Genomic DNA, 55960 nt, shown 5'->3' with positions numbered 1-55960 from the left:
AGGGTGAAAGTGTAGGGTATGAGGGTGAAACTATAAGCTATATTTGTGTGTAGTATTGAGTTTCTCTTATCTCATAGGAAGAAATGGTATTTCCTAATAAAATGATTAAAATTATTTGACTGATAGCAGCACATTGCACTGTACATAGGCATCTTTGTTTTTGACAGGGAGAAGTGCGAATCAGGTATTACACATCAGTCATGCAAGAAGAGAAAGGCATCCAAAAAGAGAAGCCACCTTCTGGTTGGTGATTCAATTATAAGGGATGTAAATTTAGGAAAAGATACAGAGGTTTCAAAAGAGGTCAGATGTCTTCCAGGTGCTACTGCCAGTAGAGACAAGAAGCGTATTTTTAAAATAGTCAAGAATGCCAGCAAGGACTGTGATGTGGATGCTATTGTACATCTTGGCACTAACAATCTGTCCCAAAAAGATGTACTCACTGTGCAGAATGATTTCCAGAGCTTAGGGCAGGAACTCAGCAGGATAGGCTGTAGGCTTACCTTTTCAGAGGTTTTACCAGTGTATAAGGAGCAAAATGGAAAAGGCCAGCGTATAGCAGAATTCAATATGTGGCTAAAGGAGTGGTGTAAAGGGGAAGGCTTTGGTTATATAAGTCACGATGTCTGTAGCTGGTCCAATGAAAAAATGTACAAAAGAGATGGTTTGCATCCATCCAAGAAAGGGATGAGTTACTTGGCAATAAATTCACAGATTTTCTGGAGGAATATTTAAACTAAACAACGGGGACAGTGAGTTAATTGATACAGAACATCCCTGTCCCCGGCAATCTAAACATTATAGGGTTATCAGTGCACGTAACATAGATATGTGTGTGGGCAAGAATATCAACCTTGCTGTCAAGCAAAATCAAGCTTTTAATAGCAAGTGCCACACAAAGCGCACTAACCAAACAGGTGGTAAAGAAAATAGGGGAACTCAGGCACCACACAGGTTATGTAGAAAGTAAACACAGGGTCAGTCATAAAGGACTCAAATGTCTATACACCAATGCACAGAGTATGAACAGTAAACAGGGTAAACTAGAAATTCAGGTAAATGAGGGCAGATATGATATTGTTGCCATTACGGAAACATGGTAGGATGAAACCCACAAATGGAACACACAGATAGAGGGATTAAAATTATTTAAAAGAAACAGACCAAACAAAAGAGGAGTTGGAGTTGCTCTCTATATAAGAAATAACTACATCTCTACAGAGCACAACAATGATGAAAACTGTCTTGAATGCATTTGAGTCAATATAAAGGGGGGGGGAATGACATTGCCATAGGTGTATAATATAGGCCACCCAACCAAACAGGAAATAGATGAACTTTTTGCTTGTCAGCTAACTAAGATATGTAGGAAGCACATCTAAATAGTAATGGGGGACTTTTAATTACCCTGACATCAATTGGGAGACAAACTCTGCACCAGATCAAACAGATTCCTGAAACCTAGCAGACAACTTTGCCTCCCAAAAAGTGGAGAAGGGAACTAGGGGATTAGCCATATTGGATGTAATCCTCACTAACAGAGATGAAATGATAGAAGGTGTTGAAGCCACAGGAACCTTGGGGGGAAGTGATCATGCAATAATGGAATTCAACATTCTGGAAGCACAAGCAATAGAACACAGTCAAAGTAGAGTCATGGACTTTAAGAGAGCTAATTTCAATAAACTTAGAGCTTGGGAAAGATTCCATGGATGAGAATCCTCAAGGGGAAAACAACTCAAGAGGCTTGGGAGATTCTGAAAAGTGAGATAATAAAGGCCCAGTCTAGCACAATACCAATAAAGAAGAAAAATAACAGCTCTCAAAAGAAACCAGCATGGCTGCATAAAGAAGTCTGATAAATTGAAAGATAAAAGGGACAAGTATAAAAAATGGAAAGAGGGGCACATAACTAAGGCAGAATATTAGCAAATAGCCCGTGCCTGCAAAGATGAAGTGAGGAAAGCTAAGGCTCAAAATGAACTAAGGCTTGCGACCAAAGTCAAAAATAACAAAAAAAAGCTTCTTTCAACATGTAAAAAACAAGAAAAAAGTTAAGGAAATGATTGGTCCATTAGTGGGGGAAAGTGGCAAGAAGGTGACAAGCAACAGGGAGAAAGAAGAACTATTTAACTCATTTTTTGCAACTGTCTTTATACAAAGGGAAAAAACAGTCCAACCTATCAAAAATAGTGCCATAAAAAACAGAATAGAAACACAAGTTAAGATAGGCAAGAAAATGGTAAGTGAGCACCTGTCCAGCCTAGACAAGTTCAAATCATAAGGACCAGATGGATTACACCCCAAGGTTCTTAAGGAACTGGCAGATGTGATCTCAGAACCACTGTACTATATTTTTCAAAGATCCTGGAGCACTGGGGAACTACCAGAGGACTGGAAGAGAGCTGATGTAGTTCCCATCTTCAAAAAAGGAAAAAAAATAGATCCAGGAAACCACAGACCTATCAACCTGACCTCAATACCTGGGAAGATTCTGGAAAAGATAATCAAACAATGAATCAGCGAACACCTAGAGGCAAACAAAGTCATTACTAAAAGCCAACATGGGTTTGTCAAAAACAGATCATGCCAGACAAATCTTATTGCATTCTTTGACCAAGTGACAAAATTAGTGGACCAGAGGAATGCTGTGGATATAATTTACTTGGACTTCAGTAAGGCATTTGATAAAGTAGATCACAACCTACTACTTGATAAGAGAAAAATGTGGGTTAGACAGCATCACCACCAGATGGATTCGTAGCTGGCTGACTGGCCGTACTCAGCATGTGGTCCTCAATGGAACTGCATCTACATGGAGGGAAGTGTGTAGTGGGGTGCCCCAGGGCTCTGTTCTGGGCCCAGTGCTTTTCAACATCTTCATAAACGATTTGGACAAGGGGATAGATGGGGAACTCATCAAATTTGCAGACGACACCAAGCTGGCAGGAATAGCCAACACTCCAGAAGACAGGCTTAAGATACAGGAGGATCTGGACAGACTTGCACATTGGGCGCTATCTAAGAAAATGAAATTCAATGGTGAAAAATGGTTCTACATTTAGGCAAGAAAAACCAAATGTACAGGTATAGTATAGGTGGTACCTTGCTCAATAGTAGTAACTGAGAGGGATCTTGGAGTCCTAGTGGACAATCACCTAAATATGAGCCAGTAGTGTGCTGCAGCTGCCAAAAAAGCCAACACAGTGCTAGGCTGCATTAACATAGGGATAGAATCAAGATCACGTGAAGTATTAATATCACTTTACAATGTCTTGGTAAGGCCACACTTGGAATACTGCATCCAGTTTTGGTCACCACAATGTAAAAAAGATGTTGAGACTCAGTCTAGAAAGAATACAGAGAAGAGCAGCAAAGATGATTAGGTGACTGGAGGCTAAAACATATAAGGAACAGTTGCTGGAATTGGGTATGTGTAGTCTAATGAAGAGAAGGACGAGCAGTGTTCCCATATCTCAGGGGCTGCCACAAAGAAGAGGGAGTCAAGCTATTATCCAAAGCGCCTGAAGGCAGGACAAGAAACAACAGATGGAAACTAATCAAGGAAAGAAGCAACCTAGAACTAAGGAGAAATTTCCTGACAGTTAGAACAATTAACCAGTGGAACAACCTGCCTCCAGAAGCGGTGAATGCTCCAACACTGGAAGTTTTTAAGAAGAGACTGGACAGCCATTTGTCCAAAATGGTATAGGGTTTCCTGCCTGAGCAGGGGGTTGGACTAGAAGACCTCCAAGGTTCCTTCCAACTTCTATCTTTTTTGCATAATGCTGCAACAGCTGAATTATTATTTTTGGAAGACATTTTATATTGTTTTATATTGAAGGCTTAACTCTACCGCTGTACAGGATGATACCTCTGTATTCCTGTAATCAGTCTTCTCTAGCATTATACCATTCATGTCTTCTCTCTCCCCAACTCTCCTTTGTTTAAAAAAAAAAAGGCATCACTGTTCAGTTTGTTATGGCTATAATATATAGTACATTTGTTTTATTAATTCTAATTTCAGTCCTTTTCACTGCAATTTATGATGCAGATGATAGCCATTTCCAGCATGCTGCTGAAGTAGTTATGCAACAATATTTTGATACCTTGCGTATGAAATTTAAAGACTTTCAGAAAGTGCTGTTACAGACTACGTTAGTGCTAAGGCTACACAATTTGTACTCCAGGGAGGCATATAAATATATTACAGATCATGCTAGATTTAAGCAGTATACAGGTGCTTTAATAAAGAATCATTTTTTATTAATCTAGACCATTTTTCTGAAAAACAGTTACCATACTTATTTATGTATTTGTATCCTGCCTTTTTTATTTTTCCAAATAAGATGGCAAAACATTTCCAGCACACCTCTTATTTCCCCCACAACAATAATCCTGTGAGGTGATTTGGACTGGGAAAGAATGACTGGCCCTTGGTCACCCAGTTGGCTTCATGACATGAGCATTTGCTTTACAAAGAGGAAATGTAAATGCTGGTGCCTTTGAATATTAAAAAAATTAACTTGCCTTCTATAAATCATACCGTTAAGCTATAGTTTTCCAAGGTGTTAAGGAGATATTATCACAAGACCTCAATTAAAGATTAAAAGTGTAGACCTTTTCCATTGAAAGAAGGTATCATTGGACTATGAGCAACCACATAAGACTGTTGCTGAACTGGTTCAGCTGGTACAGAAGGCAGCAGTCCGTGTTCTAATGGGTGTAAATTGCTTGAAGCACATTATTCTACTTATTAGAATAATGACTGTCAAGATCTCTTCTTAATTCCAGAGTATAAGCTGATTATTTAGAACTCTCCGTTGCATTGGGTCCATCATGAAGTCTGCCTCCTTTTTGATGCCATGTAACAATCTATACCAGGGGTAGTCAACCTTAGCTCTTTTATGACTCGTGGACTTCAACTCCCAGAATTCCTGAGCCAGCACAGCTGGCTCAGGAATTCTGGGAGTTGAAGTCCACGAGTCATAAAAGAGCCAAGGTTGACTACCCCTGATCTATACTATTAACTTAAGCTCTCCCCTCACTGTACCATCTCTGTGCAGAATCCATATGACAGAGATGCAGAGAGGCATTCTTGGTGGCTGCTCAACCAGTTATGGAACTTTCTTCCCTTGGAGACTTGCTAAGCGTTCATGGACCTTTCGGAAGCATTGTAAGATGTTTTCATTTGGTCTGGCTTCTAGTGACTGGGGTTAAGCCATTAATAGGTTTATTAAAACTTACATTAAAACAACTTGAATGTAAAAGTAATATTGCCGTGCCTTGATTTTTAAAATATTTTTTACAAATGTCATACTGGGTAAAACTCACTTTTCCATTTTTTTGTCTCTTAAAATCTGATTTGGCGCAAAAATACAATGCTTTGAGATGTCTACAAAAAGATTTCATTGCAGTCCTAAATTTAATATGCTTGTTTTGAAATTAGGTAAAATGTTTTCTAGGGGGGAAAAGCATATAGAATTTATGATGTTAGGCAATAGAAATAATCAGACGTTAAAGGAGGGTTGCCTCCTTTTATTTAATTATAAATTTATTGGTCACTTGCCAATTTTCTTTTGAACAGTTTAGCAAAACAAAAAAACACTGCACTAAAAATGTAATACTAACAACTATAGAAAACAATAACTATATTTATTTCAGGCCTGGAATACTAGAATGGCCCTTGCCTGTCATTCAAATAATGATCATCTAGGTGCCTTTAAGAATTCTGTCTCCTTAGTCACCACCCACCACAAGTCATTCAGTGGAGAGCCCCCCAGTAATGATGTTTTACAGTATATCTCCATTGTTTTATATGTGAAATTTTAAAAAATGTTTAGATGTGTTCCTTTTATTTTACAATAACTTGGAAAAAAATTCGGTTGACGGACATCTTTCCTAAAAGACAGCTTGGACGCAAAATATCAATTATATTTGTACACATAAATTACATCATTTGCAGAATCTAATTATGATGGGTTTGCTTTTTCTGATCCATTCCCCACAGTTTAATAAAATTATCAGATAAGTATTGGAGTTGCTAGGTTAAAATTGTGAATCACATTTCTCTCTCTTCCCCAGATTTTTGCAGCCTTTCCTACAAAAGGCTGTTATTAACATACAAATAAGATTATTTATTATTAGGTAAAATAATAACCAGCTGTGAGAAAACAGCAATAAATGCAAGTTCGGGATTATCAGATGAATGTTTGTGTTTGTCCTTACTTATTCTGGCACATAGTAATCTATGGATTTGATTTTTTAAAAACTTATAATACAGGTAGTCCTTGACTTATGACCACAATTGAGCCCAAAATTTCTGTTTTAAGTGAGATGTTTGTTAAGTGAGTTTTGCCCCATTTTACAACAGTTCTTGCCACAATTGTTAAGTGAATCATTGCAGTTGATAAGTTAGTAACCCAGTTGTTAAGTGAATCTGGCTTTCCCATTGACTTTGCTTGTCAAAAGGTTGCAAATGGTGATCACATGACCTTGGGACACAGTAAGGGTCATAAATATGAACCAGTTGCCAAACATCTGAATTTGGTCATGGGGATGCTGTAAAGTATTGTGGAAAACAGGTCACTTTTTTCAATTCCGTTGTAACTTTGAATGGTCACTAAATGAACTGTTGTAAGTCAAGGACTGCCTGTACAATCCTACATATCTGCTCACTAAGTTCAGTGAAACTTTTTACTCTACCAGGTAAATGTGTAGGAATGCAACCGTACGGTTCTATTTTTTCCTGTTTTTAAAGAATAAAAATTATGCATAGGCCAATGACATTTTATAAAATGTGTAGTGTGTTAAAATTAGAAATGTAGGTAATATATTTATTTAATACATCCTTAAATATGAAACACTTTTCTATACTAAATTTCATTCTGATTTACATATTTTGCCAGCAGCTATTAAAATAATTTGCTATAAGGTTTACATTTGTAGATTATTGAAATAATAACTTTTTTGGTCAAAATAATTATATTGGACATATGTGAGCATGTGTATACATGTAAGAATTAGTATTCCATTGTCTCTCTGAAAGTGTTGAGAACAAACATTTTATGAATTTTGATATTTAAATTTTTACATTTACAAATAGTATGAGTATCTTTCTCAATTTTAAATTCAGGTTTTCATTAGGTAATTAATATATTTCCTGAACAAATATGCATACTCCAGTTGCTAAAATCTGTTAAAATGTTTGTTTGGAATGAAATAGTGGAATTTAGGAATACGTACTAAAATCTTTGGTCATATATCTGCAGGAACTGTAGAATTAGATTTGCTTTGATTTGCCTTATATTCACTTGAAACTACTAAAAAAAATACTTATCTGTAATTACACGCTTGTTAAAAGAAAGTGAGACAGTTGTTTTGTAGGAAAACATGCATAGGATCCAACTGTTTAGTATCCAGAACTTTCAGAAGCAGTTAGTAGGAAAATAGCATTTCTACGAGAGGCAATGAAAAATTGTCTTGAAAAGTTATAATTTGATAGTTAAAATGTAAAGATGAAGATTGTAAGTCAGATAAGAGGAAAAATTCACTCTCATAAGTTCAGAGACTTTAAAAATTCTATGGCATTGTACTATAGTACAAGGAAGTCTTAATAAATCAGCTAGGAAGACCAGTGTTAGTAATACAGGTAATCCTTGACTTAACAACTAATTGTTCAGTGACTGTTTGATATTATCATGATGCTGAAAAAAATGGGCTTAACGACCTATGCACAAGGCAGTAATGCAAGATGGCCAAAAAGGCAGAAATGGGGAGTTGGGGGTGGAGGGAGCTGGAGGCAGTGTTTTTATTTATTTTATTTATTTATTTATCAAATGTATTGGCCACCCATTTTACTACAGGGTAACTCTGGGCGGCTTACAATACAATCCTTTATTGTACTGAGGCTCAGGCAAGGCTAAGAGAGGGACCAAGTCATGAACGGGTGGGTGTTCACTTAACTACTTGCAAATCTGAGTGAATGACCACAAAAGGAAAAGCCAGGATTACCCTCAGAGGTCAGTGCAGTCATGTGACATCTTGCTTTATGACTGTACCAGTTTACAACAGAAATTCCTTTTCCAATTGTCACGAGACGAGGACTACTTGCACATTTTTATGTGGCTTATTGTGCCAGTTATATTTTTGTCTGTAGAAATTAGATGTTCCCTGTGTCTTTGTGCCTCTCCTTTAAAAGAAAAGTAGTTTTTAATAGCTCTTTGTAGTTGGCTGAAATTAAAAGATATTTAGATATTAATGTGCTCGCTGTGTATTTTAACTCCATTTTAAGTGAAGTAACTTTAAACAAGATACTGTATAATTGAAATGTTAAAATCATTTTTTTTTATAAAAAAAGCATTGATTTTATCTGGTTTGCAAACTTTCATATTGCTCTTTTTCCATTAACTGTCTTCTTGCTCATTGCCATCAAGTTTTAAAATGTGGCTCCACTTGATTATGCTCACATATCCCTTATGGAAATACTTCAGTAGCTGCCACTTAATTATCAAATTACTACTATGAATATAGAAACATGCTTCACATCTGCCAAATCAGGAGAATAGCAACAATATAATTTGCTTTCATTTAAAAAAAATATTGCAGAAATATCTCAAATGATTTATTTATTATTTATTAAAGTTTTCAATAGAACTCCTTGTTAGCATATTTTACAGTGGAATTTAATTCAAACCCTTTGCTTGTTGTAAATGTGAGTGTGAGTAGGACAATTCTAACATGTGTTTGTGTTTCTAGGTACGAGCACACCAGTTAGTTTTACCACCTTGTGATGTAGTGATCAAAGCTGTAGCTGATTATGTCCGTAATATTCAAGACACCTCTGATTTGGATGCCATAGCTAAAGATGTTTTTCACCATTCACAGGTAAAAAAAAAAGAATAAAAGTTCATGGATATGAACTTGAAGAGTATGTTGTGGTACTTGTGAATTGCATTACATGAATATGGCTTTTATTTTTACTTGTGTTTTATTTTTCTCTTAGTGAGAATTGCTACAGGTGATCAAAATTTAGGGGGAAAAATGCTTTATTATTTGTTCATAAAAAAAAACCCTTAGGTTGGCTGATTGCCTTTACACAGTTGCAAAAAGTTTTTAACTGTATAGTAATGCTGGTAGGACTGATGATAGTTCATTTGTGTATTTAATTTTAATAAATGTTAATTTTAACATTCTTTTAGTCTAGAACGGATGACAAAGTTAAACGATTTAAGAGAGCAGTTGCATATTATTCAGCAACTAATAAGCCTATGCCATTTCATCCACCACATTATCTAGGTAAGTTCTTATACTCATGTAAGTTATTGAAGGATTTTGGTTAAATATGAACTGTTTCTTCAACCAGGCAACTTGCAGATGTATTAGAACCCCAATTTCTAGTGATCAGTCTAAAATTGAGAAATATTATCTTATGACATGTAAAATAATACAGAAGGTATAAGTTATACCACACTAATCCTGTCAACTAGTTGACCATTACTAGTATTTTAAATGTAATAGTGTGAAATGCAGTATATATTTGTATTTGAAGTGTATGTATGAAAAAGCAGCCATATTGGCCTCACTGGTCAGTGTAGTACCTTGACACAAAGCAAAGGAACGCAAACAATTTTATGTGGACTCAGAATGAACTCTGTTATTAATCAAGACAGAACATTTTTTATTCCATATAACCATACAAAAATCTAAAGCTAGGGCTTTTACTATTAATTGCATTAGTAGAATACGTTTTTTTTAAAAAAAAATAGAAACACAAAACTAGAGCAAATGAGTAAATGTCAGTTTGCATTGGTTGATGATCTTACTTCAGTTAACAATTCAATTTGTAGTCACTGAAACTTATTCCCAAAAGCTAGTAGATATTTTGACATTTGTCTTCCTACTTCACAATAGTCTGGTTATTCTGAGATTTATTTATTTAGCATATTCTGAGTTAAGTCACCATGACAAAGGATGCAATGTTGGTTTGTTGCATGGATTGTCTTCTGTATCTCTTAAATCAGGGGTCCCCAATCTGTGGGCCATTGCCCACTAGTGGGCTATGTGGGATTACAACCAGGCCGCGGTAATGGCCGATGAGCATGTGCACATGTGCATCCTCACTTGCTTGAGCAGTGGGCAAGCACGTGCAGTCCATTCGTGTGAGCGACAGGTGCATGTGCACGCCGCTCACACATGGAGCTGCATGCACGCTTGCCAGCCGCTTGTGCAGAACCATCTCCTCTTCCCCCCTCCCACCAGTCTGCAAAGCCAGAAATGTTGGGGAACTCTGTCTTGAACTGAAGACTGGAAGAACAATCTGTTTATTTTCTTTGGAGTGAGACCTATTTTTTCAGCTTTAGTGGATTAGTTAAAAACAAAAACATCGGTAGCTATAAAAATACTGTTTGATCATGGTACGTAAAAAGAGGTCGTCTTCATGTGCTTTATTCTTTGTCATTTTAAATCTTGATTTCTGACCACCATAAGAGAATGTTATTCAACTCAAGAGAGTTATGAATTGTTTACTGCTATAATAAACTCCCTAGATTTTATGTTTCTATTTCTGCTTCTAGTTCTAAAAAAACAGAATCAGATGCAATACCTGTACACTTCTTTTCTACTGGGGAAAAATGCAAACAGTGGAGGCTAAAATGGTGGGACTAAATTTATTACGTAAAGAGAAAAGGAGAGTGTTTTGGAAAGAACATGAGATTGCCAGAAAACTGGCAGTCAGCATACAAAATCTCTCCTGAAAGAGGCAGTAATGGAACAGAAATTGACAAAAGCTCTGAAATTGAAGTAGAAAAAAAGAAATATCACTTTAATAAATCAGATCAGAATTAAAAACATAAAATAAATGCCTGACATCATGACTTTGTTCTTTTGTTTTCATGTTAAATAATCATCCAGATTTATGTTGGACCATACTTCATGTAAGAGAAAAACATCTTTTTGTTTCCCCTCCCAATCCCCCAAACAGGCAGACCAAATCAATTGGGAATGCCGGGTATAGTGCCACCATATGTGTCTCCTCAGATGCTTAACATTCCACAATCCGCCCTGCAAGCAAAGCAAGCGGCAAGTACATTCCCCCCTCCCCTTTCTGCTATATAATCCTTCTGCTGTTGGAACTCATGATGCATGTATATGCGTGTGGGCAATATGCACAACTTTAAGAAAACATGGCCTAATTTATATTTTCTTTTAGGCCCAGCCTATCTCTAGTCATGGTAACGCCCAGGGTCAGAGCCCATATCCTTATAGTCTGTCAGAACCAGCCATCACATTGGACACAAGTGGAAAAAATATTTCTGAGCAGAATTACAGCAACATTCCTCATGAAGGAAAACATACTCCATTATATGAACGATCCTCTCCAATAAACCCAGCTCAGAGTGGGAGTCCCAATCATGTTGATTCAACATACTTTCCAGCCTCTTCTACGTCATCTTCCTCAGATAACGATGAAGGCAGCGGAGGTGCTGTGAAGTAAGTAACAACAAAAGACAGCAGGATTGGCTAAAACAACCTGCTCTTGGCCTCACATTTGTTAAGATGGATCCAGATCTTGCCAAATAACTCTCTCGTGGAAAACTTCCAAGCTGTCTCCTCAGCAGACCTTCAGCATGAAAAATATTAAAGAGTAGAAGAGGGATCTTGGGGGAATAGTAGGAGCTGAAGAACTTGATGGAGATAGAGTGGGAATTGCTTTATTAGGTGATCTTTGACGTGTGCCCTTTGGCTTGAAAGAGACTTTTGAAGATCATGCTGAGATCGGTAAGACAGAATAAAGTGTGCAAGATCACACTGCCCATCTGTTTCTGTGAGATCCCTCTGTTATAGATTAATCCATATTTATGCAACACTTTTGCATATGGAGATCTCTTTTAATTAAGAAAAGGAGGATAATTTTTAAAAGTGGCATTTTCCTAGTTGCCTCAGCAAAATATTTTACCCTGGTCCTATTACTAAAAAATTATATAGTGTTTGTGAAATATTTTATATATTTTAAAAGAATATTTTGCTCTTAACTGGTTGAGGTGTCAAAAGCTTTAAACTTCGACAAAAACAATATTAAACTAAAGCCTTCAGAAAATTGGAAGCAAATTTCAGAGTAATGGTGACATACCATAGTTTGCTCTGTACTAATCAAAATAAGTTAATCAGTCAATTAGAACAGAGCTGGAAGGGATGTTGGAGGTCTTCTAGTCCAACCCTCCTGCTCAAGCAGGAAACCCTACCATTTCAGACAGGTGGCTGTCCAGTCTTTTCTTAAAAGCCTCCAGTGATGAAGCACTTCCAATTTCTAAACGCAAGCTGTTCCACCGGTTAATTTGTTGTCACTGTTAGGAAGTTTCTCCTTAATTCCCAGTTGCTTCTCTCCTTGATTAGTTTCCATGCATTGTTTCTGGCTTTTACTAATAAAGTTAGTAACAAATAACATTCATTAATTGCCACAGGTGCATGTGTTTGGGTATACATAGGTTCAGCAAAGGGAGAAAATCCTTTCTAGTGCTTTTTTGATTATTTGCGTCCATAATTATGACTTCTCAAACTATTTTTGTCTTTTCTTTCTTTAATTCTTTATAGATATTTATAATCCTTCCCTCTCTATATTCTCAGAGCACTTTACTGAAAATTAATATGATACAAACAAATCATGCAAATATGCAAAAGGAGCCATTCTAAAAGAGCAATATTTAAATCAACCCATGCTGATGCCATGGCATTGTCATGGCATCAGCATGGGTGCAAAATACCAAGAATGGTCCTGAAAATACTATTTCACCTGCTGGCTAAAACTTGAGTACAGGTAATCCTTGATTTACAGCCACAATTAGAACAGGAATTTGTGTCGCTAGGCAATGTGATCATAATGTGTATCCTCACATGAACACATTGCTTAGTGACAGCAATTCTTGCAGTCCTAATTGCTGTTGTAACTCCAGATATACAGATCATTAAGCAAGAAACAGAAGTCCAGGTGAGCAGGAGCACCGTAGGGGTGAGGGAAGCTAGCTCTGGGATACTGCAGTACGGTCAAGCTCCGGGAGGCTGGGGAAAGAAGGTGTTGAATCCTTGCCTGTGATCCAGAGCAGGAAGACTGGAAAAAGATTATGCTGCTGCTCATGGGTTTCTTGGCACTCTGCAGCTCTCAAACTCTAAGAAGAGTCCCTGAACTGCAGCATAATATGATGTCTAGCCCTAGCCAGATCCAGCATGTGGCCAAAGGGGCTTCCTGTCACTCTGGGAAGTGCGCCGCTTCCAGTCCAGACCAAGCTGCCTTTACCACCTTGTACTCCAAGGGCCCTACTGCACTCCACTGTCCCAACTGATCTTTGCCATTTCTTGCTTTCGCTGCTGATGAGGTGTGCCTGGCTTGACCCTTTATGAAGCAGCTTTTGGCCACATAAGGCCGTCTTCCCTGGTCTTGCAAGGAAACTACTGTGCATGACCTTGGGAAGAAAGCCTTCTGCAAAAGGCTAGGCCAGGCATGCCTCATTAGCAGCTGCACAGCAAGAAGGCAGCAAAGGGCAGCTAGGGTTGTAAGGCTTTGAAGTGCAGGTATAGATGGGAAGTAGGCAGGTGGGGATAGTTAAACAGCCTCACTGATAAGCAACCAATTTGATCCCATAACCGTAGGCTTGCTGCAGCAGCCATAACTTTGGAGACTAGTCATAAGTCCTAGTTCAACACCATCATAAGTTTGAAGAATCATCGAATGAATGGTCAGATCAAAGACTATCTGTCGAAAGAGAATTCCAGGGCTTTTCAGTATGGAGAGGGAGAGTGAGGCAGAGAGAGAGAGACAGACAGACAGACAGACAGACCTTTTAGTTACCCGTAATCGAGCCATCATAGTCCTTTCAAAGAGAAGAAGACATTACTTTGACTTTATCCTGAAATAGATTGGAGTCAGCACAACACAGAAGGAATATATGTTTTGCCTGGATACTTTTTATAGAATCTTGCATTATAATCCTGACAATCAATATTTTGTCTGTGTGGGCTTTTTTTCTCTCTTCAGTCATGTTGGTGGAAACAAATTGAACTGGGAAAAAATAGGAACTCAGTCAGAAAATCAAGTATGTGGGGATCCAGGAGACCAAACAAAGGTAACTTTTTTGAGCACTATAGTTTTTGTTAATGAGACTTGAGCTGCAATATTAAATTTGTGTATGTATTTTAGTGATTATTTGGTTGATAGTAGAGGACCTGGAATCACCAAGAAGATGCATTCATCATTTTTCCTGGATGACACAGTGAAGCAATGTTTTTGCTTCCTTCTGTGCAAGAAAAAATAATCTTCTCTGACTGCTATTTGACTAATAGTGCAGAGCAGAAGAAAAGTAGTCTCTAGTCTACACAAATGCTTAGAAGTCTGGGCGAGTTGTAACCTAAACTGCCAATGAAGTAGTTTTATTAATGTGATAGTTTAACTTCTATGCTTACTGGTATAGAACTTTAAACTCATTGAAATCTGTTGTATTTACTTCTGAGTAAAAATATGAATTATGTTGCCTGAGGTAAAGAAGAACGAGGTTGCATCTAAGTAATATACTTTGCTGTGCATAATAATGAATGTAATTTTAGCTGAGGTGAAGAATTGACTTGAGATTCTGATACATATTTATTCTTTACGGCACCAGACAAATAACTGCAGTATGTAATTAGGTTTATTTTCCTTTTCCTGCTGAGAATAATGTTTATTGTGGTATGGGCACAAATGGAAAAACAAAGTACAATAAGTTCATTTAGAAACTAATAAACCAGTTTTCTTTGAAATTTGGCTTATCTAAGAATACTGGTTTATGAAATTGAGTCTTGTTAGGTGTCCCAATTTAGCTGTTCCTGCTAAAGAACATGATTAATACAAGTTTTTAAAATCAGTTTTTTACTGATAAGAAAATCACTTAGCCAAGATATCTTCTAAAAAACAAAAAAAGGAAGGCTTAGTCTATTATCCAAAAAGGTTGTGAGAACTTCACCATGATTCACATATAGAAATACTTAGTATAGGATGCATCATCACCACCCCTGGCAATTACACAGCCCTAAATCAGAGAGGAGACATCCTGCTTTAGTTTTTCTTTTTTCTCATACCTTTCTTCCCCCTCAAGTGTACTTTGTAATGCTTAGAATTGATACCTTTAAATCTAGTGTTGAAAAACATGCAGTGGTTTCCAGTTAGTTTCTATGCATAATGCAAAAACATGCATAAATGCAAAAAAAAAAAAAAAAAAAAAAAAAAAAAAAAAAAAAAAAAAAAAAAAAAAAAAAAAGCACTGACCTCACCTTACACAGTGGATCGTCAACGCTTTTAGCATTTGGTCTAACATCAAGATCTCTCCCCCATTGGCAGTGGAGCTGCCATCCCTACTTCTCTAATCCATAAATTGGTTCAGTCAGTAGAAAATGGATCACTTCTTAAAAATTAAAATAAAGAATGCAGAATAAAAACAATAGCACTTGATACACATCAATGGCAATTCAATTTTTATCAAAATATGAATTTTGATAAAATATTAAAATGTTAAAAGTTTGGGACCTTTATTTCAGATGCAGGATTCAAAACAAGCCATTTATAAAAAAAATCAAAAGGAATTCAAACTGTGTTTGAACTGTGTTTAAGATATATCATTCATGAATATTGTAGAATTATAGAAGAATGAAGTCATTATCAAGACACAGTCTCTTCATTGTCAGGTTCACCTCTTCTATACTATAAAATTGAATTGGATTGTTGGTTCTATTTTCTGTAAATGTGTTGTAAATGTGATTAAATATACATACAGCCTTCTGGCTCTTAAGATTTCACAGTATTTTGTCATTCTCGTAAAACTGTTTCCCTGGTTCAAAAATGACTTTATTGTATATTGTAGGTGGAAGGTTCCTCTACTGTTTCTTCAGGGAATCAGGCAGCTGAAGTTAAAGGGAACCAAACCAGTAGTTCACAAATCCCATGTCTGTTGTCAATGCCCACGAGGAACCATATGGATATTACCACTCCTCCATTACCTCCTGTAGCACCCGAAGTATTAAGAGTAGCAGAACACAGACACAAAAAAGGGTTAATGTATCCCTACATATTTCATGTCCTAACCAAGGTAAGATTTTCAGGCAAGACAAGAATTCCAAAGAGATTACTGTTATCTCTTGCTTTTAGTCTATATGTGGGAGAAAATTTGATTTAGTAAAATGAACAATATTTTTTGTTCACAGTTATTCACTTTACATTGTATTTTTTAAAAGAACTTGGGCTTCCTTTGACAGTGTACTTTACGAGATCAATCCTACTTCCAGCACCATGCCATTTGTCTTAATGGATGAATTTATGGAGGTTATTGTGAATAGCAAAATATCTTTAAGCAGTGACATTCCAAATTCTGAACAATGTACGAATGATTAAATAGGAGAACTACTTATTTCTCATCCTATTTTTCTCCAATCTTGTGGAATCATTGAGGATGATTCTTCTCACAATTTGACTCAAGGATGTGTATTGGGCAGCTCTTGAGAGGTCTGCTCTAATACAGGGAAAATAGTGGAGAAAGCTGATCAGATGTGAGTGAGATCTGACCTCCACATTTGCAATATCAAGTATCAATGGAAAAGCATTCAATATCAAATATGGAATGCTTTTCCATTGGAAAGGTCCAACTTTGCTTATATTTCCATGGATGAATTAGTTATGTGAACCTGAAAAAGTGGATTTCCTGTTTTGTCAATAATTCTTTTTGGAGTTGGGGAACCTTTACACTCATATATTTTGGTAACATATGCATTTCTAGTTGATATGCTCCAGGTTTTGTATGAATATAGGCTCTTTACACAGTTCATTATTACCCGAATGCATTTGAAATGCAGAACTTCCTTTAGGTGAAATTTAATTATTCCCTAATTGCTGACATTATTTTGATTTGATTCTTTGAATAATATATAGAACGTATTGGTACAAAGCAAATTTTATGTTAGATTGTTTTTAAGTCCTCATTTTTCACCTAGGACAAGTCTCAAAGCTGCCTCTTCAGTTTATCTAAAATGTGATAGTCTCTGGAATCACATTCCTGTTCAATGAGATCTACATTTTAATATACTTGAAAAGAGTGGCTTTATAGAATTAGATTTTAGCAACATAGCTATATTATAAACATTTATGTACAAACAAGACATAAAATTAGGTAAACTGAATTGGAAATTAAAAGGACAGTGGTGAATGAGGTTGGGGTATTAAAGTTATTTGTAAATACTAAAGAAACAAGGAACCAAATTTTGAACCTTGGGTTGTTCATAAAACAAAATATGTATTAAGGTTTTAAGTGCAATTTGTGTGTCATACAATTATTTACTGAAAGTTAAGTACATCTTTCAGCAGGAAAGATACCATGCCATAAATAAGATCCCTAAAAGCTGCTCATCATTTTGTTCATCTACAGGGTGAGATTAAAATTGCAGTTTCTATTGAAGATGAAGCAAACAAAGACCTCCCTCCTGCTGCTCTTCTTTATAGGCCAGTTCGTCAGTATGTTTATGGAGTCCTGTTTAGTTTGGCAGAAAACAGAAAAAAGACAGAGAGGCTGGCTTTTAGAAAGAACAGATTTCCTCCTGAATGTATGTATTTGTCTTTTATTGTAATGGTGAATTCACTTGAAAACATCACTAATCTGTTGTGTGCTTCTGTTATGATGTAAAATAAATTGTGATTTCAATTTGCAAATATAAAAAAACTATAATTTGCCAACATAGTTCATTTTCTAGTTGCTCAATATTTCTGTATCTATAGTACAAGAAATTGGGGATATGAAGCAATGTTTAAATAGCAGATAGCACATCAAGGTTTGGAAGGTTAAAATCAGCATTTTGAATCATGCTCTGGACAAACTAGAAGCACTACAATATTTTTTTAATTAATAAGATACAGTAAACAACTCACACCCAATAAACTGGGCCCTGTATCCTGGTTTGGTTGCAATTGCTGAAAATTCATCAGGAGTATGGACAATTTTGCATAGGCTGTCTATATAGCCAGGAAGAGATAGCATTTAAAATTATGTATTTTTCTAAATGGTTCAAATTGGAATAATGAAAGTTACATTTCAGTAGTATCAAGTAGGCACGCCATATTAGTCTATACATTCTTGCCATATCGCAAAAATTAGTTCGAAACATCTGAAGAGACATACATATAACTTAAATTGTTGTGGGGGAGCATAAAACTACTTTTTCTTCAAATAGTTTATATCGTGCTTATAAAATACATGATTCATTTCTTTTTCATGAGCTGCCAGAACCAGGGTGGCATACAAGTTTAATAGTTACATTATTTCCAATTAGTTTTTAGTCAGTGATGCAAGGGAACTTGCTGATATTTTCAAAAGAATGCAATATCATGTTTTAGGTACAATTCTCTTTATTTTCATTTAAGCTACATTTGAACAAGTCAACATATTTCAGTCTCTTAAGCTCCAAATGTAGCTAAAATAATACATGAATTTTGCATAGCCTGAAATAATCTTTTGTTTCTTATATGGCATTTTTTAAAAAAAACATTATAAAGCCTTGACAGCTACATTCTAGTCTTATTGTGACTGTAATTTGAATTGGTACACAAATAACAGTTATATCATTTACAAAGTTGCACCATACTTGGCTATAAAGAAATATACATAATTTCATTTCTGTATTTGATAAATTCAGTGACTTAGGAATCATAGAACAGTCCAATCTAGAGAATTGCTTTGCTTTGTTGAATGTCTTGTATGATGCTATGTTCCAATTTATAAATTTAAACCAGTATTATTTTCACTTTTAACTGGAATGAAGATCTTTGATTGTATAAAGTGTGCATAGTCACGATTTGATATAATTTACTAGATTTGTCCTTATTTGTTCCTAAAATAAATGTAATTGTTCTGATAAAATTTCTGATAATATTCCAGTTATATACCATCACCATGTTAAATAGGAACAAACCACTTCATTGTATAATGGGAGAGTGATAGAATTAAGCTACTCTTTGGGAAAAGATAAAGAGTTATTAATGGCAGGAATGGGGATTAACACAGAGGTCTATCCATCTAGATTTATTTTAAGCACATCTGGCAAAATCATATTTTTAGCTGGACTTTTGCCACTTTTCAAATGAGAATTTTAGGGTTTTTGTTTGTTTGTTCTAATTTCTAGTTGTGAGACCAGGGGTCAGTCCAGGTTAAGAAGCAGATGAAGGGGTACCAAGAGAATCAGTATCAAAAGGAGCAGTGAATAGGTTGCCAAAATATTTTATCCAGGACTCAGAAGAGATTAAACCATTAAAGCACAGGAGCTACATTTATCTGAAGAGAGAGAAACAAGATGCCAGAATAGATGATCACTCTTATTTATGACACTCATTTGCTCTTCCTCTTGGACATTTTCTGTAACATTTTTTTAGTAAAAGAAAAAAAATTCATGAGAAAGTAGATTATAGAACTTTGGCATTTTTATAAGCTGCAGTTACCATAGCTTTGGCTTGAACACAATCCTGATCAAATCAAGCTTTGAACTTATCAGAGCAATAATGGTTGGAGTTTAATTAGATTTTAAATGGTCCCGAACTAAAAGAGTAATTTTTTGAAGGGTGACAAAAATTTCATGAATATCACTGGTTGTGCCAGTAATCACTCTTCTGAAAAGAAGAAATAGACAGAAAGGCTATGCATCTTTCTTTCATTAAACTATGCTCCTTTCCAGAAGTATACAATAAATACAGGTGAAAAAGCACCTTTGGGACAACCATGACTTGGATGAATGAGAATCCCCATAGACACTAGAATCTAAACGCTTGAATCTGATTTTAGTTGGAGCTAATACATAGCATTTATTTATTTATTTATTTATTTNGAAGGGAGATCAGGGATAACCCTGATCTCTGGGGGCAGTTCATTCCAGAGGGTGGGAGCTCCCACAGAGAAGGCCCTCCCCCTTGGGGTCGCCAGCCGGCACTGTCTGGCTGACGGCACCCTGAGGAGACCCACTCTATGGGAGCGTACCGGTCGATGGGAGGTACTCTGCGGCAGGAGGCGGTCTCGAAGGTATCCGGTCTCGAAGGTATCCGGTTCTCAGGAGTAAGGGCTCCAAGTGAGTAGTGGTGAGTCAGAAACTGATTTAATCAGTTTATGGGATGACTTTGCCATAAAGACAGAGAAAGGAAAAGAAGTAGATGAATACATCAAGTGGAGTTCAGGTTCAGTGTAAGAAAGCAAATATTTTGAGGTTGATTCGTAGTAATAAGTCTAAATGTTATAAATGCAAATAAAATATACTGACAAAAGGTATTGGCAAAACAGTATTTGTGCACAAACTATTTTGTTTCCTTTTTTAAAAAAAAATTCTGCAGTCTTACCGGTGATAATTAAGGAATGGGCTGCTTACAAAGGAAAGTCTCCCCAGACTCCCGAGTTAGTAGAAGCTCTTGCATTTAGGGAATGGACTTGCCCCAATTTGAAGAAGCTTTGGTTGGGGAAAGCAGTAGAGGACAAGAATCGACGAATGAGGGCATTCCTGGCCTGTATGAGGTCAGACACACCAGCAATGCTAAATCCAACTAATGTGCCCACTCACCTAATGGTGCTCTGTTGTGTATTAAGGTGAGTACATTGTTGATTAATGTTAACGTATGGTAAAACGTCCCCTTGATAATGCTGTATATATGTAATTGGGTAAGAATGTTATTGTTTTATTGATAGAACTTTTCATGTAACTTAGACATTTTTCCCTAGACTAAACACAAAGCAAACTAAGACTCAAAAGTTTGTTATTCGGTTTACTTTACAAAACTGTTGAGAGAATTATATGGAAAGACCTGTTGGGGTGGAGAAGGCAACAAAGCATTGTTTCTTTTTTTAGGGACAATGGAATAAACAGATTAGTTAAAAGAGAATAATTTTAGGGATGTAATCTGTTCGACTATGGGGGTATAGGTTGAAAATAGATCAAGTGAATAAAATAGAGGACAGCCAGGATGGTTTCATTCTAGCATTGAAAAGTATGTGCTTACTTTAGTTCCAGACTGTTCTAAGCCTCTTCTGCCATAATTTTAGTTAGATTAATTAATTTAAATATTCACTGGCTTTTTTTAATTATCACAGGAAGGGTACGTAGGATCCAGAATGTAAAAAAACAAAAATTCTAAACCTTTATTAAATACATCCTATAGAAGTACTTTCTATCAAAATAACATACTTAAGTTTCAGCTTTGTAAAATCATGAGTCGAATTCGGGACACATCTCACAAAAATTGCAGGCCTTCTTTCCATTTCATAGAAAGAAAGAAAAGAAGCTGTCCATTATTCCTCCCTGGTACCACTTCATTGTTCTAGATCAGGCAGGTCAAACTGCCGGCCCACGGGCCGGATGCGTTACAACGAAACCGCACCCACCCCATTGCCGGCAATGGGGGAAAAGTTGCGATACGTCTCGCGATGTCACATGACGTTGCGGGTTTGGCATGCCTGTTCTAGATTATGCTATGGGCTCTGGAGCAGTTTTTGACTTTTCTGCCTCTTGCTCCATAGGCTAAATTTTCCACTTCAATAGTTTGGGTTCAGTTTGGATGTAATTATAGTGCTTTAATAAATGCTATACCTTATTTAAACATTATCGTATACAAACATCAGACATCTTACAACTTTTCAGAAATGATTTACCCAAGGTACTTTGTCTTTGTAGATATATGGTGCAGTGGCATGGAGTTCGGATACTTCGTCGCCAAGAACTTGATGCCTTCTTGGCTCAAGCTTTATCTCCAAAACTCTATGAACCTGACCAACTGCAGGAACTAAAGGTGACTTCTGAAGTTGGCCTTTGTGGAGCATTTAATTCTTATTAATTCAAGCGCTTTGCAAAACAGTATCATTTTCTTTTGTCAGTATTTTCTATTTTCATCCACACGTTCATCAAAATAGTATGTGGACAGGAAGAGTTTCTGCCTTCAACACCAGCAGAGTAATAACTTGCAGATAATAAAATCTGCTTCAATTTTCAAAGGAAATGTGCTGGTTTTTTTGCTTTTCTTTACCTGATTACTGTATTCATTTTTGTTTTATATCGATGGCTTTCAGACGTCTAACCTTTAAATCATCACTTTCATTTTATTTTATCTTTTCCTGAAGAATACCTGCATGTCTCCACAAGATTCCACCTCCACCTATGTACTCCTAAATAAATAATATCGGAGAAATTGTTACTTAGGTATATTGATCATGACTACCAGTAGACTATACAGTAATGGGATGGGTAGAATTAAATCCTATTACCAGTTTTCATTTTCATTTGAATTTTTCTATTTAAAGTAATTACATTAATATTATTAAAATGATAATTTACTACCACATTTTAAAATTCATTCATGGCCTTGCTCAAATAGATTAAGCATCCATTTTCAGTAAAATATTAATAGATGGATGCACGGTAGATACTGAGAGCTCTTGTTGTATTTAAGAACAGTTGTTTAATTAGCAGATCACCTAAGTATTAATGATATCTCCAAGACATTATTTTTCAAAATTCATAGAAAAACACTATTTACCCATTTTTGATTTAGATGTATTCATGTGGCTTGCTTTAAAGTCCCCAAATACTTTGTAATGAAAATTAAATAACAAGTTAATTTTTAATTTGTCCCCGTACTTTGTCAATAACCAGATACAATTCCTTAATGGAAATGACATTCATAATTAAAATGTTTAAATAAATATGTGATAGGCTGAAGGATCTGTACAGGGGTATGTGTACACCTTTTATTTTAAAAAATCTGAATTTCAAGTAAAAGTTTGAAGTACAAGTATTTGGCACTTTCAGCTGAAAATGTCTGCATTTCCTCCACTGAAATAGGGCAGCAGAGAGGAGAGAATTCCACCCTGGACTTCATCCAGTTTTTGGTGGGTTTATTTAAATCAGTATTTTTCAGTCAGTTTCTTAAAAAAGTTATTTGAATTGGCCCCTTTTATCAAGGAACCCAAATACGGTTATACCCATGTTGTAGAAACCATTGATATCATTTTCCATTCCCAAGGTTATTTTGGAAAAGTCTCATATAAGACATAATTAATGTATAATCTCAGAAGATTCTCAAATTTAGAAAATAGTAACATTCAAATCATTCAGCAGAAAGAGTTTGTGATATTTTTTTTTTTTTTTGGTTAAACTGAACTTTTTGATGAAGATTTTGTCCCATTTATATAGGTAATTTTTGTTTTTGCTTGTCTTGCTTCTTTCTGTAGAACTTCCCTTTCCTCCCCTTCCCCACTTTTCTGTCTTTTTCTCAGCAACCGCTCACTGCTTTCCTGCTAACAACTTGTACTTCCTTAGGGAGGCCTACCTCACACCATGGCTCTATCGTCTGATATAGGCTAGCGTTGAAGACAGGATGCTGGGCTAAATTGATCATTGGCCAGACCCAGTAAGGCAGTATTTGTATTCTGAATGTAAATTACCCCAGTTAAATCAGTATGAGCTTAGAATTACAGGTGAGTGACTTGGAAAAGAATCATACTGGATGACAGTAAATCTCAAATTTTGTCCAACAATAAAAGGCTGAATTCATCTTGTTGACGTACTTTCATTTTCAAAATTCAAGCATGTAGAATAATTATGTATACACAGTCTATTTTATTAGCAAGTTAGGTTTGACAGAAGTAAAATACATTTTTCGGTCAATAGTAATGCATGCTATATAATATTTATGGCATGCTATGCACATCATGTAGGACTTCATTTTCATAATGCTACTGTATTTATTGCAGTTATGACACTGTCACCATAAGTTTGTTTGTATAGGACACATTGGAAGTACCTTGAAAATCTGATCTAACTTCTCTTGTTTGGTAAACCCATCCCTGACATACATTAATCTACATTTAAGAATTTGAATGTTCTGGCCTAATCAGTTGTTCCCATCAAATGTATTAGACTTCAACTACTTGTATTTCCTAGATAGCTTGATCAGTGCCTATGCTGGTTAGGATGTGTGGATGTTGAAGTCTAAAACTTTTTGATAGCATCTAGTTACTGTCCAGTTTCAAAACATAGGCTGATATTGATGGATTGTTGTACCAGTGTAAATGGAATTAACATTTGACAGGTGAAATCCAACTATACACCTACGATAATGGAAGAGTCTTTGGGCTGTTGGAAACCTTTGCTAATGGAAGGTGAAAGGAACTGATTGTACCATCTCCTGATTCCCAAAGCTACTTCTCATTCTGTACAAATCCTTCAGTGTGTGTTTGCAGAGCTACAGCAAGGCAAAGAACAGACAAAATATTTCCTTCTCTCTTTCCAAGAGGAAAACTTGATAATACAATTGTTGATTCAGTTCTGTAAACTATATCAGAGATAGTTATGGTACTCCACACTACCAATATTTATGGATATCTTCCTATCTTTAATTTTTAAAGGATTCCTTTCATTTTAAAGAAATGACAGCTCCAGCATTAGCTTCATTTTTCTTAGGATCATGTCTCTGTCCTCCGTGCAATCGCCACAGACATTCTTAAAAAACAAAAATGGCAGGTAAATGTAGCTCTATGCTAAATTTAGATGTCTATCTCCTTGCTACTCAAAGCTAAAGAGATTTTGCAGACGATACTATTTGACAAAGATTTTTGTTTGTTTGTGATTAGGTAAACCCTCCTATAGTAGCAGCCATTTTATAATTAGGCAAATCTTCACCCTTGGCACCCATTTTATAAATAAGAAAATCTCTACTCATGGCAGCCAGTTTTTGAGAATACATGCAGCAAAGTTTTAAGAATCAAACATTCCCTGAACAACCTGAAAAACGTTCTTACCCCTGCAATAGACTATTTGAATTCTTTCACATATAAAATAGTTCTAAGCTATTTTTCTCTTATCTAGAAAATCCAGTCATATCTTGGGCTTCCTGAGGAGTCTGAACAGTGGGTCATCCATCAGTTGTACTAAGTGACAGCTCCTCTGGTTTTTAACTGAGGAAAGGAGAGAAATAATTGGGTTTGGCTAGAAAGCTACCCCAATTTTCTTTTATAATAACAGTCTTGCTCCATAGGCTTAATAAAAAAATGTGAAGACATGCATTATGTTTATTAATGTTGCTAAATATTGTACTTAAGATGACAAAAAGGGATATGCCTAAACCTTTACTTCAGATATTTGCTATTATGTTAGTAGGGGTAGTGATTTGCATCATTAATTTCCATAATGTGTCTGTACAAGCTTTTTCTACAATGAAATCAATTTATTTTTTTCTTGCCTACTAAGGCATTCTTGAATTTTTCCCTGCCTATGGGATATTTTCTTCTTCAGCTTTATCACGGTAGCAGTGCTATAGCTAAACTAATCACACAACTGTTCAGGACTGTCAGTAATTGGGACAAATTTTATTCTTTTGAAAGAAGCAATAGACATGCTATATTCTAATAACTAAAGCAAACATGGGTGACTTTTCAGTATCTACAGACAGCAGGTATTGGGGAGAATCAGTGCTGCAGAGAACAACATTGCAGATATGAACGGAAATTGTGGGGATTTTTGAACTCTTAATTTTGCCTATTTTATGCAATTTAGGCTTGTTTTTTAGTTGTCATGTATTGAGGCATTAATTTCCAGCTGTGATGGTTAAAGTGGGTTTCGGTGGGTACAAAAAGAGAGTTTGGAAGCCTCATGCAGTCCCGGTACTGCAGTCTGTCTATCTTTAAATAACTTAGGGCTCCTTCTCTGGTAGGGGAGGGACAATCATCTCTTCTTAAAGTCAGTCTTGTGCAGGATTGGCAGAAAGAGACAGACATCCTAATAACATGGATTGCTATTTTAGATGTGCAAATGTCTCTTTTGTAATGGGCTAGTGATGGAAGAAAGTTGGAGGCACTGTTAAATCAGGTATGACTCCACAGACACATCCATGCATTTCTTTTGGCAATATTGAAATGCCATGATGTCTTCCATAATAGTTTTTCCCAGTATACCTTATAGCTCTGGTGTAGTTTTCCTACTGATTCTCTATCTAGGTACTAACCAATTTGATTCTGCTTAGCTTTGGGTGAGGGGTGGAATTGAGCCTTAGTTGGCTAAATATTGTGAGTATTAATACCCAATTTCCAAATTCATGTGCGCTCACAGATTTCTGTGGTATTTCTCACTAATATACAGAGAATAGCTAAGCAAACTATAGGATTTATGAGCTGTTTCACAGAATTTTAAACAAAACTAACTGCTTAACTGCAGTGACTGCAAAAATTCATGCCTGTATCTTTTTAAAGGTATTATTTAAATCTATTTTAACACTTTGTCTATAGTTTAATTCTTTAATCTTCAGTCCTTGTATAGACTTTAACCAATAAAGTTCTACACTTTTGTTTTTAAGATTGAAAACCTAGATCCTCGAGGAATTCAGCTCTCAGCATTGTTCATGAGTGGTGTTGACATGGCATTGTTTGCCAATGATGCTTGTGGGCAGCCAATTCCATGGGAGCATTGTTGTCCATGGATGTACTTTGATGGGAAGTTGTTCCAGACCAAGCTCATCAAAGCAAGCCGGGAGAAAGCTCCCCTCATTGACCTCTGTGATGGTCAGGTAATGTTGGTCCTGTGATGGGTGTGATGTCTAATTGAATATGTATGTGTATGGACAAATAGGTAGTCAGTAGAAGACCAGTGTGTTTGTTTTTGGTAATGAGCTCAAATTCATTTGTAGGCAGAGGATTTTAGCCCAAGGGCAAATGTATAATTAACCATATAATGAAATGTATTATTTATATGATAGGTTGTATCATGCTAAAAGTTTGCTTGAATATAGATTGCTATAAGTAGGTCTGTATGCAAGTAAAAGAGGTTAATCCTTGATTTTTTCATATCCTTAAAATGGTGATTTGAGTTGATTTGGAAGAGTATTTTTTAAAATTTACTTCCATTTAAATGGCCACCCCTCTCAAATTCATGAATCTGTGTGGCTAACAATTGTTAATTTGTAGCAATTTGGTATATGGTATGAGCATATGTAGGTGATCTGTGAAACATACAAATTTTGTATTTGCTTACTTTTTACCACATAAGTGATCCAGATTCTGCTCTTTCTTTTCTGTTAACATGGATGCAGTGTTTCTTTTTTTAAAAAAAAAAGTTTTCAAATAGGTGGAGATGGTATGTTTCACATCCAGGAGACCCTTTCTTTCTTTGACATTCCTGTATAACTAAAATTCAAATAATCCAAATTTTGTGTATACTATTTTGAAATATTTTTAAAGCTTGCAAATCAGTCTGGGTATTCTGACAAACTTTATAAACTTTATAAATAACGAACAGAAGGATATATTGTTTTAAATATTTTGTTAAGAAAATAAAACATTATATGAGAAATAATTTTACGTTACAGGGAGATAATTCATTGATGTCTTGATTTTCTGTCCCCTAATGTTTAATGTTTGTAAATATCATCAGTTACCTGGCTAGCTGCTTTCAATAATGTCATTTAGAAATGTGTGGATATACTTGATTTGTATTCATAATATAACTATGTTGTGCCGTGTTGTTTGTCGTAGGCTGAACAAGCTGCCAAGGTAGAAAAGATGCGCCAGAGCATCCTTGAAGGTTTAAATTTCTCCAGGCAAAACCACCCACTCCCTTTCCCACCACCACCTGCCATGCCTTTCTATCCAGCTTCTGTTTATCCTCGGCACTTTGGGCCAATTCCACCTCAGGGCAGAGGCCGAGGCTTCACTGGTAAGACTGCTTCTCTGCTAGGACCTTTGTGTAGGAAGCATGTATTGGATAAGATTTTGGACTATACTAGGGAGACCCAGGTTCACATCTCAGACCAACCTACCTCATAGTTTTGATGTGAAAATGGAGGAGGAAATTCTACGTTTATCACCTACAGCTCCTAGTGGAATAGTGGAATATCAGCCAAGCAGATCAATAAAGATTAAGACAATTGAACTGGCAAAAATAGTTAATCGGTTGAAATTTACCCTGATAGCTGTTTATAGAAAAAGAGATGGAAGTCTAGATAATAGCCAAATTTAAATATGTAATTTAACTACACATTTAATTCTGTATATAATTGCATAATTACACATAAACAACATTTACACACCGTTGAAAGAGATGATAAAAAGCTAAAAAGGAAATAAAAGGACCTGAACATATCTCCAGCAATCAGCAACCAGGTAAGCAGGGATTAATACCAGACAAACAATCAAGCAGTAAAAAGCAGCCCAACCAAGGAACTACTGAGGAGAAAATAACATTCCCCACCAACACTGAGAGAGGGCAAGCCACTATAAACAGCAAATCCCTTCTAGCACTGAAGAAATTACCAAGTTGTGTAATTGAAACATCTGCAGAAAAACAACCAAGCTTACAGTAGAGAGCACTAAGGACTCCATATGTAGTTTAATAATGCTTTAAGTTTTAAAAGATAAATTGTCAATCTCTTCATTTAAGAGAAAGCATTTTAAAAAAATACTTTCAGATTTTAATCAGTCCTTATACAGTATATAACATCTGCATTTACTGTATCAGAAATTGACAACCCAAAAGAGATTGATTGGTTGATTGATTAATTGATTGATTGGATTGATTAGATTTAGGTGCCATCTGGCTCCAAAATGGGTCTGGGCAGCTCACAATTTTTAAAACTAGCAGTATTTTAAAAATGCATAATACAAAATATAATAGAATGTATTGAATATAAACAAACAATACAGATCTGTCCAAACAATGCTATACAGAGAAAGACACACATGTTTAACAGGAAAGTGATATCAGTTACTCATGCCCTGGTCATCTCTCTCATGGATTATTGCAAGCATTATACATGGAGCTACCTTCGAAAAGAATCTGGAAGCTTCAATTAGTGCAAAATGTGGCTACGCAGGCAATCTTGGGTGCCCAAAGAATGATGCATGTAACATCTCTGTTGCGCAAACTGCGTTGGGTGCTGGTCTCTTATCTGGTCCAATTCAAGGGGTTGGTTATGACCTATAAAGCCCTATATGGCATGGGGCCAGGTTACCCTTGGAGCCATTTTTGTGCCATTACATCAGCCCTCCCGATCCCGTCGGGCAAGGAAGGTATGTTGCAGTTCCCATCAGCCAGGTAGTCCTCGACATATGACTGTAATAAAGTCTTTCCATTACGGTCATACATCATAATGATCATAAATCAACTGCTGTTGTCATTAAGCAAACACTGCAGTTGTTAAGCAAACAAATAGTTTGTTATGGACGCTATAAATGTGGCCGTGTTGCTAACTGCCCAAAATTCAGTTACATGACTGTGGAGGGGGCCCGACCATCAGAACTTTGAATCTGGGTTGTAAGTCCCCTTTTTGGTCGTACCTTTGAATGGTCACTAAGTCGAGGACTGCCTGTTAAATCCCAAAGCACATTAAGAAACAGATCTTTTGCTTCTCATAGATCTGCAAAAGATTGGATTTTTTTTTATTCGTGGTAAAAAAAACAAAAAAAAACAACTTGGACCTAGAATTTTACCCATTGGTGTCCTGAATCTTCAATAGTCTGGGAATTAATCCTTACAGAGGGTCTTTCATTTTCACAGGATTCTATGGCTTTGGGGGCCCTTATGGGGAACCGGTTGCAGCAGGCGCATATCGGACCTTCCGAGTGACTGCCACAGGAGGACACTCCGGAGCTTTCTCTGGCAGCGATGGCAACAGGACTAGCAAGTTTCAGGGCGGTAATACCACCAATCCCCTTTTCTTATTGCTCACAGCAGCAGTGCAGTAACTGGACCTTTCCAACATTCATTGTATGAGTTTGTCTTCCTAAAATAAAGCAAATACTTCAAAGAAAGAGTTCTCCCACTTTCTTCAGTGTACGTTTGTGAAAAGGTAGAATAGGAAATTCCTACATTTTAATTAACTTTTCACAGATTGTGATGTGGTTTCTAAATCAAAGATCCATTTAATGTCACTTAAAGTTAAGGCTGTTTTCAAACTGCTGGTGATTATAGCCATGCAGTTTTCTTGGTAGAGTAGAAGTGATTTGCCACCATCTTTTGCTGAGGTGCTTTGAAAATTCCTTGGTAATTTCTCATTCATGAACTAACTAGCCTAACCTTGCTTAGCTTTTGAAATCAAGTTGGCTAGATGCTGCATTTGCTATTTATTGCTTAGTAGCCTAATGTACAGGTAGTGTGTTATTACCCAATAATAAAATACAAAAAAAGAATGAAATTCTCTTGACTATATCAACCTTGCATTCATTAGTAACATTACATTTACATTATTTCTGATTCTAACTACTTTTAACCTTTTTGCCGTTAGCTCAATTAGTGATGTATAGCTAATGTTCCTTAGATCATTGGAAATGCTTGTTTGAAACTAAAGTAGCAAATTGTAGTAATAAATACAAACGCTCAAATTTAAAATTAGATGCATTTTGAAAGAAAAGCTTTCTGAAGGTTTTAGAATGCATTTATAGCTTGTTTCAGTGTTTTTAATATTAGTTAATTCCGCTTTCCTTTTTGGTAAATATTAAACATTTGAGATTCTCACAGCACCTTTTTTTCTCTCAAGTTATTCAATTGAAATGACTGGATTAAAAATCCAAATATTTCCTTTGAAATATTAAGTCTATCCTGGCTAGTTTACATGTTAGCAGCCCCTAGTTATTCACTTACATGCCAGCAAATCCCAAACTACTCTTTTATTGACAACATGATGGGGGTTGTGGAAGCAAAGTTTCTGTTGGACAGGAACGTTATGTGTCCAGAACAGGTCCCTTAGAACTAGTTTACCCAAGTGTGATTTCAGAATGATAAATTTACATTGTACCACATTCATTTCACAACAATGAATGAATTGGATTTTGTTTGTGCTTGCTGTCCCGCTGATCTCAGTAGCCTTAAATCCTACTTTGACACAAAGGCTATGCAGGTATGTGCCAGGATTCACTCTTAACAAAGAAAGAGAAATTTTTCAGAGATAATAACCTTCCTTCATTTAAATTTCCATTGCAGAGTAACACCTTTTTAAATCTTGCTTTAGGTGTCCAACCCATTCCTTCTCAGGGAGGGAAACTTGAAATAGCTGGCACTGTGGTGGGCCACTGGGCTGGAAGCAGGCGTGGTCGAGGAGGAAGCAGGGGGCCATTTCCTCTGCAGGTGGTTTCTGTTGGAGGGCCAAGAGGGTAAGCAAATACCAGCATTGCAGTTATGTTTGGGTTAATTAAAAAAAGAGAAGTCTGCCGGATTTTTACTTGATTATGACACAGCAGTGGTGATTGTCTAGTTCAGAGTGTATTGGCTCAGCTGTTTATTTTTTTAGAATGTAAATGTAAAGACTAATTAATTTTATTTATCAAATACTGCCCATTGCATTTGTGTGTCTGGGCAGTTTGCAAGGTGTGTTGTTGATTGCTGTGAAAATACTATTGGTTTTATTTGTGAGCCTCCTTCATGGGACAATGACATAAATCTGTGAACCTTTTCTCAACATAGAAGGCCATATTGCTGATTGCGAATTTATTGGAAACTCTCATTTTTTGAATTAATTTTAAAAGTGTTGTTATATGCAAATATTTAAAGACAAAAGGCAATATAGTCTAGGGAGAACTTTAAAAATCGATATTTCATGCTAAGTAATGAGAAGAGACAAACTGATCTATATATTTATTGTGAATGTAGAACCCAATCCAGGTACATTCTAAAGCAGTGGTTCTCAACCTGTGGGTCGGGACCCCATTTGGGGTCGATCGACCATTTCATGGGGGTCACCAAGCAAGGCTGTCCGCCATTTTTTTTGTCCGCCATTTTTTTCCCCTTTTCCGGCGGGTGCCTTACCTCCCTTGGGCTGGGCCAGCTGGTGGTCGGCCTGCTCCATCTCTGCCGCTTGCCAGCTACACCTCGGCCAGCGCAGGGGGCGGAACCATGCATGCGCGGCACTCCCGGGCAGGGAAAGTCCTCGACTTATGACCGGTTGGGTAGTCCTTGACTTACGACTGGTTTAGTCCTCGACTTACGACCGGTTTAGTCCTCGACTTACGACCGGTTTAGTCCTCGACTTACGACTGGTTGGGGTCGCGGCATTAAAAAGGTTGAGAACCACTGTTCTAAAGGGTGCAGATTCTCAGTCCACATCCCTGTGAGCCAGGGCTGGCTTCTTGTCACATATCAAGTAGATCACATCAGCCCCTCCCTTATGGATATAAAAAATATGTATTTTTGGATAAATGAGCCCAGAAGCTGGGCAAAGAACATGGCATCCTATGTTTTTAGAACTTCTGATTAATGTTGTAATCTAGACAAATCCAAAAATTGAAACAGGACTATCTGCTTTAGGAGTCTTTCTGTTTCTATAGAAATAGATTAATATATGTGGCCAGGTTTTTTTTATAATTTCTAAAGAGTTTATCATGTTCAATATAATCCAACATGCGTATTTCAAGCTAGTTTCATGAAGATACTTTTTTATTTAGAATTATATTGTGATTCGTAATATTCTTCATCTGTAATAGACTATCATCACTTTGGGTTCTCTAGAAAACATTAATCATGACTGTTATGCTACATGGTTAGGAGGTGACATTGTTGTAACTTTTGGATTTTGACATTTTAATTGTAAGAAAGGCAGCACAGGGAGGGAGAGCTTTGTCGCTCGCAGAATACCAGGCTAGACATGGATATCAAGTATGGTACTCCCGAAAGATAGTGGTTGCCATCAAAAAAGCTACCGTACTACCTCAAATAAGATATACAGGAGATGGGGTTAGGGTATGAAGAGCCTCTGGGATTTGAGGTTGGTATATATTGCTTTTTGCCCTGCAATAGTCACATTACATTGGACTACTGCACATGGGACACCAAAAAGTACATAGGCTACTGGAATGTTTCTTGGTACAATTCCAGGTGCTGGAATTCACTTTCAAAGCCTTTCATGGCTTGGAGCCAGGAAACTTACAGGACCATCTCTGCCCAGTTGTTTCTCCTCATCCTGTCTGATCCAGTCGGGGGTGGGGGCATATACCCAATCCCTTCTGCTAAGGCATGTTGTATGGCACAGCTCAGGTGGAGAGCCTTTTCTACTGTTGCACCTGCCCTCTGGAATGCCATTCCTCCAGAGAGAGATTGTCCTGGCCCTACTGGCCTTCTGCAAGGCCTTGGAAACCCGGTTCTATTTCAAGCCTGGAGCCCTGAGTGGGTAACAGTCCCATTTCCTGGTTTTGTTGATTATATGAACTTTTAAAAAAAATAAATCTTGGCTGCTGTGTGTGTTTTAATGTGATATTTTGTATGTAGGTTTATTATTGTTCACTGGCCAGTTACATATTTGAGATGTGCAGCCATGTAAATCCAATAAATAACTAAAAGTATATTGTATTATAATTAGGAAATTAATGCTACAATAATTAGGAAATTATTAAGCCCTACTGCAGTTAGAAAAACATAGCAACACTAGGGTGAGATTGTAAAAATGGAGCGGCAGTTAAGAATCAATAAAGAAGTACAATTGAATCTATTCAGAGGAAGTTTCTTCAACTCTAATTTTACAGTTAAGGCTGCTCAAGAACATGTTCTAGCCATGAGCATAATTTTATTCCAGTATAAAATATATTGCCAATTATTATTCAATAAACATAAACTTTTCTCTTGCTAGGTTAATTAGCTGGTAAGTGGGAAATGCATAACGTAAGGAGAAGAAATATTGCAAAGATAGAATTCATTCTATTAAAATACTGTTTTAGTTGCTTTCTGAAAATAAGAAAAACAACTGCCTTTTTGGTTATGCACAGGAAATTGAATTCTGCTGTATCTCCAGAGAAATTTATGAAATTTAAATGTGTTTACCTTTTTTCTGGTTCTATAAAGACGTCCAAGAGGAATTATTTCCACACCAGTGATAAGAACATTTGGCCGAGGAGGAAGATACTATGGGAGAGCTTATAAGAACCAGGGAACTATTCAGGTAATGGAAACAAAATCAGGGATCAGCTCTTTTTGGTGTGTGTGTGTTAATGTTGCATCGGGATTGTGTTTTAGAAAATAGGTGCATTAAGCCAAACAGAGGGTTAAAAAATTCATTTTCCTTGTGGTTTTTGTTAAAGAATAAAAAAGCAGTGCCATATTGTTGAGTGAGATCAATGTCCTGCTTAGTATTCTATTTCCACAGAAAGCAGTTAGATAAAACAGCACATTCTCCACTATGTACAGTATAGTAATATAATGTGTAGTAATTGTTTAAAGAACTTTTTTTTATCAATAGTGATATTTTATTATCAGATATTAAGCCAGTTACTACCCAGATGATGTGGATTGCAAATAGCTAGCTAGCTAGCAAATGCCAGTTATTAACACTTTTTCCTAGACTGAAAAGTGCTCTTAGTATCACAGGCATCATATTCTGTGTAACAAAAATCCCAAGAAATGCTGAATTTCAGTAATTTTCCTAAGCTGGTAACTCTTTCAGTTATGTTTAACTAATTTCATTATTTCTGTTTTTATCATTATTTTATTTTTATGTTTAAAAAACAGGGCAAACCTCCTTATGCTGCTTCAGCAGAGGAAGTGGCCAAAGAACTTAAATCAAAATCAGAGGAAAGCAAGTCCTCTATTGTGTCTTCAGAAGGATCCCTGGCTGAAAATGGCATAATGAATGAGGAGAAACCAGCTTCCCATATGAATGGGAGTACAGCAGATGTCAGGGCTTCCAACCAGTCTGAAAGTGCCTTGAGTAATGACTCTAAAATGTGCAATACAAATCCTCACTTAAATGCACTAAATGCAGACAGTGTTTGCCGTAAAGACGATGCTCTTGAGGCTACTGTCTTAAAAAAAGAAGAGTAAACTTATTTTTTATAGAGGGTGAAGGATGTTGGAAGGGTCAGGATTAGGAATATCTGGAAAGAAAGAGAGCCTACAGTTACGTACATTTTTTCCTTTCCGTAAGAGAAAAATGAGGACTTGGAAATTCGGATCCCTCTTGGATGTCAGAGATTTAAAGAACACATTTTTAGTTTTAACCAGTTGTAGTCAAAATGCTACAATACAATAAAAATGGAAGAGAATGAAGAGCATTTGACTCCCGCACTAAAAATGATATATACACAAAGTTTTAACTGGTTATGACAAAAGCTTGTAGTTTTTGTTTCTTGAAATATATTAAAAAGGAAAAGAAAAACAAATTTTGGCAGTCTTTCAGTATATATAGCTTAAAATATAATTTTTAGTACTTGGCACCATATGTATGCCATTATATTTGATTTTGCATTACTGTGTCACAAAGCTTTCCTTAAGGCTTTGATTTCATGATTATGGGGGGGGAAAGGCACAACCACAGTTCTTTCTTTTCTTAAATTTCATCACCGTTGATGTGGTTTCTTTTTATGTTTAAAATGTGCAAACTATCAAAATAAAAAAAATTATAGAGTAATATTGGAGTTCTGCTGATTTTAAATATACATCATAATACTTTGCAAGCAAGTTAAAATGGATTTAACTTGAAAATCATAGAAAATGCAAATGACCTTTTCAAAAGAAACACAATGTGTTCTGATACTTTTTGTGACTAATACCATGCATCCGTGATCAATGAACTATGTGGTTTTTGAATCAGACGTAGACCATTAGTACTACTATTTGAGCTAAACTTCTGCATGGTTCATAATTTTAAAGTGTGTAGTTAATATTATGCATGTTCTTGTCCTCTTTCTTCCATTCTTACAAGTACTGTGCCCATTTGCAAAACAAAAAAGCTAATAATCAGTAATAGTCCTATAAAAGATGTTAACTATGTTTAGTCATTGACTGATCTTGCTCTAACCTTAAAATTTTGTGATTATTGACCTCTGTTGCATTTATTCTAAAACAAAAAAAAATTATCTAGCCGTTTTGAATATCAACGTTACCCTGGTGTACTCATTGCTGTATGCATTATTGTTCTCTGTTGCTGTTTTATGCCTTCATATTAGCAAATATGAAATTCTGTGGAAAAACACAAAAAAAGCTTTGATCTTCAAGAAATACCCCCCTTCTGTAGCAGGAAACAAATGGCTTGTTCTTGAGAACTTTCCCATCAAGAATTTAGTATAAGCAAATATACCTGTATCATTTTGATGTTTTTGTTAGTGTTTCCAAACTTAATGTACTTCAGAATCAGAATCATTTCTTTATATTCGTTTTCATATAATTCTCCTGATGCTCTTCATCACACATTAGTGATCAGAAATGAGGTGTAATTCCCCATTCCCTGCCCGCAAGAGCTAAGTAGGTATCTTAATGTAAGTTGAAGGGAGTTCTGCCCCAACTCATGGATTGTGCAAGAATGAACTACTGTTGGGTTTGATTGGTTGTAGATGGATTGTGGTGTGGTGTATTTGAAGGCTATTGAATGCAACTTACAATGCTTAATAAAAATCTTTATTCTTTTAGTATAACCTTGTTGTATGGTGTCTTATGTTTCCCAATAATTTTCTTCTTCTTTTTGTCTTTTCCACACAAATTTGAAGTCTTCGACCATCAGCAATTTTAGTAGTTGATGATGAATTCTAGAAATAAAGATAGTAATGACAACAAGGTAGGGCCACGTTGAGCAGATGTTAATTTTTTTCAGCTTCCAAGATGTCAGTTGCAACTGATGGGCACTTGTGTTGAGAGCAACCATGGTGGATGGTCCTTAATACACCACCACTGTGGTGTTTTATGTAAATAATAAAATTTCCTTAAAAATAATCATCTTTTATTTTGCCATCCCTCAAAGCAAAAATTGGAGTTGCAATTTTGCAAAATTCTTGATTACCCTGGAATATAAAAATGAATTCCACATTATTTCCCCATTATTAGAATTCATAACCCTGAGAAATCTAATGAATAATAAACCTTGCTATTTTGAATTCCATAATGTCATTAAAGCATCTTACTGGCAGCAACCAGTGATTTTGAGAGGACATATAACACATAATGGCACAACTTGCTATGGAACCCAAGCTAAGTGAACATTCAATTTCTGATTTTATTTCAGACAACAGCCTCAGTGCTCTTATATTTAATTCAATAGCAAAGCTATGGCATTCTCAACATAAACTAGGAAAGGGTTTCTTCACGCATATCTGAAGTGCAACTTTCCTAATGACTGGCTTTCAATGAAACAATCTGCAAACCTTTTAGATATGGAAGGTTGCCTCCTAGTTCTGTAGTTTCCCATCTTGTGTGAAGCTCATTTTGGGGGGGGGGGATAACATCTTAAATGTGCATGGGATTGGGACAGGAAATGAATTTTGCAGCAGCAGCTGTCATTTTCAAAGTGATGTGTTCAACTTGGAGATACCAGCAGTTTTATGTTAACTAGTGCCTGGTGTAGTGAGAATCTCATCTTTATTGTCAAAAGAAGAAAGCTGTTTCTTGAGCCGGATAAATGATTGGAATTAGGCTGTGCTTTCTGCCAGTTTTCTACTTTTTTGAGGCTGATAGGAAAAAAAAAACAGGACAGAATCAGAATAGATTTGTAATACAGCGCATTTCTGTTTCCTAGCTATCACTAGAAAAAAATCAGGAAGGGAAAGGCTGCTAATGATAGTGGAGCATCCATTCCCATGGTCTTCCATATATTGGTTCTGATTCTCAGTTGTGTATTTTTCCCCATCCTCTACACCTGCTCTTTTGCATTGTCCCCAAATTGTTACTATTAGTGTGTATGCATTCAGTTAAAACATTAATAGCTATTTTGTACTGACTGTGCCAAACTGCTTGTTTTTAGAGCAGTCATACTATTTTAGTCCCTTGCCTCAAATTTCACTGAAGCAAATCACCAACCATCTGGTGCAGATTTGTGGGATGGCACTGTAAGGTGAAGGAGAAGTCCATTCCTCTTGTTTCTACCACTCTGGTTGTGGACGAGTAACACTACACACTGCATAATGAATTAATAACAACCTGCTTACAAATACTCTAGAGCAGATAGATTCATTACAATAATAGAACAAGAAATCCTAAAGTTTACTTAGATCCTCCAATCAAGTGCTCAATAAAGTGTTATCAGGTAGATATCCAAATTTTCACTTGAACATAGCCAGTGGACCCAACCTTTCACCTCTTGGCTAATTTTATTGTGGAATTATTACTACATTAACTTGGCATCTGGTCTCCTGTAACTGAAAATAACTCGGTCATTCAGGTCCTAGTCATCTCATGGTTAGATTGTTGTAATGTACACTATCCCTGAAGAGCATTGGGAAGCTACAGCTGGTGCAGACTGTGGCAGCACAGGCAGTTCTTGGGGCCCAAAGAATGACTCAAACTGTAATACCACTGCTCCATGAGCTGCTTTGGCTGCCAGTCTGCTTCTGGGTGCAATTCAAGGTGTTGGGTTTTTGTTTTTGTTTGTCTGAAAAGAAAGATCCTTCCAACTTCACTCCCCACCCTCTATCCCCTGTCCCCTGTCAGTTTTCTTAATTTTGCCCTTCAGAATTTATTTTATGGATTCATGCTTTGCACTTACCCAAGTAGTAATATAAATCCAAGCATTTGTCTGATCAATTTTACTCTGTCTTCATTTGCGGAGATAAAAAGGGGAGAGAAAATGTGAAATTGACCAAATTCGCTAAGGCTCAGTAGTATAGAAAGATCCTGGAGGACTGGCCTACAGGGCCTAAATTCATGGAATGGCCTTTTAATATATTCTAGCTGGTGGGACCCTTTGTTTGAAAAGCAGCCAATGATTATCAGCCCCACCGTAACCCTGTCTAATCACCCCTTCTTTGCATTCAGTAGCATGACTGGTGGTAACATAGGAAGGGAGAGAAATAGTTGGGAACCCACCAGTTACTGCCTTGACACTACAACACATTCACTTGTGGGCAGCAGCACTGATCTGCTGAGGTGTAAGAGTAGTTTGTGCAAGCTGTGCTTCATGTACCAACATGTACCACTTTCATGACTGGAAAAAAACCATTGGGTTTGCAGCATGGAGGATATGCCCTGACATCTTTTTTTTTCTGTCATGTTGACACAGATTAAACTTAACTTTGACCTCAGCCAACACATGAGGGACTTAAGTTGTTCTAAGCTACTAAATTGATATTAAACTGATATTTTCCATCATAAGAGACCAAGTGTAATTTGATGATGTATCAATTCTGTTAGCCTTTTGAGGAAAATTAGGAAAAATAATAGGGATTGACAATGGAAAAAAGAAAGTTCCTGCTAGGCGTAGTTCTCTTCCAACTCAAGGATAGGGTGGAGACCACTTACCTCAGCAAGTGGAAAGTCCCTCTTTCTTCATACCCTGAGATAATTAAGATCAAGAAAACAAGCAATCAGGTTGACACAAACCCTTCAGGTGATATTGCGCAAACAATACATTTCACAGGGTTATGCAGATTGTCCTTCACTTATAAGCCTGCCTTCTTTTTTTTTCATTCTTACCAAAAAAGGAAAAAAATATGAAAAGAGGCACAATAATTACATGATGCCTATGGATTATTCAGGAGCCTTTTGAGGTTGCTAACATGGAGATTCAGTGATTTTCTGAAAATGCAATTCTGAAATGTCATTTCAAGACAATATAGTTGGGAAAACATCTATTCATGTTCCATCTCTGGCAATTATGTGAAATAATGAAAGCCATTTCAGAGTCAACATTTAGAATGGAAATAATATGATCAGTTGACTATATGTATGACCAAGTGACCAAAGATGGAAGACCTTACATCCATTTTTTCTCCCTTTTTACTTCAGCTTCTATTTTTCTCCCCTTTTGAATTTAGAAGGTGGGTCTTTGATTAAAAAAAGGCATGGATCATGATTATTACAAAAATAAAATGAAAAGATTAAGTATTATGTGTGTTCACCACCTTGAGTTATTTATAAAAATACTAAAGAAAGGATAAAAGTCAAATAAAATGGGATTTCACTGGCAAGCCCTTTTCTTCTTCACTCTTTTAAACAAATAACCCAGATTTATTGTCAATATTGAGATGACAATACAAACTATGGAAGAGAAAATATGATCGATTATGATACCATTAGTCTTTTTTTTTTTTAAGAAAAATCTGCATTTTAAAAATTTGTGGAGTTTTTTTAAAACTGCATTGTGATCTTTGAGCATATCAGGAAACATTAAATAAAGTCAGTTGATGAAAAGTACTTCAGCGTGTCAGTACCCCGTGGGCAGAGTTAAAGTTTAAATAAATCTCCATGTTAAGTTGATGAATTGTTCATGCTTACATAAGATGCTGGAGGAAGAATCTCTAAGAGCATTGGTTTGGCATTCAGCTGAAGTGTGGATGTTAGAAATGTTTAGCAGGGTAGAAGAATAATGTTTGCTTTAACAAGACAGCAATCAACCTGCAGGAGGTCTTTAAGTGATCTTGGATGTGCTTAGCTGTTTTAGCCATCCCAACTTCTTTCATAATTAGTACTTAATTATTTTGAACTACGCTGCTAACCATCTTATAATGAATTTTTCTTTTTACTTTGTCAATCATTGTAATCTACCATTCTGTTTTTGCTGCTTGATGGGGTTTTAAAGGAGCGGTAGAAGGATTTGATTGGCTAGGTGGCAAACACATATATAAATTAATTTTATAAGCATTCATTCTCATTATTTCTTTGCACATTTATTTTAACACATTTCCAAAAAGCTTTTCAAGAAAGCCTTTCTAATGCAATTTACAAACAACGATATAATTAATGATGCATATACATTTAGGTAAATGTAAAACATAAAGGTTCAGAAACACCGATTATTTTTACATTTATTTATTTATTGTTTCAGTTTCTACAATGGCTTACTAACTATGACTCTGTGAGCCTGGGTATTAAAAGTCCAAGTCATAAAACAATTAGTTGAAATCTATTAAGATTGCTAAATTTCAGACTTTGGTCATTATGCTTAATGAGATTTCTGTTTACTGGTAAATTTGTAGGATTTCTGCATTTTGCTATAAGTTCTCATGAGACTTGATGGTTTTTTTTTCCAAATTCCAGTCATATACATATGTATACAAGTGTAGGAAATGGGAAAAGGCACACATAATCAGAGGAACTTCCAGGTAATCCCAAAAGACTGTAGGTCTGTCTCAAAAAAACAAAACAAAACCCTAACGCTCTGAAGAAACAGACTCCGTAAGACAATTAAAATTACACTTTATTGAGAAAGGCTATTGTAAGAGAATCTTGCAAGCCTGACTAAATTTTGTCTTTCAAGTCTCTAATATCTCAGGGAATCAGGGAGGGGCCGGTCTGAGTCTTTTCCTCCTTTGCCTGTTTCCTAGCCTCAAAGCATTTTTTCACATGTTGTTGTGCAGCAGTCCCTGACTACTTTTTCCAAAGTCATTGCCTGAACCTATAACCATATATTTAGTGACCATTTGAAGTTATAATCTCTGGGCAGTGATATCAATTATGCCAAAAATCAACAGTTGCTCAGCCTCAGAGTTAAAAATTACAAGACAACATTCTTTAATCCATGGGAAGAGTGGGGGGGGGAAAGAAACACCCCAATAGGTATAAGAACGGACTACAGTTTTGTACTGATAGAGGCCAATCTATTATTTCAAGTGGCTCTTTAGTAGACAATGAAGCTTCTTACCGAAAACCATGCAATGTCTTGAGCATCCAGTTGAGATCAAGCTTAAGAGCTAAGTTATGTCAAGCCATGCCACCAAGGCTTGTGTGGGAAGCTCTGCTGAGGTCTTGCCAATGAGCTGATAGCAACTACAATGATTGATTAGCAATAATAGGAATAAGAAAAAGAACTAATAGACATCCTCCTTCCATCTCTATTAGAGATGGAATCCTTTGATTTAAGACTATTCAATCTCCCAAAACTTCATAGGAAGAAATAGTCTTGCTACATTATTGTGAAGACACCACTTTCTTACCACTCCAACTGAAAACTGTTTTTAATGCTTCCTGGAAAGTCATCACAGTGGGGCTAATTTAATATTCAAAGGGAGGCTATTTCATAGTGTTGGTGCTGTGATTGAAAACATCTTCCCACCAACCCCTACTGTCATAAAAATATGGATTTATTATCACCTTTCCCAAATATTGATAAATTTAAAAGGAACTTTGGCAAATTCCTTTAAAATGTCCCTATTTTCTATTATTGATATGTAGACATACAACCTGTAGAGAGAAAAAAATACCTTATTACTATTCAGTTCATACTTGAGAACAGACAAATACATTTTTGTCTACTAGCAGTTTTGTATGAATTCTCGTGAGATTTGGTGATTTTTCAAATTTAAGTCATGTATATATGACTTAAAAGTGTACTGGATTTCTACCTCACTTTTTAATCCTTTTCTTATACATGGAAGTTGCATTTCATTCATATGAAGGTCATAATCAAAATAACTGTAAGAAGAAACAGAAGAAACCTCAGGTCAAACTTCTATTCATATGAAGGTCATAATCATAATCTAATAATTGTAAGAATAAACAGAAAACTTCAGGTCAAAAAGGTGAAGATTTAGAAACTTCTATCATTAAAGGAAGACATCAAACTGAATTGCCAAGAGGAATGAAAAGGCCTCTTCTAAAATAATTTAAAGTCTGATGTTTGAGACCTATAAAAAGTTGAATTTTGTTAAACATACGTACTTCGGGAAGTCAGATAAGTCACTGGTTTATAAACTGCATAAATAACAATATAAGCAATTCTCACCCCCATTGGAAGATAAAAGTAATAATAAATATAAAAATAAACATAAAAATCTTATTTTATAATTGATATGATGCTGACCAATGCTGTTATATATTACTTGGTCTTAGTTTTCGTCTGTCTGTCTGTCTGTCTGTCTGTCTGTCTATCTATCTATCTATCTACTTAACTAGCTAACTAGCTAACTACCTAACTACCTACCTTCTATCTATCTATCTATCTATCTATCTATCTATCTATCTATCTATCTATCTATCTATCTATCTATCTATCTATCTATCTATCTAGCATCTATCTATCTTATATATTAGCTCCTGGTTCTTCCAGATGGCTTAGGACCCAATGGGAGAGCTTCATATTGGAAATGGTTGACTAATTAAATTTCAATCCCACCTTCCCACACTCCACCCCCCCTTCTTTGCCATCTTGTGTCTATGATTTTATTTGTTAATGTTTTCATGTGCTGTGTTTTTTAGAATGGATGTGTCAATGGATATGTGATGGGCGGCAAATAAATGTTATAAATAAATAAATAAAAATTAAAGTTTAGAAATGCAAAAATAAAAGACTACAGTAATACAAACTAAGATGGTCTATACTAGTTTTCTAAGTAATATTATTTTATTCTAAATATTAAATATTAAATGAAATATTGAATATTCTACCCTAAAAAAATGGGATTGTCACAATTTTCTTTCTTGATCATATGTACTACACAAGACCGTTTGGGTAGCAAAAGGCAGGCCTGGAGTAATCTTAGAGCCGAATCATGTAGTAATTACTCATCAAGACTTGCACTTTGAATTGCATCCAAATCCTATAAGTAATCAGTACAAAGCCATGAGTACCAATGTAACCTGTTCCTAATGGTTAAGCCAAAAATTGAATTTCAGTAATAGTCAGTACCAACTGGAGCTTCCCAGTGGTCTTATTTTACAATATAAGTGGTCCTTGTTTAGCCACTGCTTTGTTTAGTGACTTTCACAATTACAGTGGTGATAACAAAGTAACTTTGTGACCAATCCTGACATTTATGACCTTTGCAGATCTGTAAAGCAAAGGGAACCTGAAGAAAGATCATAAGCACAGTTGAAGTTTCTCTTAGTGACTGTGTCACTTAATGACTAAATTGCTGGTCTCAGTTGTTGCTAAATAAGGGCTGTCTTTAGGCTGCACACATGGAGATAAGAGCATGAGTTACTTGTGCAAGATCCTTCATTTCCAGGGACAGCAGCTACTGTGATCCCCCAGCCAAAGCTTGATACAGTAGAAAATAAAGCAGACTTTCTGCAGAAGAGAAAACCGAGAATTTGTGTGGGGAAAATGATAAAAGGAAAGGAAAGTTTCTCATTCCTATTTCTGCACTCCACATACTATTTTCAGAATGCAACTTCATTTTTGTTTACTTCTAAGCTCATTAAGATGGCATGCACCCATACAGCTTTACCTCTTAACGTCAAGCAGAATGAAGTATCCTTGGAAATTTCTGCTGATGTTTTCAGCATCAGACTGACAGCTGTTAAAAGGAACTAGATGAACAGTTATTATAACAGGTAGAAAGCTGGCACCTAAGGCTAAAAAAGGCAAGGAAGAATCCTTAGCAACTTAAAAGACTGTTAAACTTTTCAGCTCCAAGCCATGACTCTTGCTACGATATCTCAGGAGCTCATAGAAATGAGCTCAAATAAATGGATAAATAAAATAATGAAAAAGCCTAGATGCGAAATGCATTAATTCTCATGCAGAACCTGAAGAGGGCTGCCAAGCGTTATCAGAGTCTGCTTTATGAAGTAAGAAGGACAGAAACTGATGCCAACAAAAAAGCTGCAAGGGATTAGCCTTTAAGGTGTCATTTTTATAGCTACCACATTTATTGCTACCAGTTTCCAAGGGCAGAGTGCTTTTATTTATGCTTTTAAATACATATGAATCTCCTCCATGACCATTTAATAGCCAGAATATGCCATCATTAATTAGGTAAAATTATTTTGATGTTTTTTCAATTGCTTAAAAAAAACAGGTGCATGTAAAGCCACGCTACAAAGCAAGAGCACTCTCTCTTTGGTAACTTTGTTTAAGGGCAAGATATTTTTAGAATAGGATTCCCAGTCACCAGGTGAGTCTGGAAGTGTCCCAAAAAATCAAAAGCATGGACACAACCATGTGGTTAAATTTCTGCCCTCTTTTTACATGTGCCACGGATTCCCCATATTCTGCCAGTCCCAGCTAAAAAATTAACATTCTTCTTTTTGAGAATTGAGCTTACAAAATGGACAGCTGACAAATAGATGGTGTCCTCATATCAAATGACTGAACAGCTAGTATTTATCTTTTTGAAGCATTCATGCATGGAGACTGAGAAGGTTTGGGTTTATTCAGTAACATGTTTTGGCTAGCACTGCTTAAAAAAAAGTCACAGTGATGTATGACAGTATAAGATAACATCCTCATTAGAAGAAAAGTTGCTTCAAATCACCTTGGAAACATCTGATTATACTTACACTATGTCAGATAAAACCTTTAGCTTCATTGTCCCAAAGATGCTTTTTCAAAAGGCAACTGGACTTTCTTGTGGTTTTTTTTCCTTGAAAACCTTTCACTTCTCATCCAAGAAGCTTCTTCTGAAGAAGCTTCCTGGATGAGAAGTGAAACATTTTCAAGGAAAAAAACCCCCAAAAGTCCAGTAGCCTTTTGAAAATCACCTTTGGAACAACCATGACCTGGATATTGAGAATCTCCCTGGACTTTTTGCTTCATTGCATGAAGCATAATTCTTATGAATTGATTCATATTCCATTGCATTGGATGGCCCAGACAAGGACACTTTTGATTGTTGCACTTAATAACCAACAATTAAACATGCATATTCTGTCAGATAGTATTTTTAAATTATTTCCTAATAATTAAGGGAAAAGCAAAAAGCAGAAGGGAAAAGATGAAGAAGGAGTTGTTTACACTGAGTGGTGTACACTTTTGCATTAGAATGTAAATTCCTTGCTGTATCATATTAACTTTAATGGGGGGGGAGCAGATAAAAATTCCCCTTGAAACTGATCTCACATACTATGAGAGAAAAGGAGTTTCAAACGGTCAGCCCCTCAAAGAAATAGAAACTGAGGGGAATCCAACAATGTGCATTTACTGTTTTCCCCATTTGCGTCCTTCTTCTGTCTCTCCACTGAAACTGCTGAGAGCCTTTGGAAATCCTCACACTGGTATGACTTGTGATAATGTCAGAGAGACCAGAGGATACCTTGCCATTGACTGCAGCAGGATAGCAGACTCACTTCTCTCCCAAGGCTCAGACCAGGGAGCTCCCCTTAACAGTTCTGGGACAAACCTGTCAACAAAAACAACAACACGGATTGACAAAAATTACCAGCAGCTAATTGCAAAAGGAAGCTTTATTTGGCACAGCTTACATCTTGCAACAATACCTTTGATGTTGTTAAATAGTATCTGCCTATCCTAGGTCGATAGGTGAACAAAAATGCCAAATCCAACCTAAACATCTGACTAACTTTACGACCAACCATAATAATAATTTATACATCCATGGTGCCCAGCTCTCTGCAACTGCACCATTATTATATAATTATATTAAGTATGCTGAGTTATGTTATATACAGTAGCTATGTTATGTTATAACATTTTAATGTTATTATTATCCCATATTCTTAACTTTCTACTCAATGTACTGTCGCACTGGGCAAATGGTTGGACTAGAGGATTTGTAATATTCCAATGATTCTATAATTCTATAGATCTCTATATTTCCATGACAAGAAAAGTGCTTGGAAATGCAGTAGCCACTGCAGTGAAGACTTCCAAGGAGTTTTCCCCACACCAACAACTCAATAGCTATACTCTCAATTGGCAAGGGCTGAACATTGGAGCTGAGCTTGATGGAAGGTTGGTCTGTCCCTACTGGTGACGGACAAAATAATAGCATAATAGAGTTGGAAGGGACCTTGGAAGTGTTCTAGTTCAACCCTCTATACCAGGGGTGTCAAACTGCCAGCCCGCCGGCCGGATGCATCATAACAAAACCGCGCCCATCCCATTGCCGGCAATGGCAAAAAAAAAGTCATGATATGTCGCGACACGTCATGTGATGTTGCGAGTTTGATACCCCTGCTCTATACCATTTCAGACAAATGGTTGTCCAATCTCTTCTTAAAAACCTTCAGTGATGGAGAATGAAATGAAACTAAGTTTGACCTTTTCTCTAAGGTGGACTTTCTTATCCTATTTGGACACTTACATTGTTATCTTTCTGTCTGCCCGGAAATGACTTGCATGACATGTGCAATAGATGAATTACTATTTTTGTATACTAAACTTTGTGACATGTGTTTGGGTTACCCAGGAATGCAGTATTTAGCGCTGCAATGCTACTAGTTAGCTTTACAAATATATTATAAATGTTCTAATAAAATTATACAAGCTTTCCAGGTAAACCCAACCTGATAATTAAATGACTGACATTTCAATTATTATTATTTTTAATTTTTCAGTAAATAACAATTGACGGCATCCATATCTGGGTGAAAAATTCAATCATTTGCTTCTGGGAAAGTCCCAAAATGTCCCATCCCTCAGAGCATCCTCCTATATCATACCCAAAAGATCCGGCTTTCTTGAGAGAACTATAATGATGGGAAAGGTGGAGGAAAAGAAAATGAAAGAAGGATGACCTGCAGCAAAGTGGATTGATTCCATTACAACAGTAATGGAAAACTTCAAGTGCCAGATTAGGGGCAGATCATCCTGGAGATCTATCTATGTGTACCAACTTGATGACACATCCTAATAATAATAATAATAATAATAATAATAATAATAATAATAATAATAATAATAATAATAATAATAATAATAATAATAATAATAATAATAATAATCATCATCATCATCAAATTTATACTAAGACAAAGTTCATGAAATTTCATGATATCCACTGCAGACATAGAAGACTGCATGTCTAACATTTAACCTCTTACAGACCCCAGCTCCTGCCTCCAAAGTCACAACTTGAACACATTGCTTGGGTCCAAAACATCCAATATCAAGAGGATGTGGCTGCTCCTCTATCAGAAAAGACCACTTTGAATACCGTGGATCAGCAATTCTTTGTTCATGTGGGTTTGGGCTTGAATCAAAGAACAGCTTCAGCAGCATTTACAGTATTCTAAGATCTGTAGAAGAAATACAGAATAAAGTAAATACTTCATTCAGTCTTTACATTCCACACTAAAGTTCACATTCCACACAGCCTGATTGCCATTATTTAGCCTTATTATGTAAAAATCATTTATCAATTTCCTTCTTACAGCCAGTCATAATGAAATCATTACTGTTTTTTATAATACAGCCACCGAGGTCCAGTTTGGTGTAAACTAGAAATTCTGCCACCCTATCATATTATATTACAAGGGTCTATGAATTAATAAACTTATCCCAAAGAAATAAAAAAGGGATAGGAGAGAGAGAGAGCATCCATTTTGTCAATGAAAGTCTTTACCATTAAAATGATGAGACAGGGCACAAAGAATCATCATCCCCTTAGTCATAAACTCCCAACTGGTATCTTCAGCCTATTGGGTTAGAAGAGAGAGATTCCTGCTGTTAGTCAGTAAATCTAGAATTCTGCTAGGCACGAAATCAGTGATACTACTGAAAAATGACTACGATGAAGCCATCCATCAGAAATCTTTGATCATATCCCTGTGAACCTAGGAAGAGGTTTATGTGCTCTTATTCCTGGGAGAGTTACTTTTAAGAGCACCATAACTGTTAGGCCATACTCTATCAAATAAAACATCCCCTGCAGTCCTGCAATGTAATGTTTACTACCAAATAAAAATACCCAAGATAACATGTTTTGCTTATGGATGGGAGGACAACTGATGTACAAGCATTTTAGAAATCATAAATTTGCAACTTTGAGAAAAAGACAAATTGTGCAACCAGTTAGGAAACAGGTCAGAAAAATTGCATGTAATACAATTGTATGGTAATATGATTTGTCAGTGTTTGTATCAGATATGGTTTTATTAAAGATAAGAAATCAAACATATAGAAGAATGAATTTTACTGAAAAATAACTAAAATGGCTCCTTCAAAAGAAGTGCTTCACTTACTCTTCTGGATTTCTTTTAGGGCAATCAATAAAAATGTAAAAATGGGGAGGCACTCAAACTTTGAAATAGTTTTTTTTTTTGCAATGCTTCTCAATAAAACTTCACTGTCAACACTCAGCACGCATAGAATTAGAAAAAAAGATACTTTTATGGACTAGTAACTTCCTTAAGAAACAGCAAGCAGACAATAGGAAAAATGCTTAAATGCACAGTTTCACAAGGACCAGTGTGGTTTCTTACTTGTTTATAAATGACATGGAGTTAAGAATATGTTGCTAATTACATTACATTAAATTATTCAGGATGGTAAAGTAGAAGAAAAAAAGATAGCAAGGATCTTCAAAAGCATCTCTCCAAGTTGGCTGAATGGGATTCAAAATGCCAAACGTAATTCAATGTAATCAGGTGCAGAGTGATGCACATTGGCATATAAAGTCCAAATCTCACATATGCGTTAATGGAGCTGTGAGTTGACAGTGACTGGTCAGGAAGAGAATCTTGGAGTCACGGTGAAGAGCTCAATGAAAATGTCAATAGAGCGTGCAGCTGCTGTAAAAAGTAATGCTAGGAAATATATTGAAAATAAAACTGCCAATGTAGTAATGACCTTATAAATTTTGTCGCAAATGTTTGCATTTGGAATACTGTGCCTGGTTCTGGCAACAGCAACTGAAAAAGAATATCGCAGACCTGTAAAAGTATGAACAAAATTATTCCACAAAAGGAAAGATTACAGCAGTTGGCCTTTTAACATAGAGTAGCAGTGGCTTAGGAGACATAATAGAAATGCAGTACAGGTAGTGCTCGACTTACAACAGTTCACTTAGTGACTGTTTGAAGTTACAATGGCAGTGAAAAAAATGACTTATGACCATTTTTCAAGTTACAACCTTTGCAGTATCCCCAGGGTCATGTGATCATTCAGACACTTGGCAACTGATCCATATTTATAACCATATTGCTGTATCCCGGGATCATGTGATCCCCTTTTATGACTTTCTGACAAGCAAAGTCAATTGGGAAGCCAGATTCACTTAACAACCGGGTCACTAACTTAACAACTACAGTAATTCACTTAACAACTGTGGCAAAAAATGTCGTAAAATGGGGCAACATTCACTTAACAAATGTCTCTGTTAACAACAGAAATTTTGCGCTCAGTTGTGGTCGTAAATCGAGGAATATCTGTATAGAAAATGCATGATGTTTAAAATATGACAGGGGAAAGTTGTCTCCATCTCTCACGACGTAACAAGTAGGTTCATCCACTAAAACTCGATATGGGAGTTTTAGGAAAATTCAGGACCAGTTAATAAACATTTTTTACACAATGCATAGCTGGAATTGGCCATTAATTTAAAAGATCAAGGTAAAGGTTCCCCCTGTCTAGTTGTGTCTGACTCTAGGGGCCAGTGCTCATCCCTGTGTCCTAGCCGAGGGAGCCCCTGTTATCTGAAGACACTTCCATGGTCATGTGGCCAGCAAGATTATATGCCAACGTGCACGGAATACGGTTACCTTCCCATCCAAGTGGTGCCTATTTATCTACTTGCATTTGCATGCTTTCGAACTGTTGTTTAAAAAGGAACTCTGTTTGTGTGGGGAGTATGTGTTTGTGTGGGGCTGTGCCTGTGCCTTTGAATCGGTGATGACAATTCCCTGCAGTGTTCTTGGCAAGGTTTTCACAAGTGGTTTGCCATTGTCTGCTTCCTAGGTCATCTAGCTGGTTTCATGCCTTAAGTCAGAACTAGGACTCACAGTCTCTTATTTTCTAACCTGATGCCTTTACCACTACACCAAACTGGCCCCTGTATTAAAAAGGAATAGATAGATTTATTTTTTTTAAAAAAGGAATACTTAAGGATGATACATTATCTGTCACCTACTCATAGTTATCAACCTCCTGTCCATGATTCTGAGATACTTGCATGTTCATGAAATGACACAAATTTTGAACTAAATGATCTTTGTGCCGAGCCTAATCTAGAAGAGCTCATCTCATTTTCTGATATCATAATTCAAATTTAATTTTTCCAGAATTGTTATTAATTGATAACCAGAGTCCAGTCACACATGAAATTATGTTCACATGTATGACAGGATGTTGAGCTGCAATGATTTCTGGGGTTATGGTGGTTACATAATTAGCAGTCCTATAGTTCAGAGTAATATTTCTCTGCAATGATGTGACTGCAAAGTTACTGTGAGGAGAATATTATAGTTTAGATGTGCAATTGTCTTCACACCATCAGAGATTATTGGAGCCATAATTTTCCTTTGAAGGAAAAGGAAAAAAATGCTATGGAATACTTATTCCTCCTCTTGATCAACTTTTCAACTGCACCAAGTTTTACACAGAGAGAAAATATTTCAACATACATTTTAAATGGAAAAACAAATGAAAATATCAATCATTATGAAAGACCTATTATTTTTTCCACAGCATTTTTAATAGGAGGGGAAAATATTGCTAGAGTGTTTTTTTTCTCTTTTCTTTTGAATCACAGAATTAGTTTGTTTTTCAGGTGAGCAATTTTTCAGAAAAGAAATCTTTTTTGTTTAACATGAGTGCACACAAATGTGTTATTATTTAACTACAAATGGGTTCAGAACAGATCCTAGAGGGATAAAGAATTCATCAGTCTTAGTTATTGCTGGGATGCTAATAAACTTATCTCAGGAATTGTGAAAGAACTGAAATATAATTCTGTCACTGTTTCCATATTTCCCACAAATCAAGCACTGAACCCCCTTTTCCTAAACTGCATTTGGCTGTTCTTAGCCTTGATGAATCATTGAGCAAAGAAGGATCATTCATAAGATTTACAGATAGGCCCACCTATAAACTATACATTGCAATATATATACTGCTCAAAAAAATAAAGAGAACGTTTTACCATGGAACTGAAGGAGTTTGCGTTCCCTTTATTTTTATGAGCAGTATAGTTTACAGAGATTCCTTCAGAGAAGAGAGATAGATACCTTAAACCTTAATTTTTTTAAAAAAAATTGTATAATTCAGCCAGTGTACAATTATTGAATAAAATAAACTATGTATGCATTTATTGCTTTTTACAATTATTGGTTGTGAACTAATGGTCACCTAATCCCATTTTTACAGTCTTTAAAAGCCAGAAAATATCTCATGATTTCTGGAGTAAAACTTTGATTCACAATATTCTGAGGGAAATAATTGTTAGAATAATCCACCTTCTGAATTTCTGAAAGTTTGCTTTCATCTTTTCTTATGCTGGCTGTCTCATGGAATATAGCTTTGCAGCTATGCGCCTCTCTTCCTCCCCACACGGCCCCCAATCCAGACAAGTGTCCCATGCCTCTTCTGTTCTGCAGCCCAGTGACTTCCCGGAACAGCTTTCTTGGAAATTCAGGAGCTGCAGTGGGGGCACTAAGTAGCAACACTGGGGTAAATCTGGAGCTTTTTAATAAGGTTTCTCCAAAATTCGAGGTGATTAAACTCCACAGAATGTGTGGTAGGTCCTAGATTGCATTGGTCTCAGGATAACTGGAGTCTACTTTTTTTTACTTTTCCAAAATTTAAGAATATCAACTTTAAAATGTATGGGCTTTTTAAGGGTGTGTTTAGAGTTACCTTGAAAGGTAAGACTTCAAATGGTAGCAGAGAGTTGTGAAATATTATTTGGTTTGCAGTGGGTCAGATCATAATACCTCGATACAAATAATTCAATATAAATATTGAATGAATCCTACGACTAACTCCCAGTTCAATGACAATTAACATCTAAGCTTTCTTCCCAGACTTTCTGGGCTTGCTTAGATTCTCTCAGCTTCTTGGACCTTTGCCAGCATAGCTGACAACCAGCTATCTTATGCATGCAACTAAGATAGCATTTGTTGCTCTGATCAATTATCTCCTCATAGGAATTGATGGAAGCAATTGGAGAATATTGATTCCATTCTGTCTTCTAGCAGCAGTGGTTACCATTTACAAGATTACAGTGACACGAGACATGATTGGTTATTTATGGGATTCCTTACTGCTTGCTGAATAATTCTAAAGGTTATAGTCAACTTTTCTTTACTACCGGTAGCATTTCTGAATTTTTTTTTGGGGGGGGGGGAGAGTGTAATATTTATACTAATCCACGTAACAATCATCTGGATAGGAGTATGCAATTTCATCTGGATTACCTAAACAATAGCTACTTTTAAGGGCTACAGTGGTGCTAGAATATGATCTAGACAGTTTGTTGCCACAACTAGAAACCAATCACATAGCCCATGTGAAACTATACTAGAACTTAAGATTTCAAGTTGAGCCATTTTTTTTACTTACTTAGGTATTAATATGCATATAATACCTAACCACTATGGTATTCTCTAAGTATATAAGAATAAGAATAAGGCTTGACACCAGATGATTCTTGGTGACTTCAGGACCACAGTGTAATTGACAGAAAGAGAGAAGTGGTTTGTCTCTAAGCTGGCAAAAAATTATATGCTGGTACAAATTTTACTACTTTTACCATTGAGTTCTTTTTTGGCTTCAGTAACAAGGCCAGCAAATGGCCTTATCCCTGACAAGATAAGGAAAGCAATCATGGTTTTTCCTGGATTAGTTTCCCTTTCTAAGGAGTATAACCTGCACAGGAAGAACAATCCAGAGTCATTCTCCCTATGTGACCTGGGGCTGGCCTGACCTGAGCATGTACAGGTGAGTACTTTGAAAGTTGGGTTTAACTGTCTGTCAGGTTGACTAACTAATAATTTAAAAAGATACAGAAGCTACCTATCCAGTCTAGTCTTCAGTCCAAGCCATAGCTATGTGGGATATTGCTCAGGGAAGGGAGCAACTTTAGGCCCTATACCAGTGGTGGCGAACCTATGGCACGCGTGCCGGAGGCAGCACTCAGAGCCCTCTCTGTGGGCACATGCACTGTCGCCCCAGCCCCGCCTCCCTTCATGGCCCCCTTCTCACCAGCAGCCCCCCTGGAGGAGAGTCGCCCCCGGGCATGGACTACGTGGAGCAGCACAGCCAAGCACATGGCAGCCAGGCAGCGGAGACAAGACTCCACCCCGTCGCACACAGATGATGCTGCGGGCAGAGGGCATGACTGCCACAGCGCTGCTGGGCCGCCTGGGCCGCCTGGGCGATCTGCGGTGGGCCGTGGAGGCGGTGGGTGGCCTTGTGGGGGCGGAGCGGGCAGGGCGCGGAGTGGGGCAGGTGGGGAGGCAGGGGCGGTTTTGGGCACTCAGTGTCTAAAAGGTTCACCATCACTGCCCTATACTATATCATCATCATTATTATGGTCGGTCATCTGGAGGTTCAGACTGGATTTGGCATTTTAGTCACCTATCAAATCCTTTCCAAGGACATGGGATAGGCAAATGTTGTTGTTTAATACTATTAAATAATAGTACTATTATTTAATAGTATTAAATAATATTATAGTATTTAATAATACTATTGTCACAGGAGCTGAGCTGTTTCAATAAGCTGCCTTTTTCAACTGACTGGTGGGGATTTTGTCAATGCCAGTGGGGCTCAAGTGGTTGCTCCAGATATTTTGGGATTATACCCAAAGGCATCTATTATTATTGGTACTATCTTTGCCTTCATTTGCCACAGACATTTTATTTCTATTTGTAGGTCACTGTATTTTGCATTTTTCCCCCATTTCTTCTGCTGTTTCCAGGTACTGCCACTTCAGGTATTATTCAGACTTGTTTTTCTTATTAACAGTTGTTAAATCTGTAGTGTTATGTGGCAGGTGCTTGTCTGTTTGAATTCCAAATTCCCAAAATACTTAACTTCTTGATTTTCTATTACTTTGTCTATTTTTTGGTCCCATCAGTTCTTGCGTGCAGGCAAACGGTATTTGTTGCAGATATTCCAATGCACCATTGTTGTTAATTTGTTATGCTGTTGTTTGTTGTCAGTCTGTGCAATCTTATTGCAGCAGCTAACCAGGTGGTCCACTGGTTCTTCAGCTTCTCTGCAGAGACAATATTTTCTATCTGTTGGTATTTTCTCAATTCTGGCTTTATATGCATTTGCTCTTAAGGCTTAGTCTCATGCAGCCCTTCTGTCACTTTCTTTAACTTTCTGTTCTTAGCCTTTTCCAGGTGTTTATTGTTATCTGCTTTGCCGGTATTTTTTTTAAATGTACTGACCATGTAATATTTTGCCTTACCATGTCTCTTTTCAAGGCATTTCTTTCTTAGTAGTAATAGTGCTATACATTTATATTTACATTTAATCAGGAAAAATCAAAGGTGTAAATACAGATTAGGCGAGACCTGGCTCAAAAACAGTAACTGTGAGAAGGACCTTGGAATCTACTGGATGATCACTTGAATATGAGCCAGCAGTGTGCAACAGCAGCCAAAAAAGCTAATACATTCCTAGGTTATATAAACAGAGGCATAGAATCACGATCACGTGAAGTATTAGTACCGCTTTATAAAACCCTAGTAAGACCACACCTGGAATACTGCAGCCAATTTTGGTCACCATGCTACAAAAAAGATGTTGAGAGTTTGGAAAAAATTCAGAAAAGAGCAATTAAGATGATCAAAGGCCTGGAGACTAAAACATATGAAGAACAGCTGCAGGACTTGGGTATGGCTAGTCTAAAGAAAAGAAAAAATAGGGGTGACATGATAGCAGTGTTCCAGTATTTGAGGGGCTGCCACAAAGAAGGGGGGGGGTCAAACTATTCTTCAAAGCAGCAGAAGGCAGGACGAGAAACAATGGTTGGAAACTGATCAAAAAGAGAAGCAACCTGGAATTAAGGAGAAACTTCTTAACAGTGAGGACAATTAACCAGTGGAACAGCTTGCCTTCAGAAATTGTGGGCGCTCCATCACTGGAGGTTTTTAAGAAGAGACTAGAGTACAGTCACTTCTCTGAAATGGTATAGGTTTGCCTGCTTGAGCAGGCAAAAGGTCCCTCCAAGGTCCCTTCCAGCTCTACAGGTAAAACTCGAAAAATTAGAATAACGTGCAAAAGTTCATTTATTTCAGTAATGCAACTTAAAAGATGAACCTAATATATGAGATAGACTCATTACATGCAAAGCAAGATAGTTCAAGCCGTGATGTGTCATAACTGTGATGATTATGGCTTACAGCTCATGAAAACCCCAAATCCACAATCTCAGAAAATTAGAATATTACATGCAATCAATAAAACAAGGAT

At 36.5% G+C, this 55960-nt stretch overlaps 2 protein-coding genes across 2 annotated transcripts; both read left to right on the top strand.

Annotated features, from left to right (window-relative positions):
* Nucleotides 1-9249: 9249 nt before the first annotated feature.
* CUNH9orf129 (chromosome unknown C9orf129 homolog) lies at nucleotides 9250-11494 on the top strand. Its single transcript, XM_029286373.1, has 3 exons — nucleotides 9250-9297; nucleotides 10982-11079; nucleotides 11210-11494. Exons 1-3 carry the CDS (start codon nucleotides 9270-9272, stop codon nucleotides 11492-11494), a joined length of 411 nt encoding a protein of 136 aa, XP_029142206.1. The 5' UTR covers nucleotides 9250-9269.
* A 2339-nt stretch (nucleotides 11495-13833) lies between these two features.
* On the top strand, nucleotides 13834-36407 carry FAM120A (family with sequence similarity 120A). Its single transcript, XM_029286372.1, has 11 exons — nucleotides 13834-14117; nucleotides 15885-16109; nucleotides 17439-17613; nucleotides 20378-20627; nucleotides 21709-21823; nucleotides 26381-26590; nucleotides 27555-27735; nucleotides 29575-29712; nucleotides 31025-31166; nucleotides 33844-33940; nucleotides 34507-36407. The coding sequence occupies exons 1-11, from the start codon at nucleotides 13941-13943 to the stop codon at nucleotides 34816-34818; spliced, it is 2022 nt and encodes a 673-aa protein (XP_029142205.1). The 5' UTR covers nucleotides 13834-13940; the 3' UTR covers nucleotides 34819-36407.
* Nucleotides 36408-55960: the final 19553 nt, after the last annotated feature.

This window comes from Protobothrops mucrosquamatus, unplaced genomic scaffold, assembly GCF_001527695.2.
Source record: "Protobothrops mucrosquamatus isolate PMUCROS unplaced genomic scaffold, P.Mucros_1.0 scaffold3458, whole genome shotgun sequence".
NCBI classification, from domain to species: domain Eukaryota; kingdom Metazoa; phylum Chordata; class Lepidosauria; order Squamata; family Viperidae; genus Protobothrops; species Protobothrops mucrosquamatus.
Note: the sequence above shows the minus strand (reverse complement) of the source record. Positions and strands in the feature narration are given on the sequence as shown.

Coding starts and splice junctions, on each gene's coding strand:
- CUNH9orf129 (XM_029286373.1), top strand. CDS start 9,270: ATGCCATTTCATCCACCACATTATCTAG. Junction 9,298..10,981: donor TCATCCACCACATTATCTAG/GTAAGTTCTTAT, acceptor TCCCCCAAACAG/GCAGACCAAATCAATTGGGA. Junction 11,080..11,209: donor CCCTGCAAGCAAAGCAAGCG/GCAAGTACATTC, acceptor ATTTTCTTTTAG/GCCCAGCCTATCTCTAGTCA.
- FAM120A (XM_029286372.1), top strand. CDS start 13,941: ATGTTTTGCCTGGATACTTTTTATAGAATCTTGCATTATAATCCTGAC. Junction 16,110..17,438: donor TATTTCATGTCCTAACCAAG/GTAAGATTTTCA, acceptor GTTCATCTACAG/GGTGAGATTAAAATTGCAGT. Junction 33,941..34,506: donor AGAACCAGGGAACTATTCAG/GTAATGGAAACA, acceptor TTTAAAAAACAG/GGCAAACCTCCTTATGCTGC.